At 40.9% G+C, this 69,601-nt stretch overlaps 1 protein-coding gene and 1 long non-coding RNA gene across 2 annotated transcripts in view; one reads left to right on the forward strand and one right to left on the reverse strand.

Moving 5' to 3' along the window:
- Nucleotides 1-2,145: 2,145 nt before the first annotated feature.
- Nucleotides 2,146-50,745, reverse strand: Agpat5 (1-acylglycerol-3-phosphate O-acyltransferase 5). Its single transcript, XM_006998530.4, has 8 exons — nt 50,424-50,745; nt 30,612-30,681; nt 22,928-23,043; nt 20,541-20,630; nt 12,337-12,427; nt 9,103-9,264; nt 7,444-7,567; nt 2,146-4,852 (listed from the first exon to the last, which is right to left on the reverse strand). Exons 1-8 carry the CDS (start codon nt 50,640-50,642, stop codon nt 4,627-4,629), a joined length of 1,098 nt encoding a protein of 365 aa, XP_006998592.1. The 5' UTR covers nt 50,643-50,745; the 3' UTR covers nt 2,146-4,626.
- A 2,185-nt stretch (nt 50,746-52,930) lies between these two features.
- The window catches only part of LOC143269072 (uncharacterized), a 19,260-nt gene continuing 2,589 nt past the window's right edge, over nt 52,931-69,601 (forward strand). The window contains exon 1 of the long non-coding RNA XR_013045413.1: nt 52,931-57,874. This is a non-coding gene — a long non-coding RNA (uncharacterized LOC143269072). The remainder of the gene's footprint in view (nt 57,875-69,601) is intronic.

Genomic DNA, 69,601 nt, shown 5'->3' on the forward strand with positions numbered 1-69,601 from the left:
TAGTGGCCTGCCTGCAGACTCACTACTCATGGATCAGACAGGGTGGTGCCTACAAGAGGTTCAGCAGTGCCTGGCACACAGTGAACACTCAGCAAATCTCCAACAAAATACATATCTGAAATAATATGGCTTTATAGCTACACCTTGCAATAAAACATACATATACACATAAAACACAAACACATTTTATCTAACAATGTAACTTTTTGTCAGTAGATTTTTATTATCAAAAAAATTGAGGTTCGTATATTCCCTTGTGCTGAATTACAAAGCACCAGTGAACCCAGGGACTCTTTCAAGATTTATTCTGAAGCTGCATAAGGAAATGCAGTTATCAAGTACTTCTTGATTACTTCAGAACTTGATTACTTGATCACTTCAGAAACAGATTGTGTCAGCAGCATTCCCATTTTGTTTTACAGATGAGGATTTATGAAATTGTAGAACATATCTTTGTTATTTATTTATTCAGATATAAATCACACACCAATAGTCTGGAAGAAACATTGGCCTGTCTCATCATCAAAAGGTATATACTGAGCATCTGCTCTGATGGCAGATTTCTATTGGAAGCAGCTCTTCCAAGGAACTTCTCTGCTTGGGTAACAATCAAGTGTAGTTAAATTACATAAATAATACATATAAGTGTTAAATAAGGTACATTATGACAGATAGATTTCTGGTCCCTAATAAAACTCCATGTATGACTCCCTGTTTACCAAAACCAACAGATCTACCTCAGCATATGCAAACTAAAAATACACATCAAATTAAATATTTTTAAACATTTTTTATAACTTATTTATTTTTATTTTATGTGTGCTTGTGTTTTGCCTGCATGTGTGTCTGTGTGAGAGTGTCAGATCCCCTGGAACTGGAGTTACAAATTGTAACTTCAGTTACTGCCATGTGAGTTCTGAGAATCAAACCTGGCCCTCTGGAAGAGCAGCCAGCGCTCTTAACCTCTGAGCCATCTCTCCAGCCCCTCAAATAAAATCTTAACAAAAACACTACAACTAAATTCAAAGTGATTCTCTATATAACTTCTTTTGTCTGTGTGGACAGGGTGAAGAGGATCTCAGTATGGAGTCCTGGCTAGTCTGGAACTTGCTACGTAGAGCAGCAGGCTGACCTCCAAATTGCAGCTATCCTCCTGCCTGGGTTTTCTGAGTACCTTGGCTGCAGCCATGTGCCACAACACCCAGCTTTTACCCATGATAGCTGAATAAAACGTTTTAAATTCAGTCAATCACATAAATACTTTACCTACATAATATCAAATTATCTGAATATACCAAATGTTACTTGCATCAGAGTACAGATTTTCACACTAATGCTTAAATGTTACATATTCAGTCTATAATGCAAATTTTATGCAACTGGTAATATTTTAAGTCGGCGATCTTCAGTCTAAAAGACAACAAGGAGACACCAGCCTGCCTGTAGATACGTTAACATTCCATAAACCAGTGCTGGAGAACCTGCCAGAAAACCTTATACCCAGTCTTCAATCTCAGCACTTCAAAAACAATTTGTAAGGTTAAAACTCATTTTTAATATTTTATACTTGACCTTACTATCTTGTGAGACATTTCTGTCTCAAATGTGAATCTGGTACACAATTAGGAGTCAGTTACTTGATGCCTACATTTTGGCAGATTTTAATTTCTAGTTTTTTTCTTAATAGCTAATCTAGTTAGATCATTTGGTTGATAAAGCATTTTATATTATAAAGGGGAAAATAACATATATATAAACAATAAAGAAAAACTGATACTACTCTTAAGTAAAAAAGAAAATCACATAGAAAAAAAATATGGAAGAAGCCACCAAGTGTCTAAGAACTGGCCAGATTAGCACTTTTATTTACAGCCTTGTTGAATGACACCTGACATGCTTCCCGGGGTCACCTGCTGATCCCTGAACTGCCAACCACAAACACGGGCACATATCCTCTAAAGTAGGAAAATTAGCTAATATAGTCCAACTACCGTACTGCTTCACTGTTTGGGTATTTCAATGTATTTTTTTTTAACTTTGTTCAATACTTAAAAAATAATTGTAGCTTTATAAAGTTGGAATACAGAACTAATCACTAAACCTTTTATGCATACCTGAGTCATGAAATGTTAAACAGCACAGACATGAGAGTAATGAGAGATTTTATTTTCTTACTTTCATCCAAATACCCTTTCTGAAAAACATAAAAGCATGCACACTGATGGCACTCTTATAACGAAAAGCTATTGTAGCCCCTCAGCTGCAATTCAACAGTAATATAAATAAAATCTTATATTATATGAAAGGATTCACAGGTAGGCTGTTAATTTTCAGAAAATAGTTATGTCAAGTCAAAATTAACATGTTGAAGAGATGCTTCTAATTTTTCAAACATTTTGATACAATTTATTTCCAATTACCACATTGACTGCTCTCGAGAAGAGTAAGTACAGTGCTAATGTTCAAAAGATCATATGCAGACCGCTTTGCTCTGTTTAAAAAGAACCAGTTATACCCATGTAATTCTAATGGTGCTGTCTTCTAAAATTCAAATGCACAGCACACACATAATATTTAAAGATCTGTTTTAATTTATGTGTATGTATGTATGTGTGCATGTGCATGTGGCTCTTCACAGAGGCCAGAGAATGTGTCTGATTCCAACTGAGCTGGAATTATAGGTTTTTGTGAGCCTCCATGCAGGCGCTGGGAACTGAACCCTCTGCAAGAATGGTAATTGCTCTCAACTGCTGAGCTGCTTCTCCAGCCCTCAGCCATGTCTCAAGTCTCATAACTTGTACTGATTTTGATCTGGTCAAAATAAGCTCTAATAGGACCGCTAAGAAAATATATTTAGCTAAGACGTAAGATTGATCTCCACTTCATTTTTTAAGTAAAAGATGATTACAATTCGGCACAGTAACATGATGAACAAGTTTTTTTGTTTTTAGGCCACTATATTCTGTGGATGTATGTGTACTGCATATGAATATACATATCCACATGTGAACATGTATATCCATATGTGAATATACATACTCGTATATGGATATGCATATTCATATATGGATATACATATTTATGTTAATATACATATCCATATATGAATACACAAACACAGAAACCAAGTGACAGCACATGACACTTCAAAGACATTTAAAAAGGCCTATTTTTTGGTTTTAGGAAAACAATATAAGAGGCAAATTTTCCCTCAATTAAAAAAAATTTATTGTGATTAAAATGGTGTATTTCAACTCGATCATTGGTATAATAATTTTGTGACAAAAATCTGTATGACGTATGCAGAAATGTTACCTTAAAGGACTAGTAGGCAATCATGCTTAAATCACAACATAAAAATACAGCAAATCATATTTTAGTAAGCCTCCTTCCATAGGATACACTGTTCTACGACCGAGAACAGTGTGATTTGGTCCTGGAAGGTAGCTCTTGTTCACAGGTGATATGTATCAACAGTGTGGGTCCATGAAAACTAAAGAGAAATGACGTTTACCCAATCCTGACATTTCTTGACATAAACAAATGCAAACCGCTTCTGCAGCAGCCAAGGAGGCTTACCCACAGGAGCCAGGGAAATGCCCTCTGAGCCGGGCAGCACTGCCTGCACCCAGACAATGAACAGCACCACTGAAGGACACCAAGCCAGAGGGCAGGGGCTGGAACAAGCAGCAAGCGACCAGAGTGCACACGCTCAGACCAAATGCAGTGCCAAAGCAGAGGGAGACAGGCAGAAGGCACGTGCTAGGACAGAGTCAGGATGCTGGCCAACCTCCACCACCTAGAGCTCTGTGGATGTCCAGTCTGATATGAACGTAACAGGGACCCTCAGTTTATAAGCACTCACAGCACAGATGCTGGGAGGTGCTACCTCAGCAGCTCAGACGCTGGGCTATTTAAAGCTCTGCCAAATGAGACAGTTATAACAGAGCTTCAACTCTATTCTGACACTTTACACATTATTCTCTGTAGAATGGGGGGTATGCAACTTAAGCAATTTTAATAAATATTAGAAATGTTTGTTATTTTGTAAATATAAAGAAAAGTAGCTAAATAGAGCAATATAATAAAAATATACAATAGACAGATCTTTTCTGCCATGAATATTTCTCACCTTTTTCTTTGAACATCTCAACACATAATTACAGTATCTTTCATTGACTTGCAAAATTTAACGAAAACCCAGCATCACATAGCTTCAAAATATAAAATACTTTAGTGATAAAGAGTTTGAGCTGCCAAGTAATCAAAATGGAAGATAACCAATATAGTGAAATATGCTACAAAGTAATGTTAAAATACAGCCATCTAAATTACAAACAACATCAAATTATATAATCCAAATAATCTTCACAAGTGGATATCAGTTCATGAAGAACATGAAAAATAGCATAAACTCCACTTAACTTTCATGTTTCCAGCAATCCCAGCACCTGAAAAGCCACGTGTGTTTGCCCCAAATCAACGCATGTTGGCTGTGGTCACTAATTCTATTTTATCCAGTGTTCAATCAACAAGGCTTTTAAAAAACTTCTTATTTAATTCAGGAAACAATGTGACGTAATGTGTAGCCATCAGTAAGAGACATGACTGGAGCCCGCTCCTTGCTTATGTTTTAATAACAAACCATAGGCAGCCAAGGAGGGTTCCATACAACCAGGTGCCCACATACAGTTTCCTTCCAGACTCCGTCATGAGCATGACAGCAGTCAGACTACCCAAGACCAACACTGACGGTAGAGTCTTCTTGACACTTAGTCTGGAATGAACACTTTTCCCAGGAAATTTGTTTCTTCTTTCTGGATCTGGTGAATCATAGAATTCTACGAGCAACCTGTGGCCAGAATGAAAAACAACAGAATTGGTACTTTCAGTTTTGGACATTTTGGTGTTGAAACAAGCAAACAAAAATCATCTACTGGATACTAGTTACTTGCTGAGCAAGTACAGTTCATTAGAAAACCCAGGTAGGAGAAGAGACATCAGAGGCAGCTCAGCAGGGAGCTCACTACTGGTTTACAGTATTGTAGCTTATCCTTACCACACAGGAAGTGAAACACAAAACACTTGGTGCAAGCCTTTGATGAAGACTTTGGGACACACACACACACACACACATTTGCTTTTATTTTACGTGTATGGGTGTTTTGCTTGTGTGTGTACCATGTGCGTGTGTGTCTAATGCCTCCAAAGGCCAGAGAGGGTGTCAGATCCACTTGAATAGGAGTTACAGACAATTGTGAGCCACCATGGGGGTGCTGGGAAATGAACCCAGGTCCTCTGGCAGAGCTCTTAACTGCTGAGCCACCAACCACTCCAGCCCCATTTTTCTTCCATCTGTAAAAAGCTATAGCAACCTGACTCATATGACTAGTGACTACTTCCACTCCTTCCTCCCATGGCTCTCAGCCCAAGAGAAGTAAAGAAAAGGGTTGAGGCTATAGCTCAATAGCAGAGCACTTGCCTATCATGTGTGAGCCCCTAGATCGATTCTAAAAAAAGAAATTCTTAAAACATACATGGAGTTTTCATCCTGTGACAGTTTGAATAAGAATGTCCCCCACAGGTTCCTATATTTGAATGCTTATTGGATGAGTAGGTGTGGCCCTGTTAGAAGAAGTGTGCCACTGGGGGTGGGCTTTGAGGTTTCAAAAGCCCATGCCAGGTTCAGTCTCTATTGCCTGTGGATCAGAATTTAACTCTCAACTACTTCTCCAGCACCATTCCTGTCTGAATGCTCCCATGCTCCCCATCATGATGATAATGGTCTAAACCTCTGAAGCCATAAGGAAGTACCTAATTAAATTCTTTCTCTTTTAAGAGTTGCTTTGGTCATGGTATCTCCTCGCAGCAACAGAACAGTGACTAAGACACCTCCCTAAAGTTCTTATTCCCATGTAATTATAAAAACAGATAAGACAAAGAGCATAGTTCATTCATTCTCCCCTCTGACTTAAAACATGTAAGATTATAGCTGCAGCACATGCAACAAAGGAAGTATTCCTATTGCCTTACAGGCACATTCACAGAGGTAATGATGAGTACATGTTTGTTGTAGAATATTATTTTACGGTGTTTATTTGTTTATGCGGTGGAACATTTGCTTAATGATGTAAAGATGTGTTGCATTACTTTATGTTGCATTTGTCTGACTCTGTGAAGCTGTGTTACTGTGCCTGTCTAAAACACCTGATGGTCTAATAAAGTGCTGAACAGCCAATAATGAGGCAGGAGAAAGGACAGGCAGGGCTGGCAGGCAGAGAGAATAGATAGGAGGAGAAATCTAGGAGGAAAAGATTGACATACAAAAGAAAAGAAGAGAAGAGAACTCCAGGGACCAGCTACTCAGCCATACAGCAAGCCATGGAGTAAGAAGGAAGGCATACAGAGATAGAAAATGGCAAAAGCCCAGAGGACCTAAAGTAGATGGGATAATTTAAATTAGGAAAAGCTGGCTAGAAACAAGCCAAGCTAAGGCCAGGCATTCATAAGAAAGAATAAGCCTCTGTGTGATTTATTTGGGAGCTGGGTGGCGAGCTTCCAAAGAGCAAAAGATCCAAAGAATAAAAAAAAAAAAAAACAGCTACACATGTTAAGTGTCTGTAACACAAACAGGTGGATATTAAACACTGTCCAGTTCTTTTCTGAAAATACATTTTTATATTAAGATACATAAGTCTTCTTAAACTGTTCCATCACCAAAGCGATCTTAAATTGATGGACTGAAAAATTGTCAGGTACTAACACTTGACAACTCAATGCATAAATCTAATATGAAGTTTCATTTTCAAACGGCTATACTTGCAGTATTACTTTTACTAACTCAAGAAAGGAGACAATGTCATTATGAAATTATCAACTGCCCTTGCTCTTCCCACAGCACACTGGTGTTGTGCTCACCTGTACTTCAAAGTCTCCATGTCCACAGCCTTGCTGTTCTTGTGTGGCTAGCACAGAAGAAAGGCTCTTCCTTTACATCTTATCCCAGAGCAGCCTACTGCCCAGATAACACTACAGGTAGGCCACCTGGACATGATCTTTACAGTGACTCATAACAGTTTAAAACAAAGGCACGTAAGGACAGAGTAAGATTTAACCCGAGTTCATCAAAAAGCATTCTTGAAACAATACAAACTTTAGCTTCACTTTAGCTGTGCCATTGGCTTTTGATAAAGGCCTCCCAGTTGACCATGTTGAGTTGTCACTGTACAGAAACCAAAAGCTGTACTGATGTAGAAATGTTAAAGTTAATTTTTATACAAGGGCAATGCATTAAATGTGTTACATAGGAAGTATGTAAGGCCTTATCTATGCAAGTTCAATTAGTATTTCCTAAATAATGAAAACACCTCCTTTTCAAATTGGTTACTGTAGTGAAATTTAGTTGAACTGAAGTTTCTGAATGCTGCAACTGTTACCACTTACTTATCTTTTATCTCAAAACGCTCATGAAGCCATTTTTTCATGTGTTCTTGTTCCTCTGGAACTTCATTTTTGTCTATACGATCAAAGTGAATATGAAGTTTGGGACACTGTTTGCAGAGAAACTCTAACAAAGAAGAAAAAGATTTCAGGTCTTACTACTCTAGAATTCATGATTATATAATGTAACTTACAATGAAAACAAAGCAATAAAGACCCAAAAAGCTGGAAAACAAACAAACAAACAAAAAACCCAAACAAACAAAAAAACAAAACCAAAAAACAAAACAACTATAAACTCATGACTTGCAGTATTAAGCTCAGGTTGAAAAATCCATCCATATTAGCCCACAGCACTTGCTAACTCTGTGTCGGCTATCACTGACTAACACTGAACTTGAGAAGCAGCCATCCCTCCTAATGGAAATGTCCTAATAAAACCTATTACTTTGTACACTAACTTAAAGATTAATTTTTAAAATAGTTAAAAGTTAAAATCTTTTATGTTTTAATGCTTTCTCTCTTTTACTTTCAAAGCTGATTCCTTCCTCAAAGTATATGTAAGAAAGCTGGCTGGTTTTGACCATCAAACTGCTTCATGATCCTACAGGTTAACATGAAGATAAAGATGAGTGCTAGGGAAGTATTTAATACAAAGGGAATGTGTGGAGCCAGGGACTGCAGATTTTTTAAAAAATAAACTTGAAGTCTTCGTCACACTGTGGTGTGCAGACATTTCTTAGGGCACGTCTGCCTTCTGCCCCTTCCTCCGTAGTACTGGGATTATAAGAGAGCTCTTTGCATGTGGCAAATATGTCTCTCTCCTCTCTCCCTCTTTCCCCTCTCTAAAACGAGTACTCTGAAAGGGGCCAGAATCTTTCACCACTCCTTTATTCACCAGTTCCCATGTTCAAATGTTGACTTTGTGGCTAAAGTTACCTAAACTTTTCTCACTCAAAACCCTTTGGTTAAAATCTAGCACATGCTTGAAAAGGCACAATTTCTTCTTGTCCAATAATACAAACGTCCTTCCCAAACATGCTATAAAGGAGGTTCAAGACAAAAAAACATTAAAAGAAGGGGGCGAACTGGATGTAGGAGCCTGAGTTCCAGGGCAGCTTGGTCTACATAGTTGAGTTCCAGGAGAGCCAGAGCAACACAGTGGGACCCTGTATTGAAAAATAAAACCAAACCAAGCCAAACAAAACAAAAACAACAAAAGAAGAAGGTTCAAGGCTACACTGACCATCACTGTACTCCTTGACACTGCTAGCTGAGCAGCTTGTCCTCATATCTTTGTAGATCTTTCCAGTTTCATATGTGAACCTCTGGCAGAAAGAAGCCAGGTTAAAGACCTCCACAGACTCATCAGACACGTGAAATTTAGAATGATGAGTAAATTTCAAATGATATACATTAGTACCCACCAGTAAGTGAAATAAAGGAAGCCATCTGAGGGGCTATACAATCGTAACACAGGGGTAGCTGAATCAGGAGGATTGCAAATTCAAGGCTAGAGCTAAATAGCAAGACACCATACTTCCCCAGTAAAGCAGTGAGTACACTCACCAATTAAAACAATAAAGAAAGAAAAGAAAAGAGTTTATATCTTACCTGTATCATGTACTACTCAGCCTCCAACACACGGAAATATGGACTTACCAGTCATGGACGGTGAGTTCGAGTATTTTCCTGACCCTTTCTCAGTCCCTTCGTAAACCACTGTGACATCGTAAATTGCATCTAAATGATTCTTCATAGAATCAAAAGCAACGTGAGTTGCCTTTATTCTTGGTGTGAGCACGTGCTTTAATACTGGAAGGCCTAAAAAGCAGGTGGATTCAGTGCGGTCATGATTAGGAATACATTAAATTCAACACCTAAATTACTTATCAGCTACCACAAATAGCCAGGAATTAAAGTTTATGCCCTAACCTCACATCTATGAGCTGGCTATATGCTTAGAATGCTCTCCTGCATTACCATCTTTACTTAGGTCAAAAAGCACTGAACATATATTCATTAACCTTCTACATGAATAAGACCTCCTGATGGAAGGTGGTCCTCAGGAAGCTTATGACCCACTGGGACCCTTCTCTTTGGTAACCCTGGTAGGAAAGATACCACAGAAGGGCAGCAACATCTTGCTAATCACTCAGATTTTCTTAGGAGAAGAATTCATCATTCCCTCCACTCTCTTCTGCTGCTTCCTCTTCTTGACTTGAGTGTGGACTGACAAGTTCACAGGAAACACTAAGTCTTACTATGTAATCTGAACAGTGATTAGGGAGAACTCGATTTGAAGTTTCTACTGCCTCTCTCCAGGGAAAGTGGAAGAACAGCTACAGTATGGTGGGACTGTCTACAGAAGAATTTTTAAAATGCAGGGTGGTGTGGGAAAGAAAACGATTCCCACAACCACATGTCTGACTTCAGTCCCCAGGGCAGAAGGAGTATAATTTATTCACAAACTTGTACCAAAGTCTGAAAAGTCAACCAAACTGGGGAACATTTCTTGTCAGTTAAGTCCTTCTTTGCTACTGGAGACCATCCAGTCTCAGGACTTTGATAAGCATACACTGTCAAATTTGCATGTTACCTTGACCAGATTTTTTTTTTTTTTTTTTTTTTTTAGACAGACCCAGGCTGGCCTCAAATTTCTGATGCTCCCACCTTAGATCTAGGCGCTGGGATCACAGGGATGCATTACCATTTCTGGCTCAACCAGTATTTTTATTAGATGATTAGGACTGGAAGCCCAAAAGGAGGGTTAGATGTGGTGTCAACATATGAGGAGAAAAAACTCACAGAAAATTCTTGCCTGTCTGTACCTACTAACAACGAGTCCACTAATGTTTAATTATTCCAACCACACAAACTATGTCTACAACTAAGACAAAGCCTAGCCCTTCTGTGATTACATACAAGGAAACCTCCATCCTAAATCAGATAGCATGTCCCCTCTAGTCTTCATGCAGAAAGAATTGTGATCCCAACCAAGTGCTTCTCAGTTCTGAAGCAAGATGTGGTACACACTCTCCTGAATGTGAAGTCATTAGCTAACTGATCCTTCATAGTGTATTTATCCAATTCCTAGACATAGACTTAAGGGACTTGTACGAAAATGCCATAATGAACCCATATTTTATGGACTAATTTAAAAAACTAATAATTAAGCCAGGCGGTGGTGGTGCATGCCTTTAATCCCAGCACTTGGGAGACAGAGGCAGATAGATCTCTGTGAGTTTGAGGCCAGTCGGTCTACAGATCCAAGTTCCAGGACAGCCAGGACAACACAGAGAAACTGTCTCAAAAACCAAAAACAAAATAAAACAAAACAAAACCCTAATATTAAAAAAAGAGAAAATTGTCTAAAAAAATAGACAAAAATAAATAGCCCCCTCCATGGACTATCCAGCACCTGCTCTGGTCTTTACTCTGCTTTGCTTTTGTCTCCAGATCTCCTCAATTATTCTGTTCTATAAAACACACTTCAGAAATGGGGTCAAATATGGGGTCAAAAGCAGTTATACTTGGCATGTCTGGTAAAATAGGGAGCTGAATAGAGACAACCTACCTTCCCTTTACTACTAAACCCTTTGGTCAAGGTTCACCCTCAGAGACACAGTGGTGGCTCAGTGACAGGACACAGGTTAGAGTCATCTGGGAAGAGGGGCTGTCAATTAAGACAATGCCTCCAGAAGAGTTTGCCTGTAGGCCAGCCTAGAGTGCATTTTTTTTTTTTTGATTGATGACCAATGTGGGAGGGCCCAGCTCATGGTGGGCAATGCCACATCTAGGCTGGTGGTCCTAGGGGCTATAAGAAAGCAAGTTGAGCAAGTCATGAGGAGTAAGCCAACGAGCAGCACTCCTCCATGGTCTCTGCATCAGTGCTTGCCTCCAGGTTCCTGCCTGTTTGAATTTCTGCTGTCTGCCCTCAAAGATGGACTATGATGTAGAACTACAGGCTGAAACAAACCCTTTCCTCCCCAGGTTGCTTTGGGTCATGGTATTTTATCAAAGCAATGGGAATCCTAACTAAGACAGCAGAAAGTTTATGATGTTCTTAATGGCCAGAGAAAGGGGAAAACAAATAGGGTTGCTGATGTTTCAGAATGAGAGGCAGAAACAAATGGGCTCAGTGGGGCTAGTGAGATGGCTGAGACGGCACATGGGTTTGCTCCCTAACGCATGCTTCTTAAACATACAGCTATGGCACATAATGAGCTCTGTCTTCACGGAGTGAGCAAATCCAGTCTTCTTGGTCTTTCTACTGCCTCTCAACATTAGCTTAGCCATCACTAACAGACCTGCCTGCTGTGGCATCTGACATCCACCCTCTGATTATTATACATACAGTTGTATTTCTGTATGATACATATATATTTGTGTATGTTTATTTTTGCTATACACCAGTTTTTATACTGAGTCACTCACTAAAGTGCACTTTCTCTGAATAACCATTTACTTACATTTTAACTCAATTCACAGCATGGGAATATGTGCCACAGCAAGCATGTGAATCTAACCTCTACAACACAAATTACTAAGAATCTACTTAACTCTGTAAAAGATCAGACATTCTTTCATTCAGTTCTTAAGAGAAACACATATTCTCATGGACTGGATATGGCTCAGGGGTTATGGAGCTCTTCCAGAGGTCCTGAGTTCAATTTCCAGCAACCACACATGGTGGCTCACAACCATCTACAATGAGATCTGGTGCCCTCTTCTGACATGCAAGCAGAACACTGTATACATAATAAATAAATAAATAAATAATCTTAAAAAGAAAAAAAGGAAGAAACATGTTCTCCAGGAAGAAAGAATCTAAAGAAAACAAAGATCATTTTCCTTAAAAAGTATTTTTCTGAATACAGTTAAACTTTGACTCACCTCGTTGAGCAGCAAATGCCTGACTGGCTGAAAGGAGTTTTGTCTGTGTTCTGTTATACCTTGTTCCCTCTGGAAAAATCACAAGATACATCTGTGGGGCACAAATGAACTTGAGTTTGCGTGAGTCCACTGTTGTTAGCACTGACTTAGCAATTCCAACTGTTACTGTTGCGGCAGTGTTTCATGGGGTGAGAAAACGTGTACTCATGTATAAACAACCTTTACTTTTAGCAGAGTAACCCAAAATGCAGATTCAATTAAGGCTGACCACAACATGGGCTGTAATAAAACGTAGCTCTACATTTATGGTAAAGCCAATCTTTAAAAATCTAAAACTGTTTTTAAAAGTTTTAGAACATGCTAGTTAGTCACTAATATAAAATCTGGACACAAAACGCTGCCCTGTGATAAATGATCACCCACCTCCAGTTCCCAAAAATAAACCGTGATTTTTAAATATTTTTGCATATATTAAGATTGTATTAGCACATATTATTAACTCTACATGTTAGTGGAATCTGCTGTACGTCTGCACAAACACACACAGAGCACACTCATCATATCCAACCTTCAATCTTCCACCATTACAGGAGTGTAGCTAGCAATGTCCTTAAGTATCAAGGCTAACAGTACATCTATCTGAAAACTGCCTATGAATTTAGTATTTGCGTTTCAAAAGGCTCCTACAATATCCCATTTTATAGAGCTCTCCGAGTGTTTTCTACATCATTTACTTTAAGCCTCATACTCATACATAAAACTGAGAATGCAGTATCTGCAAACAAAACGAAGTATCAAGACAGATACTAAGTCATCAATTGATATGATTTTATACTTAATTATCTTAGGAAAGTAAAAATAAAAATGTTAAGGCCATGTAAAAAAACTTCTACTTGAGAACTGAGTGATGTAAAAACACTTTTTAATTGGTGGCCAACAGACAAACTCGCCAAGTAAACACAGTATTATAGAAAACAATAGGATAGGGATTCATGAGAGGAAACTATGTCCATTTATCCATGCTCAAATGATCCCCAACAATACTATTTCCCTACACAGCTAGTAGAAGAAGCAATGTTTCTTCTGAGCAATCTGTGGATATAAAACTCCTACTAAATGAACCTACAGGAGAATATAAATTTGTTTATGAAACAAGCTTACAAAGAAATGCAGTGATTCATCTGAAGAGCTAGTATAATGTACAACAGCATCTCTGCATTTCTCCATTTGCAGCTCCTTTTGTCCCCAAGAGCTGTCCGGCATTGTGAACATCTGACCCCCAGCTGTAGCATCATGTTGGGAGCTTGTGGAGCCTCTAAAGTATAGGGCCTAACTGGAGGAAGTCACCGAGAGGCAGGCCTTGAAAATTATAACCCAGTTCCACTTCCTGTCCTACCCAGACGTGAGAAAACAGTATCACTCTCTGGTGGCCTCAGCTATGTCACAGTGCCACTCGGCACGGCGGAACATACCAACAAAGCACAGGCCAAATAAAGCCTTCTCTCAAGTTGCTTCTTATTAGAAATTTAACTAGGGCACTAAGCAGAGTGGGTAATACAGAAAATTAGTACAGAGAGTGGTGTTCTTGCTATGGTAAAGCTGGCATTTGGTTTTAGGCCTTTATAGATGTTTGAGGGTGGAAGGTGGAAGATTTTGGAGCTATTATGTAGAGAACCCCTAAAACATTGTAACCAGAGCTTGACTGGCCAATCTGATGATAGTTTAGAAAATCAGGATGTAAGAAATGCAAACAGTGGGGCCAAGTTCATGATGTTTCAGAAGAAACAATAAAGATTGGGAATTGTGCCAAGAGACTGTTTTTATTACATTCTAGAAAGAATCTGGCTGCATTTTACCTATTTCCTGATAATATGAGTTAGGCTGAATTAAAAAGCAATGGATTAATATGTTTGGTGAAGGAACTCTCAAGACAATAGTATCCAGGATCTGGCATTATTACTGCTCACCTCTCTTGGTCAGATTTACAGTGAGAAAGAACAGAAAGATGTGGGGGGAAATATGTGCTTTGGGAATGAAAGGAATGTGAGCAAGTTTAAAGCTGCAGACAAAGGAGGTGTGAAGAAAACAGCTACATTAGAGGTTAATGCTGGTACAGAAAAACCTCATATTCTTCACCAAGACAAAGGATGCCCTCAGGGCAAAAGACTGCCAACCAGGGAAGGTCCAGCTTTCAAAATAGCAAATTCATCTGAGAGGAGAGAGTTTGAACTGAAAAAGCCTCAGCAGGGATTATCTCCTCGAAAACAAAATCACCTAGGAAAGTATATTTTGAAGTTACATTTCAAAGGCCACTGTGGTCCAACGGGTCCAGGCTGTTTCTCCCAAGAGCAGTAGATTTTGGTAGCAGCGTCAAGTTGATGCTGTACACATACCAGGCATTAAAAGTGAAATAAAGAAGTAATGGAGGCTTGTACAGAGGCTCCAGAAAGCCAATCAGACAAACATGTAGCAGGGTTGATTCCCTGCATGAAGCTCCTGAGTCAGCTGTTAGGTGAAACTATAAAGGAGAAGCCCTAAGTTGTAATGGAGTCTCCAAAAGTGAGGGATATTGACCCAGGAAAGCTACAGGCACTGAAGAGAGCCAGACCAACAAGAGAAGCTGAATGTGCATTGCTGGTAACACAGCTGGAAAGGTATGGGTCTACCCAGGCCCAGCAGAACTCCCATGTTGCCAAGAACCCAAGTTGGCAAACACGGAACTCCAGGGTTTGGTGTTTACGATGATGGGTTTCGGTCTTGCTTTGATCTGAACTTTCCTTGTGCTCCCAATTCCTTTTTTAAAATAACAATGTTTATTCGGTGCTATTGTATATTGAAGTATGTATCTTGATTTTTTTTTTTTAATTTTACAGGGGCTTACAAATAACAATCTGCCTTGAGTCTTAGCAGGCTTTGTAGTTTTGAAGTGTTGGAATTATAAGACCATAACACTTGAAGCTGGACCAGAAGCATTTTGCATTATAAGATGGCCATGAACTTACAGGGCTAGGGATGAAATGTGCCTGTTAGGATGTAAAATATCCACCACAGGCTCAGGAATGTGAACATTTGGTTTCCAGGTGGCAGGTGCTGTTTTGGGAACTGTGGAACCTTCAAGACATGGTGCTCCACTGGAAGAAGTGGAACTCAGATTTACAGCCAGGTCTCTTGTCCTGTCCTTCCCCAGACCCACAGAGATCTGAGCAAGAAGGCTCTTGCTGCCACGGCTGTTGCCATGCCTTCTCAGTCACGGTACTCCCAAACCACACATCTAAATACCTCCTTCTTCCTTTACCTTACTTCTTGTCAGGTATTTAGTCATACCAATGAGAAAGCAATACAGTGTCCACGCAAATATATTAGGTTTTTGCCCAACCAGAGAAGACTCTTTAAAATGCATTATCATTGCCAAATTTATTTCGGTTTAGGATTCCAGGAGGAAAGGGATCAATCATGGTGGGGAATTGTGGAAGCAGATAGGAGATAAGGCATCAGGAAGAGTAAGAGTTCATGGCTCAAACTTGGAGCAGGTAACAGAGTTTGGACTGGGAATTGTGGTAAAATATTGTGTACCCTAATAAACTTGCCTGGGTATCAGGGGACAGAGCCAGCCACTAGATTAGACACAGAGGTCAGGCAGTGGTGGCACATACCTTTAATCCCAGTACTGGGAAGCACACACACCTTTAATTCCAGGAAGTGATGTCTGGGCAGAGAAAGGTATATAAAACTCTCTTCAGGCTGAGGATTTTGTAGAGATAAGAGCTAGTGGCTGGCTGTTCTGCTTCTCTGATCTTTCAGCTTTCATCCTTATATCTGGGTTTTTATTAAAAGACCATCTAAGATTCGAACAACAGGGAATAGTGTGGGGCTTTTAAATCTTAAAGCCCTTCCCCAGTTATATACTCTCTCTAGCAAAGCCATGCTTCCTAAACTGATGTAATCAGCGTGACTACAAGAGAACCAAGTTTTCAAGTATCTGAGCCTCAAGTGGAGATTGTCTTGCAAAGTATCACATACAATGTTTTTGTTTATGTGATGAGGCCTGGGCATGTGGACCTCTTTTGTTGTTTCTGTATTTGATATGGGTGAAGGAAGCTGGGAAAGCCCACTGTATGTGCAGGGGGTTGAGCCTGAACACTGACTGATATGGTATGGAAGAGATGAACTCAGATGACAAAGGGAACTGGGCTGGTATACAGGATATAGATTTGGTCTAATCCTGAAGGTTAGGGTTACTCTGGACAGGGCTGACAGGACTAGGCTTAGGCACAAAGTCTGACATTCAGGCTAGGACTGTTGATTAAGAAGAAAGCATGGAATGAGTGATGTTGTGGATTCATTAGTCTGAATTCAGGTATAAGATTTATGGGTCCTGACAGGCATGGTAGAGCTGATTGGGTTGCATAGAGTGGAGTTGGTGAGTAGATTATCTTCCCAGCTAGGTATAAGGGCAAGGAAGGGCTCTTTATAGGTGTGTTAAGAGTTAACAAGGCAAACTGCATTCTCTACTGTAAATGGAAATGGCCCACAGAGGCACTGAGCATTGCTGAGGGTGGGTCTAATGGCCCTCCCAGCTGAGAGGCAGCCGGTCCTACAGTATATGGGAAGAGTGCTCAGATGAGCGGCATTTGGTGTGTCTTTGGAAAAGGAACTCAGATCTTGATGGATGAATGGCTTTGGGGAGGAGTCCAGGTTACCCAACTAGGAATGGGGCAAACTGAGTCTGTTCATAAGAGTAATAGGGTAAACACACTATTGGGACTCCCTAGCTTATGATGCTATGCAGAAAGTGACACAGAGCCTACATGGGTCTACACTAGGTCCTCTGCATATATGTTATGGTTGTTAGCTTGGTGTTTTGGTGGGACTCCTAACAGTGGAAGTGGGGGTGTCTCTGACTCTTTTGTCTGCTCTTGGGACCCTTTTCCTCCTACTGGGTTGTCTTGCCCAACCTTGATATGGAGGTTTGTGCCTAGTCTTGTTATACTGTGTTCTGTTGATATCCCTGAGAGGCCTGCTCTTTTCGGAAAAGAAACAGAGAAGGAATGAATCTGGGGGGGAGGGGAGGTGCGTGTGTTCGGGTAACTGGCAGGAGTGGAGGGAGGGGAAACTGTAGTTGGGACGCATAGTATGAGAGAAGAATAAATTAAAAAAGAAGAACACAAAATAAACATTTTTAGGGCAGTTGCCAAGAGTGGGGTAGTTTCAAATCTTATTCCAACAATCTTTTTCTAAGTTTGTCTGTTATACTATATAAATAAGGCCAACCACTCTATTAATTGAAAAATCATAATTCTTTTTTTTGTACCCCCTCCTGGATTAATAATATTTTTCTTCTCCCTTTATTAAAAATATTCAGCTAGGTAGTGGAAGTGCATGCCTTTAATTCTAGCACTTGGGAGGCAGACACAAACAGATCTCTGATTTTGAGGCCAGCCTAGTCTACAGAGCAAGTTCCAAGACAGCCAGGGATATACAAAGAAACCCTGTGTCAAAAAAAAAAAAAAAAAAAAAAAAAACCAAACCAAATAAATAAATAAAACTTTTTAACATTGGCTACAGGTACTAACTTCTTTGCTGCTGGCCCAAAATTGGTATTTATCATGGTGTTGTCATGGACACAAGGCAGGTGGTCACAAAGGAGGAGAAGGTTAAACCTGCAGTGCCCAGCAAGAAAAGAATGAGCAAAGGGCAGTCTTAAGCTTCTGGACTCTCTTCTCAACTGCAACTATGTACATGAAATCCCTGCTCAAGAACAGGAGGAGTGAGAACCACAGAGAAAGCCTGGCAAGCTACATCACAGAGACCATGTTCAGGCTGTTGGCTACTATCACATTCACCGCCTTATCTGTTGAACTTTTACCAAAAGAACCAGTTTCCCTCTCTTCTATGATGATCTTCTATGTATTTTAAAAATATGTATTTAAGGCACAAAATATCATTTTAAAGAGATGCTTCAGCCTCTGATGGAAAAGTGGAAATCTGTTTTACACTAAAAACTATTCAAAATGAAGAGCTATTAACACAATTATTAAATTTCTAAATGTTTAAATTATAGCCTATTGATTTGTTTTGTTGTTGTTGTTTTTCGAGACAGGGTTTCTCTGTGGAGCTTCACGCCTTTCCTGGAACTGCTTTGTAGCCCAGGTTGGCCTTGAACTCACAGAGATCTGCCTGGCTCTGCCTCCTGAGTGCTGGGATTAAAGGCATGCGCCACCACCACCCATAGCCTATTATTGAAATGATAATTTTCTATTAAAAGCAGTCTTTCCCTATGAACTGCATAAATTCATTTACTTTTTCACTGAGTCTCACTCTCTTATTTCAAAGTGAGAGACTGTTAAAGGACTAGAGGAAACTCCAAGCAGCAATTTGCATGCTCTTAAAATTTCCTTCTATTTTAGTTCAAAAAAATTAACTTACTAGTTAGTTTTCAGAGTCAACACATTCATACAGCAATAACCTTAGAACTTTAAATCTTGATTAGTTGTATACTCCATAATATGTTTACAAGAAAACTGTAAAATATAATTCCTTCCTCATCAAGCTTATTATTAACCATGGAAATGTCACATGTACACACATACAGTATGGAAGGAAAGACAGTAAGCTGCATCTATGCCTGTATCTCAGAAACTTGTGACAACATGGTAGTCACGTGACATGACAAGGGAAGCTCCCTGGCCCTTACAACGGAGATCACCATAAACTACCCAGGAGGCCAATGTAATCACAAGGGACCTATCACAGGAAAAGCCTTGGTGAAGAATCAGTCCAAGGAAGTGCCATTAAGGGAAGCAAAGACCAGTTGCTGCTGGTTTTGGATATGTCCTGAAATCATCAGACAGGCAACAGCTAAAAGCTGGAAAGTCAAGAATGTTACTCTTTCTAGTCTCCAAAAGGAACTATAACGTTTTAGATCAGGAGTTTTGAACTTGTAACATCCATGTATTTTCCAAAATTAGTGATAATAAACCACAGAACCAAGCTCAAAAAGGCTCATCTAGGTTTAAAACAAAAACAAACAAACCTATACTACTTTGCTTAAGACAGAGGCAAAGACCAGCTGATGAAAGCAGCCAGAGAAACAGGCTGCAACACACACAGAAGTCTCCACACACAGCACTCTGATGACCATTTTACTAGAAGACACAAAGAAAGGGCAGACTGTGAATACAAAGCCAACGTCTGTTTATTTGCTTCCTAGATACAACCCCGCAGCAGAAGACACAAGAAACTAAAGTAATTGTCTCTGGCTGGGTTGGCTGGCGAGTTGGAGGAAAGAAGGGGCACACACAAGTCCATGCCTTCATATTTTACAATTTCAGAAAAGTACAATTCTGTCTTCTGAAGATGTTTAAAAACAAACAAACAAACAAACAAAACTTCTATTAAATTTCACACCATTTCAAACCAAGGCATCCCCTTTTCTGTGTTATGGTTGCTCTCTGGGTGTGCTGTAAATGGAGAAAGGGCCACTGTTCACCATTATATCCTATTACCATCACCTCCACATTAGGTGCAACTTCATACCTTAGAAAGTCTTGGAAGGTACTCAGAAGTAAACACTGATCATACCAGCCAATAAGCAGCTCTAGCTGCTGCCTGGTAAGTGGAAGCATGATGTTAGAAGAAGGTGAGAGAAAAAAGAAAAGAACTCTGCAAGTTCTTACCACAGTCATTAAGGTCAACTACAGACAGAACCACAGGGAAAAGGCATTTGGAAAAAAGCAATTAGCATTCTTGAAATAGAAGATTGAAATTATTTTCCCCCCTTTATGGAGAAAAGTTCTGTAAAATACTCACTCTAAATGATTTTTCATCAGGAGACTTTGCTTTGCTTTTTGTAAACCTTAACTTATGCAATAAAAATCCACATTTACACAAACAGAAAACAGTTGTTCTTCTAAAACTAAATCTAAAATGAAGACTAGTTCTTCAGTGCTCAAATGTAAAGCTGCCAATGAACCTCCATCCTCTGTAGACTAAAAGACACACACTTGCTCTTCCTGAGTCAATACTGATAATCCCATCCCCCAAACCCTTATAATCATCAGTAACAATCTTTCCTGATAGCCAAAAGTTTATCTCAGCAAAACTCTGAATTAGTTATTCTTTATGGGGTAATATGTTTTCAAAATGACCCAGATTTTAATTTCTTAAGTTGCACAGAGTTGAGGAATGGAAACAGGCACTCTTACTGGTGTTCCTGCGTCCACGTAGCTCTGAAGCTTGTTTCTCATTTCTTTTTCATTAAATTTGGCACTTCGTTTTACATAAATTCCTCCATGCTGGTACATAAAAAAGAAAAAGAGAAAGAGCAATTACTCTTTAAATAACTAATCATCGTAGTCATCAAAAAGGCAGCTTTACTCCCAATGAGTAAAGTATAAAACTACATTTCAGAACTACAGTTAATATTTAAATATTACCATCTATACAATTTATAACTGAAAATTCTATTTCTACAGAACCCAAGAAAAACTGCATGCTGCACTGTACTAAAAAAATACACAAACATTTAATTTTGCTAGCAGTTAAAATATTCTTCCTTTCTTTAAAAGATTTAGTTCAAAAATTTCTTGTGATGGATCTTAACTCATTGATTTCTACTGACTCATTGATGACTATCATCAACAAAGTAATTAAAAGTATCCAGGATGAGAGATGGCTCAGCGGTTAAGAGCACTTTTTGCTCTTTCAGAGGACCAGGGTTCAGTTCTCAGCACCCACGTGGTCACAACCATCTCTAACCCAGTTGCAGGGGATTTAGTGTCTTTTTCTGACTTCCATGAGCACCAGGAACACATATACACAAGACACTCAATCACATAAAATAAAGCCAATTAAAAATAATAAATAAAAGCGGCCACTGGCGGGGAAGGAAGGGCCTAAAAAAATTTTTTTTAAGTCTATCTACACTTACAACCTTTAGGGAATTAAAATATGTACTAAGTACTAGAAATACATATACTAAAGACACTCAATCACACAAAATAAATTAAAAACAATAAGTAAATGAAGGAAGGAAGAGAGGGAGAAAAGAAAAAAATAAAGTTGGCTATTGGCCAGGAGGGAAGGGCATAAAAAATAATTTAAAAAAAGTCTACATTTACTACCTTTAGGAAATTAAAATATATACTCAGCTACAAAGATTTATGTGACATCATTACAGACTGAATTTTGTTCCCCTCAAATCTTATATTGAAGCCCCAACTTCCACAGTGACTATATATGGAGATAAAGTCTGTAAGAAAATAATTACAGTTAAGTGAAATATACTAGCTAGGGCCCTGCTAGTGGAACACACACCAAGAATGCATATATGTGGAAGAAAGGCCAGCTCAGAATACAGGGAGAAGGCAGTCTGTAAGCCAAAAACGTGGCCTTGAGAAAAAGCAGTACCACCCATCCATAGTCTGATCTTGAGATTTTCAGCCTTCAAAACTGTGAGAAATACATTCCTTCACATTGAACACTTCATACACTGAGCTCAGTACCTGGTTTTATCTCCTACAGATTACTAACTATTTTTGAATCAATTTTTTTTGACTTTTTAAAAATAATTTATTGCCTGGTGGCAGTGGTGCATGTCTTTAATCCCAGTACTTGGGAGGCAGAGCCAGGCGGATCTCTGTGAGTTAGAGGCCAGCCTGGTCTACAGAGCGAGATCCAGGACAGGTACCAAAACTACACAGAGAAACTCTGTCTCGAAGAAAAAAAAAAAGCAAAACAAACAAAAAAAAAATAAATAAAATAAAACTAAATAATTTATTTTTATTTTATATGCAATTGGTTTTTGCCTTCACGTATGTCTGAGTGAGGGTGTCAGATCCTCTGGAACTGGAGTCACAGACAGTTGTAAGCTGTCATGTGGGTGCTGGGAATTGAACCCAGGGTCTCTGGAAGAGCAGTCAGTGTTCTTGATCACTGAGCCATCTCTCCAGCCCCTTGAATTATCTTAACATAATTGATTGTCAAATTCTATGCCTTTTAATTTTCTATTTGACTTCTAGGTGTTTGTATTTCTGCTATTCCATTTGACTATTTGGAAAACCAGACATGTAGAGACTCACAATTAAGAATAAGAGCTGTGGAGAAGGCTTAGTTGGGAAAGCACTTGTCTCACAAATATGAGGATCCATGTTTGGATCCCTAGAATCCATGTAAATAACTCGGCACTGCAGTGCACACTTGTAATCCCAGTAATGGCAAGGAGGCAGAGACAGGGAGTTCCTGGGGCTCACTGGCTAGCTAGGCTGGCCAACAGGACAAAGGTCTAGGAGATTGTCTCCAACAAAAAGTGGAAGGTGCTTGAGCAGTGACACCCAGGGGAAGGTGTTTGGCAGTTGTGCCAACCTGTCCCCTGACCTCCATATGCATCATGCACATTATGTGTACACACACAGAATTCTAAATAAAAATACTTACATTTAAAATAAGCCATTATAAGCCATTTTAAAAACATCTGTACTGAGCATGCACAAGGCCCCATGTTCAATCACTAGTACCATAAAACAAAGAAAATCGGACATATTCTCATTAAATTGTGTTGAATTTGAAATAAAAGAGCAAAGACAAAGGTTACCTGAGCAAAGTAAAACCCATACAATGGAAGCCATTTTAACCCGTCTTTCAGCACATAGCGCACATGTCCAAGGGCATCCTGCCGGGCAGCCAGCATGTCCGCAATAATCCAATCAACTGTAAGAAAGAACCCAGTCAGTCAGGACATGACTAGCCAAAGTCAATTTCCACTTTCCCCTCACAGAAACAAAAGCTCTTCTTCTTCAGAGTACTGTCTGCACAAGATAAATGAAACATGACCACGGAGGCAGAGGCAGAAGGACCATGAGCTCAAAGGCAACCTAGGCTACAGATCAGGTTCAGGCCCAGCAGGGCAACACAACAAGACATGTGTTGAAATCGCTTTTTTAATTTTTTTTTTTTTAAAATATGATTAAAATGCTTAAAGCACAGCCAATTCCAGACACATTAAAAATAAATAAATCATAAATTAAGGAGGAGCTATCTTTCCCCATTTCTTAAAAGACCTTTTATTTTAAGGATAAAACACAAAATAACTACAAAATACATAGGGCTGGAGAGATTTTGCTCACTGGTTAAGGACATTTGCTGTTCTAGCAGAGGACCTAGGTCTGGTACACACATAGTGGTTCTGCCTCTAACTCCAGGTCCAGTGATGCTCTCCTCTGAGTTCCAAGTGCACCAGGTATATACACGGTACATATACATACATATATGCAAGGTCTCTCTCTCTCTCTCTCTTTCTTTCTCTCTCTCTCTCTCTCTCTCTCTCTCTCTCTCTCTCTCTCTCTCTCACACACACACACACACACACACACACACACACACACACAAATAAAAAACAAATGTTTAAAAACTTAACAAATTATTAAAATGATCTACTAACAGAATATAAATGGGACAAAATCACTTTTAATGAAGGCTAAAAACACCAGAAATGTTTCTTTTTTAATGAATAGAAAATATAAACAAAAAATGGCAATAAAACAAGTGCAGTTAAATATTCTATATATATAGTCTCTGACAAAAGGCCACTGCACTACCTCTTTATTAATGACTTCATGGACACAGTGTTCAACTGGAACAGCAGCCAAACAAGGATCTCATGTGATGGAAACAGTGCTAGGTAAGATATGTATTCCATATTTCTCAGTGTTTGAAACTGTGGGCTGCAATCCTATAAAAGGTTATTTTAGAGGTTGAAAAAACTTTGGGGATAAAAGTTTTTTTAACAATGACCAAAATTAATTCAAAATCAAAAGCATACTGATTCGGGTGTTTCCGGGATCTCTCCCCCACGCTGTACTGAGCAGCTTTCATTCTGAACACGTAACTCGTGTGCTTCTTACTACACAAGCTGTCCCACCATGCAAAGCCAATCAATGGTGCCAGAAACAAACATGACTCAGATTCAAGACCAGTAGAGTGTTATTAAGTGCAGTGCATTTAACACCACACACACACACACACACACACACACACACACGAGTTTCCTGCTGTGTGGGAGCCCGTTCTGGGGTTCCTCGTGGCTTTACCCAGCAGGTCCGAATAGAGGATGATCAGGACCACGGGCCTGAGTGCAGGTGTCTGAGATGGTCTGCACTTGGCTGTGCTGGGGGAGGAGGTCTTTTGCTCCACCCCTTGGCGTCTCTATAAAAACCCTGGGGCAGAGACAGTCGGGGCCCGTTGGAATAGGTTCCAGGCCCTCTCGAGGCTATCCTTTATTTTCTGTTTATCTCCTCAAGATTCTCTGCTATAAATCCTTCTATCTAATATTTCCTGCTGTTCACACTCAAAACTCTGGGGAGCTGTGGGGTTGGTGGGTAAATGCCCCACGCTGCTGTTACAGAAATATAATGGTTTAATTACAGAAGATATTTAATATTTCACCACTACCATTCCTCAGCATGTAAATACCAAACTAGTATACCTTTCAATTGTATTGCATTTGAATGTTTGATTTTAAAAACTGTTGTTTAATTGTTAGCTTGAGTTTCATTAAATAAATTTTGACCTAATAACAGAATGGAATTTCAAACAATTTCTGGAATGGCATTAAACACAATTGTGCAGTGTTGTACTATGTGTTTATGGAAACAACCTTCTTAGCATCAACAACTACAAAATCAAAATCCTGATAAATTCTGAAAAACACTGAAATGGTCTACATCCTATAGTATCAAATACTGTCAAAGTCAACTTCTTATTTACAAATTCAAGCATATCATTATGCTTTCATCTTTAATAAATGCTAAAATTTTATGTATTTAAAAATAAATCTCTTTACTATTTATTATTAGTAAATGTTTGATCATATTTTTCTTATATACCTGGGGGTCATGTAAACTTTATCAGGTGAAATAAACAGAAATAAAGTGTCCTAAAAAGCAGAAAAATTTAAGACTTAATAAATGGCTGCTGAACCTTCCATGAGAATGGAAACATCAAGGTGAGAGGTAAGGAAAAGTCTTCTAGGATTTAGAGAGGAATTCAAGGGTGTGAAATAGGGATGTTGCTAAGAATCTGAAGTCAAGTGTATTCAGTGCCACGAAAATGAGAACAAATGGAGTCAATTAGAGAAGACATTTATTGTAAAGCAACAAATGATTACAGCCAGTCTGACATGCAGGCCTGTAATCCCAGCTACTTGAAAGACTGAGGCAGAAGGATCATGAACTCAAGGCCCACCAAGGTAACTTAGTGAGACTATGCTTCAAAAGAAGAAATAAAAAGGACTGGGGGTGTCCACGCGCTTTGCAACCAACTAACTATGGGAAATATTACAACGCCTGGAGTTTAAGGACTTATCAAAATGGGGCACTTTCCCATAGCTATAGTATAATTCTTGACCATTTAAAATTCTTTCCTAATGCACATACAAGTGGAACATTTTAGAATTTTCTCTCTTTAAATAATGAATAATCAACTTTCAAGAAAAATCTTAATTAACTATTTTAAATTAGAAATTACAAAAGTTATTTCTAGTTAAATCTTATAACCAAGCCCGTGAGAAGAATATCTAATATAAACGTTGTCTATACAGACACTGAGAACTAACTCTGTGAAGGCTCTATGGCAAGGGTCCTCAACCTTATTAATGCTGTGACCCTTTAATACAGTTCCTCATGTTGTGGTGACCCCAACCATAATATTATTTCATTGCTATGTCATAACTGTAATTTTGCTACTGTTATGATTCATAATGTAAATATCTGATATGCAACCCCAAATGGGTCATGACTTACAGGTTGAGAAACACTAATCAATGGTGTTCCCTGGCTAGTGTATATCCTGGATATAAATGAGATAAATAGCTAAAAGCCAAATTTGATATCTTTTCCTAATACTTTATTTTTTTAAAGCTTAGGGAATAATACATTCATTTTCATATTTAAGTAGCTATATTCTGGACTCTGGTGCACCTTCTAAGAATTATTGAGAATATATAAATATTTAAAAATATGTCATGTGTATAGGGTAAACTGCCCTGAATCATGCCCTTAAATTTGAAAATTTTAGTAAAAACACTTAAGAAGTAACTTACACGCTGAGGCATGGTGGCAATGCCTTTAATCTCAGAGCTGGGGAAGCTGAGGCAGGCAAAGCTCTGAGTTCAAGGTCAGTCTGGTCTACAACGCAGGTTCCAGGTCAGTAAGACCTTGTCCCAAATACAAAAGAACTTAGATAGTCCAATGACATAGCATAGACTCACCATGTCTACTCTATTCACTCACACTGAGGTTTTGGAGGTAACACTGGATTAAAACATAGAAGGGAATGTACTGCATTCCCATAAATATTTTTATTCTGTGCTCTGGCAAGAATAATTTAATTTGGTTAAGTTAGGATAAGCAAAGCCATGTTCCCCTCAACTTGCAGGGAGAATGGACAAATAAGCCTTATTTTCCTCATCTGAATAGTTATGTCTCATTAGTTTCTAATTCTTTGGGTTATGATATATGACCCATAAGAGCTTGTGCCCATGATCCAGCACTGTGCTATAACCACCATCATCCACACTACTGCTAAATGTCACCCATATGCCAGACACTCTACTGGGATTATGAATGTAACTATTTGCACACTGCCTTAAAGCCTCAATCACTAGGCATCACTCACATCTAACCCACAGGCTCAGAGAACCCGAGTACTCTGCCCATTGGCACAGAGTCTACAGGAGGAGCACACTTACACAGGGTCTCCCAGACTGCAAAGCTCTCAAGTGTTTATGACCATCTACTCAACCATACATAGTCAGGAAACTGCCATCTAAACTAAATGAGCGGTAATGAAGTTTAAAAGGTAAACAGTGTCAAAGCAGACAATTAAGAGGGAGAGGAGGAATCACTCCTCTGGAGTCAAAAGTTTAACGTAAGTAAGGCTATAGAGACAAAGATGTCAAGTAAAAGCAGCAGCTGAGAGACTAATGTAAATGTCAACTCTACATGAGCATCACCAGCAAGTGCTGGGTGAGGGTGAGCAAGGCTGGACCAACAGTTCTGACATTCTCAGAGATGTTCCACTGTGATTCTTACAAATACAGCAACCCACACTGGGTGGCCAGGCTTTAGAAGCCTCTGGAAGCCTAGAATTACATGCAAAAAAACAGGTGTAGTTTTCTCATATCAGAATCCATACCTTCCTCCAGCATATACAGACTAACATGCAGTTCTAATACAATCCAAAGCCATCCTCTGGTATGTTCCCAAATTGTGGGTTTTTTAAAGGTGCTCAAAATGTAGCCTTCTTAGTTTGTGGTACATGTATGTGTTCGGCAGAGTTCTTGCTTAACAAGCAAGGAGCTCTGGGTACTATCTTCACATTGACAAAAAAATTTAAAAATTTAAAAAAGAGTGTTTGCCAGCCAGTGGTAGAATATGCCTTTAATCCCAGCACTTCAGAGGCAGAGAGAGGCTGATCTCCGTGAGTTCAAGGCCAGCCTGGTCTGTATAGTGAGTTCCAGGACAGCTAGAGCTACACAGAGAATGCCTGCTTGGGGATGTGGGGGAGAGAGGTGTTCTTTTTGGGAATAGGAAAAATCACCTTGTCCTTGGTACTGTCATTTTGACTTCAGACTCCATTTTACCTAACGGATGAAACCAAGTCCAGGTTCCCAAGCCCTAGGCAAGCTGGGAACTTTTCAATAGCTGACCCACCTCATCCCCTAAATCATAAAAATAGTCGTTATGCATCTTTGGTTCTCTAGAAACATTATGCCTGCTCTTAACAACAGAAGGAACAAATGAATCTGATTGGTTGGACTGAAGCTTGCATTGTATGTCCCTAATGTCTAAATCCTGATTGGTGAAAACTGTAGCTGTAACTCGGCAACAAATGTTTGTGATTTTTGTGCTTAAATACTTGCTTCAACTGACATTCAGGGTTACAGTTCAGGTCCCAATCTACAGCCCGATCAATCAAATCCTCCCCTTCCCCACTTCTTCTGTGTTGCCCTGCATTAAATCCTGCCCTGCAGTAATCTCTTGTGTCTGCTTGGGTTGATTCAGAACCTCGGAGCACAACATTTTCAACCCCTAAAGGTTGGGTGTTATTAGGCATCAGTTCTAGAGCAGGTCTCTTGGATGCAGGGTGGGGGAATATCCCTCTAGACTAAGAGTCAGTATGGCCTGGCTTGGATCTCTTGCTTCCCAGGTCACCTTCAAATTTCCAACACCAAGTAGGATTCTTATCTGCTGCTCACTTACAATGCTTTTCCTGAGGTCTGCTCTAAAGGAATACCAAAGGCCAGCATGGACAACAGTGAAATGCCAGCCTCAGCTCTCTCCTCAGCAGGCCTGTTACTGCATGGCCCCCAGGAGTGCTGGAGTTTGTGGTTCCACATGCCCTTGCTAGGTCTGCAGTTCTGTTAAGGAAAGCTTATTTTCATTAAACTAGAAGAAAGAAGCTAAAGAAAACTGCATGGATATTTGAGCCAGGTAAAAACTCCCCTCAACAACAGGAGGTCAGGCTGTGGTGGAAAAGGTCAGCATGTCTGGACAGGCCAATTAGAAGCAGACAGTCACCCTGGGTTATTTTGTGGTTCTGCTAAAAGTCAAATGCAGAGTCTAAGCCAGTCTCATAAACATGACCCAGGATAATACATCTGATATCAAAATTTCTATCCAGCTTTGGAGCTTCAGCCACTGTCCTATCAATCTGATAAAATTACCAGTGTGTCAAACAGAGAAAAACTCGTTTCAACTCCTTTGTCTCTGCATTGTCTACGGTGCACGTAGTATAAAAGCAACAAAATCCCACCAAGTTGGCTGACGGGAGGGAAACAAGGCCATAGGCACAAGTGACTTTCCATTCAGAATATTATCATTGTTTGGGGTGTTTTGGCTTTGAGCTTCTAGGCACTGTTCTTTTCAAAGCAATAAAAATGAAACACAGAAGGTATGTATCCAAAGCAGCCATCGGTTTAAAAAATACACAAAGTGTGATTTTTGGAGGAAGTGAATTACTTGGATAATTAAAGCATACTTTGGCTAATCACCTGACTGTCCTGGCTCACGCTCTGCACCTGTTAGACGTCCAATGTGGAGAAACTTCATGAAGGGACCGCAGGATTCAATGTATAGCTTTTACAATTTATTGATAATTATTTAAAAATACATAGTTTTATGTATTTGACCTGACTGAAAGTAAATAGAGTTCTATACTAGAAACTAGTCTTATGCTGTCTCTGATGGAAGAATAGCAAGTTAGAATTAAACCACCATGACTCAAGAGGCAACAGGAACTACAGATGTGAGAGCTAATTATAACACGACACTGCATCCAGGAAATGAGCGGTCACACACCAGCACACCAATAAGCAACTTAATCAGAAATATAAAGTGCAGACAGTGGTGGCATACAACTGCAATCCATTACTTCAGAGACTGAGACAGGAGAATCATGAGTTAAAGGCCAGCCCTGGCAACATTGCACGAGTATGTCTCAAAGTAAATAAAAGGCTAGACAAAGAATTAATAATTAAAATATATACACATGGATATATACACAATTCCACTTCTAGAAATACAACTTACAAAGCAGAAAACTGAATAGACTATTCCAGGAAATGGGTGAGAAGTAAGAAGATGGCCTAGTACATGCAAAAGAGAAGCCTAGAAAAAATCCATACCTTTCACATTCATATGTTAACAACAAAAACAAAACAAAACTCACTTTGTTTAAATATAAAAAAAATAATATTTTTAAGGCTGAAATCAGGGCTCAGCCATTAAGAGTACATATTTCTCTTACAGTTTAGCTTCCTAAACCCACACAGAGTAGCTAACAACCAGCTGTAACTAAAGCTCTGTGGCAGATCTGATGCTCTCTTCTGGCCTCCACAGGCAAGTGCACTCACATGGTCAAACCCATAGACAGACACATATACACATAATAAGTCCAATTAAATAAATGACCTTAAAGATATTACTTTGATGAGCTAGGGGTTTAGCTCAGATGGTACAGCGCTTGTCTAGCATGTATGAAGCCTTGGCTTTAATCCCAGCACCACATAAGCCAGGTATACAGAACACCTGTAATTCCTGTGCTTGGGAGGTGAAGGCAGGTGTATCCCAAGCTTAAAATCATTCTCAGCTACTTAGAGAGTACGAGGCCATTCTGGGTTACATAAGATCCTGTCTCTAAAACATATGTATGTTTGTATATTTTAATGCTCACTTACCATTTGTAGAAAAATCCAAATTTCAGGCAAATGAAATACATACCTGTGCTTTGATGATTTGCTAAATATATTACATTTTCTTTATTTTTTGGCAAATCTCCATATAGCAATATCTAAAAGAGAAGACAAAAAAAATCATTACTTTGATAATTCAAAACATGTGCATGAAATTACAGAAAAAAAGGTGAAAGAAAATTGACAAGCACACACTATAACTAGCCCTATCCATGACTAATAAACATCAGAGCTCTCTTGAGAGCCCCACACACCATAAATAGCTCATGCTTATAAAGTGCTTAAATATAGGACAGGTTAATGATCATAAAGTAAGACAGGATGATTGATATCCCTATAAGAAAATCCAGAAAAACGTATTGATTGCTAATAATATATAAAACTTCACCGTACAATGAAGACAGGCATATACATATCAACTATAATGAGACATAACACAAATATTATAAAAATACTCTATTTTTACTCTATATTTTAAGGATCTGTAAAATGGAGAGCTGGTGTATTCGTTGGGTATGGTTTTTGCCAATGAGATTAGAGGTTTTCTGAACAGAAGACCAAATGAAAGCCGTGTGTTGGAGTCCTCTGTTAGTACACCAGTGTGTGGAACAAAACTCAGGCTAAGGAGTGAGGAGACTGGAACAGAGAAGCCAGAAGGGTCTCTCTGAGCTGGAACATCAAGTCAGGGTCTCAAGCGGCCCAGGCTGGCCTCCACCTCCCGAGTGCTAGGACTGCAGTGTGTGCCGCTCTACCCACCTGGCTACATCTCACTACAGGTTTTCACTGTCCTGGTTCTGTTGTGATCTTAAGTATCCAATGATAAAGGAAACAAAGGGGCATCTTTATTTGGTTGCTGTTCTTACACTTTATCATTATGGATTATGCAAGAGTTAGCTAAAGCTTTGGGTCTGCAATATCTGAAGGGATTACCTTGGTTGTGAAACTGCTCTCTAATATCTTAACAACAACAAAAAAGAAAAAGGCATTAATAAATCTTCTGTGAAAACAATACAGCTATATGATATAACGTCAGGATTTCAAGGACTTAGACTAAGGTCTCTGTTACCTTAGAAAACTGCACAGTGAGTATGTTCACATGTCCAAATATTTCTAACGAAGTTTATACACAAGTAAATAACAAATGATTAGTTGATCTGTGCAGGGTTAACATAAAGGTGCCAGCTCATGACCAATCCCCCTTCTCTTAGCAATAAACTAGAACTATTTGAGGACTACTGGGTACATGCTGAATTTAGAACTACAGATACACAGTAGTGTTTTGATGTGTGTGTGTGTGTGTGTGTGTGTGTGTGTGTGTACTTTTTTGACAAGATCTAAGGTTCTTTAGAGATAGGTCTAGCTTCCATGCTGAAGACAACACTCAAACCATCCAAAGGTGCCTGAAATCCCTGACACTTCAGTGGATAAAGCAGGAGGATTTGGAATTTGAGGCCAGCCTGGGCTGCTCAGCAAGAGTCAGTTATACACATACAACTCTGTCTCTGTCTCTGTCTGTCTCTGTCTATCTGTCTGTCTGTCTGTCTCTCTCGCCATTCATCATCCTTCTCCATTTCCTGTGGATGATTTGGTTGATATTACTAAAATGTATCTTTTGAATGTAGATTGCAAACAAACTACTAAAAGGCAGTTTTCACAGGATTAAAAGACAGAACTTCAAGGTTGTCCTTTATGAGACTGTATTGAATTTAAAAATAAAACAAGCATAATGAGGACTAGAGGACTAGAGAAGAAACCACAAAGTAAGTGGTACCCCCACTGTGGTCATAAAATAACACCATAGCTATGGCCTTCACTTACTGGGAGAAAGCTTGCCATGCATGCTAGAGGTCCTGGGGTCACCATCCAGCAACACACATACACACACATACACACACACACACACACACACACACACACACACACACACACACGCCAACCATCCTGCAACACACCACACATAGACATACACACCACACACACACCAAACACACAGACACACACAGACACACACACACACACACACACACCCCCATGCCAACCATCCAGCAACACACCACACATAGACATACACACCACACACACACAGACACACACACACACACACACCCCAATAGTACATTCAATACATTCTAGGACACAGAAGGAAACGAAGACTACCTGGATCAGCACTGATTTTACATGTAGGTGAGTTAAGGCATTAAAGTAAAAACTTGTTCTGTAGATTCTCCTGCCTCTACCATCTGATTGTTGGGATTAACAGTGTGTACCACCCCCACCCTCTCCCCCAGGTAAAATCTCTATCTTTTAAATGAAAACTTTTGGGGCTATAGAGGGTCAGAGTTCAGTTTCTGGAAGCCATGTCCAGAACCACCCATAACTACAGCTCCATGGGATGAATGTCCTTTTCTGGACTGGTTCAGCACTGATTTTACACGTAGGTGAGTTAAAGCATTAAAGTAAAAAAAAAAAAAAAAAAAAAAAAGCCTTAGCTAACTTTTGCATAATCCTTAATGATAAAGTATAAGAACAGTGACCAAATTCAAGAAAACAAAACAACACAAAAAAAAACAACCTATGGTGGGTTAATGGCACAAGTTTTTTGTTGAAAACAAAATAAAACCGAACCCAAAGATCAATCAATTAATGGCAAGGTCAGCTTAAGAGTCTACACCTGTATCTTTAAAACACAGAACTGTCTACTACTGTTCTCGGACGCAAGTATGACTGCAAAGCTCGGCAGAACAGGCCGCCTATTCTGTTTTTACCAATTAATTTCTCTAATCTTAAAGACAGAAAACAAGGAAGAAAAGTAGCATCAAGAACTTAATTCATGAGGCTAGGAATGTAGCTCAGTTGAGTGCTAAGTCCAGTGTGCAGAAGGCTCCTGTTTACCAGACATAGTAATTCACACCTGCAGCACCAGGGAGATGGAGGCAGGAGCATCAGAAAATGTCAAGGATATCCTCAGCTTTATATATATACTAGATTTGAATACAAGAAACATGGGATACAAGAAAGTCCATCCCTCAAATAAACAAAGCACCCAGAACTTAATTCACATCCCTTTAAGAGATTTTACCTATGTACTTATATAAACATACAAGACTCAAGTGTGTATATGTATGCACAAGTAGATTGCAGTTTTTTCATCCATATGCACAATAGCTTACTGAAAGGGCAGCTGTATCCAGCTGAAACATAAAGAAGCCAAAAAGCATTATCTCAGAGGAGATATCTGAGCACTAGCCTCTTTTTAACTATTTCATTTAAACTACAACTGCTTGGAATCTATAGAAATAAAAACTCAAAACTATAGAATAGTCCTCAACTTGTAAAACTGCAAAAGATCTAAAAGCAAAGTGAAAAATCAAACTGTAAATCTTAAAGAGATGCAAATCATCACAAATACTTTGAATAGTTATTAATGAAGAAAAGAATGCATAAATAGCATTTATGTATCTAATATACACAGTTTTAAAGATTCTACATTTCTAAAGTTCCAAGAATGAATAAACACTTCTATCTAAAATAATTCAAATTTCTTCCATTCTTTGAAGAATAAAGGTTATGTTTTTCATTTATTAATATGAAGGGGAAGAAACTATTTTAAAGATTTATTTTTAATTATATGTATGAGGGGTACATGTACATGCAAGTGCAGGTGCTGTTGAGAGTCCAGAAAAGGACATTCATCCCCTGGAGCTGTCGTTATGGGTGGTTCTGGACATGGCTTCCAGAAACTGAACTCTGATCCTCTGCAATAGTGTTCTTAACCACTGAGTCATCTCTATAGTCCCAAAAGTTTTCATTTAAAAGATAGAGATTTTAGCTGGGGGAAGAGAGTGGGGGTGGTACACACTGTTAATCCCAGCAATCAGATGGTAGAGGCAGGAGGATCTACAGAGCAAGTTCCAGGACAGCTGGGGCTACACAGAGAAACCCTGTCTTGAAAAACCAAATAAATAAATAAATAATTCATATATATACATACATAAAATATACATACATACATAAAAGATTGAGATTTTTAGAGATGAGGCTCGGTGGATAATGCACTTGCCACAGCATATGAACTAGACTTTAGATTCCCAGTACTCACAGAAATGCAAGGCAGGCACGGTGGCCTGCCTGTAATCCCAGCTCTAGGGAAGCAGAGACAGGATCCTTGGAGCAAGTCAGCTAGCTACACTAGCCAAATGAGTAAGCTCTGGGTTCAAGTGAAAGACCTTGCCTCAACATACAAGGTTGGAGCGCATTGGAGAGCAATGCGGGAAGACATCTGGCATGCCACGTGTGCCTGCACACAAGCACCCACATACATGCAAGCATGCATATTACACACATGTACACCATATACATACAAAAATATAAAATTTCAAGATGTTATTACTATCAATTTTAAAATATCGTTTTACGTGTATGCATGTATGTCTGTGTATACGTGCCTGCCTGGTGCCTGCAGAAGCCAGAAAAGGTCATCAGCTCCATAGAACTAGAGTTACAGATGGTTGTGCGCTATCATGTGGCTCCTGGGAATAGAACCTGGCTCCCTCTGGAAAAGCAGCCAGTGTTTTTTATCCCTGAGCCACCTCTCCAGACCCAGCTACTACTATTTTATTAATGAATATATAACTAATTAGAAGGTTGTAGTGTTTTCAAATCTTAAAAAGCTAAGAAGCCAGGCACAGTAGCTCATACTTGTAATCCCAGCATTTGGGAGGCTGTGTCAAAAGGATTATATGAACGTGAGGCCACTTAGGCTTAGAGTGAGAGTGGGGGGAAAAATTAAAAAGAAAATTTAAAGGGTTAAGAACTTACACACTATCTACATATAAAAACTGTAGATCACCATATGATTGCCTATTATGATCCTCTCTGGGGCACCTCTCTCAGTTACTCACTCCACATTGATGCCTTTCCACCTTCAGCCCGACCACAGGCTTCATTTATCATAGCCACTTTGTACCACAGGGTGTCCTGTTCACAGTCCTAGGAGAGGGCCAAGGACATCTTGTACAGGCTGACTTACAAGTCACACTCTCCTGTGGCCTGTTTTCTAACCTAGACTTGAGCACCCAGATAGTTTCGAAAGACAGATGTTCACGGAATCATTAAGTTTACACTTTTGTTTTGTACCAGTAAAACTGTCTCCTTTTAAACATAAAAGAAATTTTAGAATAAACATAAATAAAACATGAAAAATATACTGGAGACTTTTAAAGACATCATCCTGTGCATCTTCTAGTTCCCATTTTCTTTAATAACTCGAATCAAAATATTTCACAAAGCATTTTGAAAACATGTTTTTAAATTTTATATAATTATTTAAGTAACTTTAGATTCATCCATTTTTTTTTTTTCAAAACTCATCTGAGGCCAGTAAGATGACTCTGTATAAAGACACCTGCCACGAAGACTGACGACCTGAGTTTGATTCCTAGGGCCCAATTCCTGAAAGCTGTTTCTTTCTCTCTCTCTCTCTCTCTCTCTCTCTCTCTCTCTCTCTCTCTCTCTCTCTCTCTCTCTCACACACACACACACACACACACACACACACACACACACAAAAGCAAATAAATGTAAAGCTCATCCAAAGTCCCTTTAGAGAAAAGGATTAATTTTCCTTTTTTCAATTAATTAACTAGATGGCAGACAATCAAATACTTTTAAATAATTTTCTGCTGTAGTCAAGCCTGTTCACCTGCATAGAATCTCTCATGCTGATCAGTTTTCTACAGTTTTTAATTTGTTCTATTACATGTATACTACTTGAGGTGTCGCTCTCTCCTCTCTCTCTCCCTCTCCCTCAAGGCAGTAAAACAGAATTTAATACCCAAGATCTCCATCAAACACCACATTCTTGCTTTGTTAGGCCATGCTTTGAGTCTGGAATGGTCCCCACTAGCTTATGCTTTGGGTCTTTGTCCTCCAGTTGGTCGCACTGTTTTGAGGGTGGGGTGGGGGGGTGGAACCTTCAGGAAGTAGTTACGAGTTTGGCCTTTGAAAGTTATACTGGCCCCTAGTTCTGGCCTTGTTCTTCACTTCCTGGTTTATTACCATGTGAACATACTCCTGGTGCCACTGCCAGGCTTCTCTGTTATGAGGGACTAAAAACCATCAAGACTGGGAGCCAAAATAAAGCACTTCTCCCTGTCAAGTGTTTTGGTCACGGTGACATAAAAGAACTAATAACATTTAGAAGTGTCTTCTTCACTTATCTCAGCAGGGTCCATTATTTCCAGCATGCAAAAGTTAAAATATAATACATATTGAGAAAAAAGTCTCATTGTTCTCAAATATAAATGACACTGAAAGAAATCATAACTCATTCCAAAATATGCCCTTTAGCATAAGAATGATTCTGAGTGAAAACAGCTAAGAAATAGGCATTGGTAGAGTCCTCTGCCCTCAGTTTTCTGCCTAGAGACAGACTGTAACTTCCTATAAGGGGACATAAAGTTCCTGTAGCTGAAGTTTTCCTGTGTCCTGCCTGGTCCTCAGCTGCTCAGACCCAAGTAAACACACAGAGGCTTAATATTAATTAAAACTGTTTGGCCATTAGCTCAGGCTAACTACTGACTAGCTCTTACACTTAAACTCAGCCCATTTCTGTTAATCTACATGTTGCCATGTGTTCTGTGGCTTTACCTGTGTGCTATTACATGATGCTCCCTGGAAGGTGGGCTGGCGTCTCCTGACTCAGCCTTCCTCTTTCCAGAATTCTCCTTGTCTGCTTATCCCACCTATACTTCCTGCCTGGCTACTGGCCAATCAGCGTTTTATTTATCAACCAATTAGAGCAACACATATTCACAGCATACAGAACATCCCACAGTGTACAAAAGCATTATTCCACAGCAAGTTTCCATTAGGTAAAGCGGTTCCCCGTCTACAGCAGCAAAACCTGTTGACCAGTATGAGTCTGCATATGAGGACCGCCTGCAGGTGTATAGCATTTCCTCAAAGCTCAATATCCCTTATAGACTCTTTCTTTCACATGTCACTGCACTTTTCATCACCCCCTTGACTAGGGTTTGTCATTTCTTCCCAGTTCCCTCCCACATGTAAAAATACTAACATCCATAAACCTGACACTTTTTCTACAGTTAACCTGCCTTTGCCCATTTAATTCACAGGTCTTGGATACACAATCTAAAGAAGAGGTTGCCCTTTGTGCAACATGATCACTAGGACCACAGGCTGCAAAGTATTAAACTTGGATGAAGACACAGATTTTAATCCCAGTCCTCCAGCTTACCCAAGAATGGATGTGCTATGCCTGCTTTCTCCACACCTATCTCATTAACTGTAAAGTATAATATACTAATTGCTCCTTATAGGATTATACTGACATAAATGAGACTACATAAACTACTTTATATATACCTGGTACACCTGGCAGTCATCATCTGGGAAAAATCAATCGTTAATGCTCAGTATGGTAGCATGTGGGGGGGTGGGAGGGAAGATTAATAGTTAAATAATTTTCTGTATCTAATATACTTTTAATTCAAAACTGTTATCAAGTAAAAAATAAAAAAATAAGCTGGGCGGTGGTGGTGCACGCCTTTAATCCCAGCACTCGGGAGGCAGAGGCAGGCGGATCTCTGTGAGTTCGAGGCCAGCCTGGTCTACAAAGCGAGTTCTAAGAAAGGTGCAAAGCTACACAGAGAAACCCTGTCTCAAAAAACCAAAAAATAAAAAATAAACAGCTAACTAGTCCATATCCCTCCAATTGCACTGAAATGCAGCTACAAGGACATTGACTAAGATTGAATGTATAGTTTAAACTCTATTTTACAATCATTAGAAATGAATTCTTAAATTTGTTTTTATGCCCACAAAACAATCACCATTTAACACTTTAGCCAACCATGGACAGCATAGACAACTAGAGCAGTAGTCCCCAGGTTTCAAGAGCTGAAAACTTCCCAAGGCCTATACGATAGCCATCTTCTAGGGGTTACTGATATAAAAATAACTAATAATTCTGCCAGTCACATAAAAGAATGGCACACACCACTGCACAATATTTATAGTAATAACTCCTGGTTCATGTACTTACTATACTATAGTTATTTTAGAGAATTCCTACATATTTAAAAAAAAAAAAAAAGGCTCCCACATTGCATTTGTGGCTTTAAGAGACCATGCTGACTGGTTAGGCTAACTGGTGCAACCACACTCCTCCTGTTTGCTTAGTGGAATCACCTAAGGACCTGTTCTAGGCATGCCCTTGTAAAGAAACACAAGATTTTGACTGAGAGATTTCTACTGTAGTATGTACAAAACCTGTGGTCTTTTTCTGAGCCCCATTTGCAATGTTTCATTAAGTAAAGAGCAAATTTGCTATATTACTAATTAGTAAAATTATACTTTGTAACAAGACTAAATTAGTAAACACAATTTGATTAATGATCAGAATACAAAACAATTACCATGTGGTATGTGAGTAGAAACTTAACATATCACAAAACTCATACAATCAGCATGCATGTCTCTTGATACTGTCCTTCAGAAAGGTTCATTTTTTCTGACTCTGAACTAGACAATATATTATCTCATTTAATTTTTTATTAATTACTTTTCTTGTGTCAAATTATCTGAAAGAAGCCATTTAAGAAGGATTTGTTTTAGTCAGGCAAGGTGGCACACTCTTTTAGTCCTTTGAGTTTCAGAACAGCCTGATCTACCTAGAGAGTTTCAGTATAGCCAGGGTTACACAGAGAAACCCTATCTGGGGGAATAGGGTGTGTTTAAGAGTAGATCCAGTCCACCAAGGTAGAAAGGCACGGTAGCAGGAGTGTGACACAGTTGGCCACACAGTGTCCATGGTTGGAAAACAGGTGAATGTTGCTGCTCACCTGGCTTCCTCTTTTTGCCTCATCCCTATGTGATGAGGACACACTCAGTTAAACCTTTCTGGAAACACCCTCACAGACAGATCCAGAAGCATATCTCCTGGGTGATTCTAAATCCAGTCAAGCTGACAGTGCAGATTAACCATTAAAGTCTTCAAAACAGCATGACAAATGTATTCCATTTAAGGGTAAGAACACCAAGATTGAGAGGCTTACTTGATACAGTGTGACTAAGGAAAAGGTATTATACCCAGGCTTCTCCAAGATTCCAAAGTCATAATGAAAGTATTCTCTACAAAGGTTCACTAGGGGGCCTGGGGAAAGCTCAGTTGTTGAGTGCTAGCTGGCCTTGCATGTATGAAACCCTGGATTTGAAGCTAAGCACCACAGAAATCCCAGCACTAAGGGACATCAGAAGTTCAAGGTCATTTTACATAATGAGTTTGAGGACAGCCTGGGCTATATAAAATCCTATTTTAAATAAATAAAAAATAACTTTTTAAAAGAAACTTACATAGTTTTTTTCATTCTGAACATTAATCATAAGGGTAAGATATAAGAAACCATTAAGAATAAAAAAACACAAACATGTCCTACAGCAATACACACTCAGAAAAGGAACAAGTCATTCTATAGGTGCACAGAGAAGTGACATTCATTGCAAGTCACAGAAGATCACTAACTAATACCAAGAACAGCCCCAATCCCGTTTAAAGAAACTCTGGGATTCAGCTGCGTTATTCCTTACTTCCAAAGTTATTTATGTCTTTATTTTGGTCCTTATCTCATTACACCGTTACTGTTCTTTCTTATTAACTGACTTCTTTCTATCCTGAATGATAGCCATTTTATCAGTGCAAAACACTGGTCCCTAACTGTGGTTACCACCTACTACATGGCTAGAACTTAACGCAGCTCTTCTAGATGTGAACTCATTTATTTCCTATCCTTGAATTCCCAGCCTAAGATGTAACAGCAAAGCTGCCAGCCTGTGAACTACCTCTTATCTGTACACACAGACACTCAAACACCTTCACAACACTTCTATCTGTAGCTGCTTTTAGGGTCATGGAAGAAATAAAGGAAACCTTCTGTGTTGCAGTTTTAAAAATTCTAAAACCACATGCTTTCAAAACCAGCAAACAAATGTTTCTCTGTTCCTTGGCAGTCCCAGAATTCTTTTACATTGTCTTGCTGTACCATTTCATATTCCTGGGGATTCAATAGTCTCAGCAATTGTGAACCTTGCTAGATAAACACTTAACCATCCTAGCAAACCATTCTAGAACCCCTATTCCTTAAAATTAAGACTTATCACATGGCCACAGACCTCTAGAGTGGGATTCCCTAAGGTATTCATTCTCTCTTTACTGACAGTTCTGAGACTACAATCTTGGAAAGGAGACTGTATATGTGTGTGTATATATATATATATATATATATATATATATATATATATATATATATATATATATAATGACATACTAATTCCGTGTCAAAATGATATGTTAATAATGTAAAGAGTAGGGTGTGATGATGACAGATGAGGAATAGCACAAGTGTGAGCTGCACTTTAAGTGTAGAGGCTCAGCTCAAAAGTACACCACAGAGATTATTTTTATAATGCAAAAAGGGACAGACGGGGTAGAGGGAAACCAGATAATGGTGCAGCAGGGCAGGACAGAACTGGAATGTCTTACGTGCCATGTCTGAAGTCTTCACAGTAATTCTGGTATCACATTCTCTCTAGTATCAACTGAGAGCCACTTTGCCTAGCTCAATCAAAGAACTATGTGACTTGTATTGGAAGTGAAGATTCAAAGGAATTTGTCAGCAGCAGTGAAGTATATCTGAATAGCCCAAGGAAGAAGTTACTCTGAAGTGTTCCTTTCCCTCTATTTGGAAGAGCTAGTAAACAACTATTCAACAGTTTCAAATATCAAGTATTTTCTGTGATTGTTTCTCCATGCTTTTTATAACAGGAATACCCCAAGAACAGTGAACTCACTTCAGTCACCACCTGTAAAAGCATCTTCAAACACAGCTCCCAAACTGGACTGTCCTGAAGACTACATTGTGAACTGTCTGGACCTGTTTTCTGTCCAAAAAAAAAGCTAAGAATGGTGCCTACTGTGTAGGATGAATGATCTTCATAAACAATACTGATATAGGGTAGAATTCAGTAAAGGCTTTGCTACCAATCACAAATTCACACCTGCTTTTTAAAAAAAATTGTTTTTAATTTATTGTGTGTACAGGTGTATTGCCATGTGCACATGAGTACAGGTGCCTGAAAAGGCCAGAGGCATTGGATCCCCATGGAATCGGAGTCACAGATGGTTGTAAGCCACCTGACATGGAACACAACTCAGGTCCTCTGGGAGCAGAGTACCTGCTCTTACGCTCTGAGCCATTTCTCCAGCCCCCATACTGGCTATTTCTGAAACAGACCTGGGAGGATTCCCGTCATTCTCAGCATACGTACTCCTTGACTACCCTGACCAGCATCTCTACCTGGACTGCCCGGAGAGCTGCCACACGGATCCTTTTTCAGAGCACACACACTCTGAGCACTTGCTCAGAGCAGCTTTCTAAAGCCCCACCCTCCACCCCTATGGTAAACAGGGTCACACAGCAGTCAGTGGGAGTCATCTTGTTACTGCTTGTCTCCCCACTAGAATGTGAGCTCCACACAGTTCTTCACCCATCAGATACCAGCACAGCACCTAAAACAAAGTGCACATGTGAATGCTGATATATGGATACACAGATGAAAACCTAAGCTCTGAGAACCCTTTTGGGAATATTACTTAGTGCTAGATTCTCTAGCTATTAATATCATCCACTGTCTAAGAAACTGTAAGATGAAAACACAGAAAGAATTAACCTCTAATTCCATTAAGAAGTGTCATCTCCCAAGTTTCTTTAGCTCTTCAAACTTGGGTCATTTTAGAAAAAAAGCAGCCATGCTTCCCTTTGCTTTCCTCATGAAAGCACACAGTCATATGCAATGCCATGATAAAAACCCATCCAAGATATCGCTGTCATGGAGGCATCTCCCCCAACTCCAATGTTTATTTAAAGTTCTTCGAAGAAGTTTCAAGTTTCACACCAAACTAGTTACAGACCTAAGGAAGATGTGTGTGGAGTAAGCATATGGGGAAATATGGCTTTCTCAAAATGCCTGAATGTTTCATTATATCTGCGGTGGTTTGAAATAGCCCCCAAAGGGAGTGGCACTATTAGGAGGTGTGGCTTTGTTGGAGTAGGTGTGGGCTTGTTGGAGGAAGTGAGTCACTATGGGGGTGGGCTTTGAGTTCTATGCTCAAGCTACTCCCAGTCAAAGTTGACTTCCTGTTGCCTTCTGATCAAGATGTAGCCATCACCATGTCTGCCTGCATGCTGCCATGCCTCTACAAGGATGATAATGAACTAAACTAAACCTCTGAAACTGTAAGCTGCCACCTCAATTAAATGTTTTCCTTTATAAAAGTTGCCATGGTCATGGTGTCTCTTCACAGCAATAAAAATGCCAACTAAGATAGCATCTGTTACTTAAAATAGAAAAATAAGGCATAAAAGACTACACAAGGCAGAGGATCTGGGAAGAACTGGGAGAAGAAAAAGAATATGGTCAAAATGTATTGTATAAAATTCTCAAAGAATAAATAAAAACATTATTTTACAGAAACATTAAATACTAGGTTTGTTTTATGTTTATAAAAAGTATAAAAATAAAGTTTTAATTACAGTTTTATAAAATTATCTTATAAATCTCTTAAGTTTAGCCAGTTTCTTAGCCAGATTTAAGTTGTGTTAGACTAGAATTAGACTTGGGAAATGTTTTAATTTCCTGAACCAAAGGTTTTGCTCAATCTGCTTAAGCAAAGGCACACCCAGGTCTACCCAGGTCTATTGCTCCCAGCTAAACAAAGCAAGTAATTTAGTATGTTTAAGAATCACAAGGATGATAAATAAGCAAAGAGGAACAAAACTGAGGGTAAAAACAATTAACATTTTTTTTAAGATCACTGACAGTGGAAAGAATTCAGACCTGATACAACGATCAGACTGGATGACCTAGGAGTCCCATCCAACTCTAAGTAAACATATTTCATCCCAGGAATTTAGCTGCCTTCAGCAAGAATCAGATGCAAACTTGACTCAGGAAGTTTAGGATGCTCGATAAGTCAGAAAGAACAAACCAGCTTTATATGGCCGCCAGGTTTCTGAGAACTTGAAAGAAGCTTCTGTGCAAGGTACAAAGCCTAGAGAAGTCTAGAGTCTGTGCACATTATACAAACAGCAGCAACTCAGATCTAACCACTATCTGTTCCCAGTACTCTCAAACTATTCTATAACATAAAGCAGGTCCATTGAAAATTTTAAACTTATTTTACATAAAGGATCTCAGCCAAGGGGTGATGGCACAGGCCTATAATCCCAGCTATTGTTGAGACCCAAGCTGGATATCCAGATTCAAGGTTGGTGTCCACTATAAAGTGAGACTCTGTATCCCAAAATAAATATGTAAATAAACAATAACCTAAGATTCATTGTTACTACAATTTGATTAATACAACACTAATATTTGGGCCAGACGGGAATAGCAGTCAAAGCCATTAATGGGAATTATATTTTAAAGTAAATTCTAATTGTTAACAACAAATTTAGGTGGAAATACAATGGTGACAAAAACATTCACCAGTATTGAGGAAACATGTTCAAATACCAATAACCAGTTTTTACTGATTTCATTGCAATGAGAAGAGAAATACTCGAATACTTGAAACATGAATTAATTTTGGGTTGTGGGTATGAGTGGTGTATGCATATGTGTGCATGCCCATATTCACTCCTAGAGGCTAGAGCAGGACGTCTGGGGCCCTGCTCTATCACTCTCTACCTTATGCCCTTGAGACAGGGTCTTTACTAAAGCTGAAGTTAGGATGGCAGCGACCAAGCTCCATTGATCCTGTCTCCATCCACCACAGTGCTGGGGCTACAGGTACACACAGCCATGCATGACTTTTTATATGATTGCTAGGAATTTGAACTCAGGACTTCATGCTTCTTAGTGTTAAGTTTCAAACCAGGGGACAAATGGCTGAGATGCCTATTTAACATATCAAAGCAGACCTGGCCTCCAGGTTCTCCTTAACATTACAGAGTATGGCTAGCATATCTCACTCTCACCAGCCCACCCCCCACCCTCTACCCTGAATTCTCCAGTCCAGGGGCTGGGCTGCCCTTTCCCCAGAAACTCTTCCCTACATAATCCAGATATTATGGTTACCCGCCCTTTTGTACCTTTGGCCTCCAGGCTGCTGCACCTGGTTCCCCTCTCTCCTCTCTCCCTTCCCCTCCCGTCTCCCCATATGGCCCAACCCGAGCTTGTGCTTGTAGAGGTCAGAAGACAACTTTTAAGAATAGCTGGGAATCAAACTCAGGTCATATTTGGTGGCAGGTGACTTTGACCACTGAGCCATTTGACCAGCCCACGCATATTAACTTTTAATAACTTAAAAAAAAAAAAAAAAAAAAAAAAGCTAAAAGGACTGGGGTGATGATTCAACAGGTAAGAGTACTTGCCCTGAAAGTATCAGGACCTGAGTTTGAACCACAAGTTCCCAAGTCTTAAAAAAAGGTCATGCATGTCTGTGCATGCCTGTAATTTCAAAATTTATGGATAGATAGGTAAATCCCAAAAATGTGCTGGCTAGCTAGCCTAGCTGAAAATGGCAAGCTTCTGACTGAGTTTAGAGACCCCATGTTAAAGCAATAGGGGGAGAGTAATAGAGGAAGACAACCCACATCCTGTTTTGGCTTCCCTGTGTGTACATCTTCACCTGAACACTCACACACAAGCACCATACACACAATATACACTCAAAATGTTAAAGCCAGGTGTGGTAGCTTCCTTCTTTAATCCCAGGACCTAGAACGCTGAAGCAGGAGGATCACTATAAGCTCGAGTGAATGCTTTTTTTTTTTTTTTAAGATTTATTTATTACATATACAGTGTTCTTCCTGCATGTATCCCTGAGGGCCAGATGAAGGCACCAGATGTCATTACAGATGGTTGGTTGTGAGCCACCATGTGGTTGCTGGGAATTGAACTCAGGACCTCTGGAAGAGCAGCCAGTGCTCTTAACCTCTGAGCCATCTCTCCAGCCCCTTGAGTGAATTCTAAGCCAACCTGAGCTACAGAGTGGCACCCTGTCTGAAAAAAATATATATAAACAAGAAAATAAAGATATTTCATTTTCTATCATGACTACTACAGTCTATGTGGCGATCTCAACCTGAGTACTCATCTAGAGTCTTTGATCAGAGATGTGATAAATTCAGCTTTACTGCAACTAAAGATGGCAAGACACAGTTGCTGCTATTTCTTTTTTGGAGATGTCCCAGTCACCCCTCTGCCAGCATTAAACACTTCCTACTCAGCTCCCCACAAGTCTGTCTTCAACTCTGGCTCAAGGACAAACATGGCCTCTTATTCTGGGTCTCCAAGCAGAATAATCCAAGTTCTTTTTGTACAAAAGCAAAACCAAATGCAAATGTCCTCGTCCTATCATGTATAAACTCTCAACATAAAAGTTATCTCTTCCTCATGTCTATGTGATTCATGGGCAATGTCCAGATATGTGCCTAAGCTGTTCACTTGATACCAAGAAGGGTTAGTACAATTTTATTTGCAGAAATTGTGCATTTGCCATATTTTTTTTTTAAAAAAAAAATTCATTTGTAAGGCTTAGAATTGTTCTATTTGACTCTATAAAGAACCTGTCTAGAAATAATCTTAAAGTCAGTTATGATCTGACCATGTAAAAGTATGAATAAAAATTGAAATTAAAAAAAAGTTGCTAGGTGGTGGTGGCCCACAACTTTAATCCCAGCACTTGGGAGGCAGAGACAGATGAATCTCTGTGAACTCAAAATACCCTGGTCTAGATGGAGTTCCAGGACAGCTGGGGCTACACAGAAAAATCCTGTCTTGAAAAACAAACAAAGGTTATGTCACATCTGCTATGAGGTCTTGTTTGAAGGGTTTGCTCATATTGTTGGGTTTTGGTACACTATCAGCTATCAGGAGATAGTCATTTCATAATCAATTAAGAATTAAAAGAGGGCTAGAGAGTTGGCTCAGCAGTTAAAAGCACTTGCAGAGGACCCAGGTTCAATTCCCTGCACCCACATGGTGGCTCACAACCATCTGTAACTCCAGTCCCAAGGGATCCAATGCCCTCTATTTGGCTCCTGTAGGCAGGCACATGGTACGCATACATACATGCAAAACACTCATACACACATAAAATAAAATTTAAAAAAAAAGAAGAGAGTACCAAAACATTATCAAGAAGTCAGTTGTTATTCAGAAATCAGCTTGATCTGAAAATTAGACAACTAATCACATGTTTTGCTTAAGGAATGTGAGGTAAATTTACAAATTCATAAATAAGAAAGTAAAGTATTATAGGAGATTATTTAAGCTAACCAGAGCAGAGGAAGCCAGCCTTTTACTTGTACATCAAAGAAAGCAAAAACAAATACTAAGCTATAACACTAAACTAAGAAATACAAACAAAATATTGAGTATTCAGAACTCACTGTTGTAAAGGACTGAACTGTGGCCCCCAGACCCTACATCCACACCCTAAGCCTTAGAAGCTGTGCACACTCCCTTATTTTGAAAAGGTGTCTCTGAGGCTGGCAAGACAGCTCGGCGGGTAAAGGTGCTTGCTGCCAAGCCCAACAGTCTAAATTCCATCCCTGGGACCGACAAGAAGTGACTCCTGAAAGTTGTCCTCCGGTCTCCACACACACACACACCGTGGAACAAGTGTACCCAAACAAGTAAATAAATGTCTTGCTTATTTTTGTTTTTAACTAGTCTTGAGGATGAAATTAAGAATCTCGAGGCGATCAAAGTTATCCTAGATTATCCAGGTGGGCCTACAGGTTACAATCCAATGACAAATGTCACCACAATACAAAGGGAGATGGAGATTTGAGACAGAAAAGGGGAAATGACACTATGAGGCAGATATGGATAGGCCTCTAGTCAAAGAGAGTGGCCAGCATCCAGAAACTGAAAGACACAAAAATCCTAGAGGGAATGAAATCCACACTAAACCTTGACTTCAGACTTCTGGCCTCTGGAGCTGTGAGAATAACTCGATCTGTTTCAGCCACTAATCCTGAGGTAATCTGTTGCGGTAGCCTCGAGAAATGGACTTTTTACAATGTTAAGGAGACTCCAGCTGCTTTTCTTTCCTCCCCCCTCCCCTTTTTCTAAGATTAAAAATAATTTTAAAGTATGCATATGGAGGGGTGGGGATATGTGTGTGTGAATACTAGTACCCAAGGGGGTCAGAGCTAGAGTTACAGGTAGCTGTGAAAGAACCAATGTGGGTTCTGGAAAGCAAATTCGGGTCTGCTGTAAGAACAGTCCATTTAACCACTGACGTCTATCTCTCCAGTCCCTCCAGTCCATCCCTTTCAATGGATTTTAGATTAATAAAACTAAAGGAATAAATGGGAAAAGGGACACACTGCTCACTTTCAGTAGTGACTAACTACAGGAACCTGAAAAAAGCTCTACACTGGTGTGGGCAGATGGCTCAGTGGGTAGAGCACCTGTCACATAAGCATGAGGTCCTGAATTCAGATCCCCAGACCCCACAGAAAGCCAGACAAGCCGCTGTGTGTAATCCAGTGCTCCTGCAGTGAGAAGGAAGCAGACACAGGAGAGGATCTGGAAACTCAAAAGCCAGCTGAGCTGGCACACACATGAGGAGCAAGAGACCCTGACTTGAAGTACAAGGCGAAGATCAACACCCAAGGCTGTCCTATGGCCTCTGTATGTATGCCATGACACAGGGCCCCATAACCATGAATATGAATACTTACAGACATGCAGTCCATACACACATGTACATGCACACAAAGATATTTTAAACCTGAAAGGATATACAAGTTATTCAGAATTTCAGTAATGAATATGATCTCAAAAATGAGAATAGAAGCACCTATATTTTCACAGAATCCAATGTTACACCACACAATCAATCTGCTTCTGCACAACAAAAGAGGCCCTCACCCTCACCCTCACCTTCTCCCTCCTCAGGTGGAACTGAGGAGGAATTGTAAGTAAGAGTTTGGATACAGCTGCCTGGAGACTATCTTACACTGTACATATTCTCTAAAACTATTTATTACACATAAGATTACTAATATGGCTAGTGAACCAAGGAAGAAAAAAGCCTGTCTTAAACTCTTGTGACCAATGAACGGTTACTCACTATGATTTTTATTTTGATCTATATTCCTGTCTAGTCATATTTTTTCCTTGTGTAAATTTGTTCAATACCATCATGAACCCCCTTTAAGTTTCATATACTAAAGAAAGTTGAGGCCAGACATGGTAGCACATGCCTCTAGTCTCAGCACTCAGGATACAGAGGCAGGCAGATCTCTGTGAGCTTGAGGACTATGAGGTCTACGTACAGAACTCCAGCTCACCAGGACTACATGGTGAGACCCTGGTTAGTTTGTTTCTAGAGCTCGATATGGAAAAGGAGAAGAACACCTTTTTTTCTCTTTCTCTTAATCTTAGTTTTAAGATTACCTCCTTCATACTAGTAACTCCAAAAGTCCTCAAATCACCTCTACCGCAGCTGCTGTAACACTGGGGTATGTTCCATTCGCCTGTCCTCAAATGCATGCCCTCTCTCCCAATCAATAAACTCTCTAACTTTGCTTCACTCTGACTCATCCTGAATGTCTCTGCAGCAAGAATATGGGCCGCACTTGAGGTCCCTGAGGCTCTGAGGGGTACTTGTCATGTGCAAGGTCAGCAACCTTAAGTCACATTCCCAGCTGTCCCAACAGCTAGTGAAAATATGTGAAATTAAATACTTACCCATGGTTATACCATACATTCATGTGACACACTTGGTAAAGTGGCAGAAGGAGGAATTCTAGCCATCAGCCTGGAATTCCTGAAAATTCTGAATGATATCCTATTCTAAAAGGCAACTGATCAGAAACCTCGACATGGAACGGTGATTTTTCTGTTTCCTAGGAAAACACTTATAAGATAGTAAGTGACTCCTCGCCTCTCCTAATTCCCTTCCTCAGACATCATTTCCAACTGGAGCAAACTCAATAAGGATCTCTAACCAACTGCATCCCCTGACACAGAATGAAAAGAGCTGCGAAGTGTGTGTGTGTATTAAAACATAAATGATACAGCTCCATTCTGTCCATCCTGAACATGAGGGGGATCCCAAACAGAGCTCTTCTTGCAAACTGAAAACTAAAAGAGAAGCACACTTGCAAGGTTTTTTTTAAGAGACTTCATACCACTAAGCCATGTTGGGAGACCTCTTCTTTCTACTTTTGTTGTTTTCCAAGTTCAACCTCCACAGAAAAAAAAAGAAACAGTAGCAGGAAGAAAGCAATCTGAGCAGCGATCAGCCCCGCATTGAAGCCCAGTGGAAGCTGGCGGAGAACTGTATCCACAGTGAGGCTCCTATTGTAACCAATGTATTCATTTCCTCGCCAGGCTCTCGCTTTCACCCGGGAGGGACGCAAGGCGAAGAGTTGTCCTTCACAACTGTCACTCCGGTCAGCGTCTAGAGGGCTTCCTCGTCTAAAAGCCCTCGGCAGGCCGTGCAAACGGGGCCGGTCCCACCATCCCCACCTCGGACTCAATGCCCTACTTTGCCAGGCACCGAGACGGGCAGGAACAGCCGGCCGGGGCGCGGAGGGGGGTGGGGGGGTGGACCCGGGAACACACTTAGCCTCTGCAGGACGTTCCAGAAGGAACCCTCCGGTGAGAAGCACAAACTTCTCCCCCACCACCACCCCACCCCGCCCCGCGGCGGGAGGGCCGGGTGCTGCAGCACGTGCTCGCCGGGCTGCAAGCTGCACCGTCCCCCCGGGGGGAGCGGAGGGGGGGCGCGCCTCACCTGGACCCCGGTGTAGTTCTCGAAGAAGAAGAGCACCATGTTCTGGTAGACGCAGTAAAGCCGGTCGTCCACGCGCTGGTACAGGCGGGCGGGCAGCAGCGCCGACAGCACCCGCCACAGCGTCCAGGCCAGCAGGTAGGTGGGCGCCGAGCCCAGCATCAAGATGCTCGGGAGCAGGTAGCGCATAGAGTACGTGTGGAGCACCAGGGACAGCAGCATCCTCTCGGCTCGCCGGCCGCCGACTCCGCCTGCCTTGCCCGCGCGGCCGCCAGGACCTCAGCCACCGCCGGCCGCCCGCCAATCACCGCGCGGGGCCGGCCGCGCCGCCGCCCTCCAGCCTGGCTCCGCCCCCAGCATGGGCCGCGGGGGCCCCCGGACCCGGCGGGGACAGTGGCGGCCCCGGCTCGCCGCCACCGCGGAAAGGGCACGCCCCGGCTTGCCGGGCGCGCTCGCCTCGGGGCGCTCGTCCTCAGCGCGTTCGCTGGGCTTCCCCGGGGCGAGCCGCGCCTGTCAGCGGGGAGACGGCGTGAGGCGGGACCTCCGGGGCAACAAGGCGCCTCCTGATTGGCCGGCCTATGGCCGTAACACGCGCTCTGATTGGCCCGGACCCGGCTGTCGTCACGACGCAGGCTCGGCTGGGGATGTTGGCTGTGGTTGAGCCCCGGGAAGGTTTAGAAGGTGGGTTGGGGCCTATAGGCGGACGTTCAGCCTTGGGCCGGCCTGAAGAGAGCGGCGTGGACGGGACCCGAGGATGCTCCCTGCGAGACACGCGTGAGCCGACTCGGGTCGTGGAGCGCAGGAAGAGCTCAGCGCCGCAGCTTACGGGCGGCTGCAGCCCCTTCGCGTGCCGGAGGGCCTCCCGTGTCCCCGAGTGCATAGGAAGCGCTCCCTCCCTCCCGCCCTGATCGTTGCAGAACGAGCCCCGGGTCCGTCTCCCGAAGCCTTCGTTCCCCTTTCCCAGGACTGTCTCCTCCCTTTATTAGACCCTTCCAGGTTCCACTCTTGCTTCGCTCTGCGGCTTCTTTCTCTGTAACTTATTTCTGCTGGGCTTTTTCCTACTAGTCTACGTCTCTCCTTTCCCCCCCAATGTATAGAAAAGCGCTTTCCTGGACGTGTAGAATCCATAAATTCTGTTCCCGCCCCAAACTAGAAAGGTTAAGAAGCAGTAAAAACTTATCCAGAGGTCTGGGCCCTTCTGCCCTCACTCGTGGAGACCAGGCAACCCTGGACTGGAAGGTATAGAAGAAAACAGGTCTGTGTACACATTCAAATTTGTTTAGGGTCAATTTTAAATTTGTGTGTGTGTGTGTGTGTGTGTGTGTGTGTGTGTGTGTGTGTGTGTGTGTGTGTGTGTGTGTGTAAATATGTTGATTTCTGTGAGCGACCCTGAGGGGATTACTGACTCTGTTGTCTCCCTTCCCAATCCGGACCACTGAATCGTCTTCCCACCACTTGTCTCTCCTTCCTGGTCCTTCCCTTCCCTTCATCTCTTGCCCCACCATCACCTCTCAAATGGGCTTAAGGCGTACAGATGACTCATGTCGTATGCACCCCATGTCAGAAACAGATGGACGTGTTTATGTGCATTCACAATGTTGGAATTTATTGAATTACAGTAAATTCCACAAGTACAGTGGTTTCACTGGCACCGAAGAGTCCCACTTTACTTGGTAGCTCTGACTAAGGCAAACACAGGTTCATTTACTGCAGTAGTAATTACTAATATTAACTGAGATCCACATACATCACTCAGTAAGTTTATCTCTCTATATGTTTGTGCGTGTGTGTGTGTGTTGCAGTGCCTACAAAGGGTTAAAAGGGGGCTAGGAATTTAAAAAGCCTTGGGAAGCCAAAGCTGAGAAACTGATAGGGATGCAAGAGTCTCTGTATTGATAACATATAAACCAGCTGCAGGGAAGAAGCTGCTGTTCTTGGGCCACTGTGGGTCACAAATTTGACAAAGTGTCCAATGTAATCCAGATGCAGAGGTGAAATGGCAGGACATAGTCCAGACACAGGAACTGTTAGGCAGATGGACAGCAGATCCACACTGGCAGATGAGCTGTTGATTGACCCCATCAAAAGCAGGGACTAAGCCAACCTGAAGGTCTGCATTTTGGCCAGTGGCATACACCAGATAGTTAGAGGACCCATTTGTGGGAGCATTGACATCACAGTGTTAGATGTCAGCCTTTGTTGACAGAGAAACAAGATTTCTGATACAGTATTGTGCCTGAGGCTCTCTCTTCCCAACCATAAAGTTTCCATTTCCAGGAATCTCACTAGAAATTTCTTTTATAGGGGAAAGACATGCATTAAACCCTTTGTGTAGCCTCGGTGGCTTTTTACCTTGTAAGATCCTGGCTATCTCTGTAGTCCCAAATCGATACAGTCTAGAGCTCTTGATCAGGTTTGTTTTTGTGGCAGCAGAGAAATCTCAAACTGCACAGACAGAATTAGTAGTTGAAGAAAGGTGACTATTTAGGGGTGAGGAAACATGCACACAGCAGACATACAGAAAAAAAAAAAAGACCCTCTACGAAGCAGAGCAGACTCAACAACAACAACAAAAATCTAATCTCTTCTTGGGGCTGGGGATTTTTAAGCCTCTAAAGAGTCTTCTTCCTCTAATTTAGGGTTGGTTGGTCAGTTTGAAGAAATACAAGAAGTTTGATTGGCCATCCACTGTTCAACTGTTGTGTAACATGTCATCAAGCCTTGAACTTGTTGAACTAGTCCATCAGCAAGGGGCCTGCTGGGTGGAGGACAAAAGCCAATAAGGCTTTGGTTTTAGGCTTCCAGGCTTTTGTCTCCAGTCAGGAGGGCCAGGAAGAAGCCAGCCATCTTAGAAATTCTCTACCTTTAATGCCTAGCCATGGCCCCTCTCCCTATCTGTCTACCAGGGCAACTGTCTAATTCCTAGTTTCTCAAGTGAGCTACTGTTTCTGTTTCCTCATCACTAAGAGGGTAAAAAATTTTCTCTCATGAGCCTGACACCTTCCTGTTATCACTTAAGAACACAGTATTTCAAAGTGGACTCAAGGAGGAAACTCCAGGACATTTGGAGAGGGAAAGAAAGGTAGGCAAACAAGATGTTTTTTGAGTTAGGGGTCAAGAAAACAGGCATGCTTCATCAGGAATTCCTCAAGCAATGAAACTGGGGGTGGTGTTGCTAGAAAGGGTCTTCAGGAAGTGAGAAGACCTGGAGTGTCAGAGCACGAAAATTTAGGAGTTTGGCTTTTGTCTTAAAAAAGGAAGCAGAGGGAAGAGAAAATGTTGTGGTTTCAAGTGGGCAGGCTTAGCAGTGAGGGGCTATAAACAGTTAAGGGAAGGACTTGTAAGGTGCTAGTACATGTTTTGAGGCGTATCATTTCTTTCCCCCTTCTGGCTTCAAGCTATCTTTCCAAGACTGTAAAACAGTACTTTCTACTCATCACAGTAGGTCTTTGGCTTTGCCTGGCCAAGGGTGGCTCCTGCTGTCTACATCACAATATGTTATCAACCACTGACCATTTGCGAAGGGGGTTAGTGACCATTAACCATGCTGCTCGTGTCATTACCACACTGATATTTTATATGTCCCAGATGGGTCTCCAGACATGGAAGGCACCTGCTGTCTGCATCAAAAAGGATGTGGAGCACGCCATTTTTACTAGAGGAAGTGCACATAGATGTGTGCATTATGTCACCAATAAAGCCTGGAAAGCAGCTGACTACCAATGGCCCTTTTGATTCCCCTTCTCACTACCTAGCATCCCCTATCACCAACACTTGAACTTTTTTGAGTAGTGTTGTCATAGCAACTTTTGTGACTTTTCAAAGATGTATGATGAAACTGCCTAACTCAGTGAATAGTTTCTAAATATCCCAAGCATAGTATTTACAGGATCATACTTGAGTACACGTTTTTTTCCTGAATGTCTGTTTTTGTTAATGTAACAGCACCAAAATTACCTCATCTTGAAGAAGCTATGAGTTCCTGACTTTTTGGTGCAGTATGATAAAAGAATGGTCACATTATTTAAAAAGGCTACTAAAATGCTCTTTTTTTTTTCCTCCTAAATCTGAATCTATATCTGAATGAGACCAGATTTTATTCATTGGCTTCAATCAGCTGTTGCGGAATACACAACCCTCACTTCAAAGGGAATGAGAGATCATTTATTCTAGAGCCAAATAAGAGGGACCATGGGAGGGAACACAGATTTGGGTTACTACCAAATACCATTCTTCAACATGGTAACAGTTTCATGATGTTTTAAAAGTAACTCAACAAAGGAAGTGATCAGTCAAGTTACTTTTCAGATATTTTGGTGGATGTGGACGCATCAAATAGGATACAGTGAAATGGGTAATTCTGCTATAGGCTTCAGATGTTATGACATTTGTAGCCTTTGGGTTATGGAAGCTACAGGTCATGATTGTACATTACAGAAGTATTTACCTAATAATCATGTGGATGTTAGGTCATACAGGTGGGCAATAAATGGCTATTTAGAGAGCTAAGGATAACTCAAGATAATTGGACTCTAGACTTGCAGCATTCCACTCTCCACAATTCAAATAAGTTCTAATCAGTCAGTCAACCTTGTTTAACATAATATGTTCCCCTCCCAGTGTCATCTTTTACACTTGGCAGTAGGGAGATTAGCAGAAATAAAAACGTGAGCAGAACCATCCTTCTTACTAATTTTTTATTGTTTTAAAAATATAGTGTGTGCTATTTAAAGTGTAAAAGGTTTATTTCTAAAGTATAAAAGGTATATTTCTAAAAGAATTAATAAATGACATGATGGAGGAACCCATTTGGGAGGTTCTCTTGTTTTGAGATAGTCTCACTGTGGTTCCCAGGATGGTCTCATACTGCTGAGTTCAAGCAGTCCTCTCAAGTTCTAGGACTATAGGCCTATACTAGTGTGTCTGACTCAGGAAGTCAGTTTTTTAATGAAGCTGTGCTGTGGGATGGTCTTCCTGTATGCTGTGAATATGTTTTAGTACCATTGCTGAATAAAGAAACTGCTTTGGCCTATAGCAAAGCAGGATGGAGCCAGGCAGGAAATCCAAGTAGAGATACAGGAAGAAGAAGGGCAGAGTCAGGGCAGACGCCATCGAGCCACTAGGGCAACAAGATGTACTAGAGAACAGGTTAACACCATGAAGCCATATGGCAAAAAAAGATTAATAGAAATGGCTTAATTTAAGTTGTAAGAGCTAGTTAGTAATAAGCCTGAGCATTGGGCCAAATGGTTTGTAATTCATATTAAGTCTCTGAGGGATTATTTTAAAAGCGGCTGCAGGAACAGGCAGGTCAAAAAAGCCTCCATTTACAAAGCTGGCATGTAAAATGCAAGACAAAGGGAGAGAAATAAGTCTTTCATGAAGTCCTCAAGTCTGTATTCCTGGCAGGAGCCCTAACAACACAAGGAACAAGGCTACTTAATCATGTCAACTGTGGAACCCACCCCTCCAGTTATACAAACCAAAAAAATGTTTATTACGGTATTTGTTCACTTTGCATTAATTTGACAAAATACCTGACAGAAACAAGTGAGTATTTTGGTTCCTGGTCTCAGAGGGTTTCAGGCCATGGTTTTAGGGAAGACTAGGCTGTCACATCTGAGGAAACAGAGAGCAAGGCCAGAACCAGGGCAAGGCCATCGTCTTCAAAGGGCTCTCCATATTGATACACTTCTGGCAAAAGGTTCAGGAGCATCCCAGAATAGCACCACCACTGCAAACATGACCCTGTGGGGATATTCAGATTTAGGCCATACCAGTTACTAATCCCTGTTTGAGGTAGGCTTTCGATTATCACTTATCCTGCCATCCATGTTAAAACCTCCAGGTAACTATTCCCCTGATTCATTACCTGTCGATATCCAAACAGGCACTAGAGACAATGATTAGTACTTAGATTTCTGATGCTGATCTAGAGTCTGGCAACAGATTTCTAAGAAGTAAGGTGGATAAGGTCTGTCTGCTTGGTGGAACATAATGTCCATAGTAAGAGACAGACAGTTGAAACTACTTACAAGAGCCAGTGATTTAAAACAGAAAGATGTGTACAGTAGAGTGAGTTATACAGTGGCATCTTTAAACGCTAATACTAAAGGATGCTCAGGATAGGACACTGAAGTTAGGAATGTGATGGTCACGTAAAGATGAAAGACCCGCACTCCCAAGTGATGAATCAGCAAATGATGAAGTCTTGAGGAGATAAGGAGGTCAGTGCTCACATGCTCAACTCTTCACCCCACCCTCTACCCATCAGCATGCGCTACTGATTTCGACATCACAGTACACCCGATCCATCCCTATCTCAGTGACACACTTCCCAGAGACCAGTTGGTCCTTATCTGTGTGATTATAACCACCTCTGAACTAGTGTCCTTGGGCCCACCCATATGTCTGTTGTACTCTATTCACTAAACCCTCTATAGAGTAGCTGGTGGGGGCCAACTTGTGCTTTCCCAAATGCATGTAAAATTCTCCCTCCTGAACCTTGGAAAGTGGTCTTGCTGTATAGAATGTCTTCATAGAGGTAGCCAAGTTAAAAGGAAGTGATCAGGGTGGATCTCAGCCACTTTAACAACAAAACTTTGGGATACAGACTTTCAAAGTAGGTGGCCTCGAAAAGAGACACAGAACAAAGCCACCTGTCAGCCAAAGAGATACACCAGGAACAAGCCCTCCCCTGCCAGTCCTCGGAACTCTATCCTGCCAGAGTCTCGCTTTCCATCCTCTACTCCCAAGATGGTGACAGTAGACCTCTGTTGTTCGAGCCCCAATAGGTGGTGCTCGGTTACCTACCCCTAGCCAACAAATACAGGAGGCACAGATCCTTGTGTTACTTCTCTGCTGGAAATGCTCCTGCCTCAGTAAAATCTCAAAGTCCTATCTCGGGTCTGCAATGCTGTGTTCTGAACCACCTCTATAGCTGCATGGGCATCGATCTGTCAGATTCAGGTGCATAGCATCCCAACATTCATGACTGAGCCACTCTCCACCCTCGAAGTCCCGGGAGTCTATTCCCTAGGAAGATGAAGGTGTATGCAGGGCATGCATGATAAGGGGCAAATGTATGCCACAATGTGTGTGTAGGGGTCAGAGGACAACTTCATGGAGTCAGGTCTCTCCCATCTTCACATGACTTTCATGAACTTTTACTTGCTGAGCCATCTTCCCATTGTAGAACTAGAATTTATGAAGCAGAGTATCATGTTTATACCTTCAGGATTCTTGAAACTTAAAAAAAAATCAAAATTTCACTTGTTTAAACCTATTCTAGGTTTTCGTTTGCTTCTGCCAAACCTAGTACCATTATAAACCCCCTTGTGCTTCTGTCTTAGTACATTATTTCTGTGTGACATGATGGCTAGAATGGAGGATCCCAGTGAGGAGCTTTGTTTTGCTCTTGCTGTCTTTCTACAGCCTGGACCAGTGCACATCAGGTAAGCCCATAAATACTCCTTGACTAAACTGAAGAGGAAATCTGCACTCTAGGAAGACACACTTTCCTGGGAGTTACTTAGGCACTTGGCAAACAGCTTTATCTTCTGGGAATGAAGTTCCTGGCAGAAGTTGACTCAGTCTGACAGGTCAGTAGCTACACAGCTAAGATGCTAATCCCCACTTGTGAGATATTTATGCAGTATTTTTTTCTGCCCGTGTGTCTTTGGAAGGCATTCGACAGGCCCTGCCAACAAGGCCGTACCACAGTCAGCCTGTTCTAGAGAATCACTCCTCTCCCTCCAGGTAACTGGATCCAAGGTGATTAAGTCCTGGACCAGCTGAGACACTGTTGGTGGCCATACACAGCTAAGCGCTGGATTTCAGTAGTGGTGTGACTCCAAGTCATGAACCCAAACTACAAATGCCATGGATGGCCAGAATAGATGAGCTTGGAGAGAGAAACAGCTTGTGTACCTGTCAGGAAGGACAAAGTCAGATGCTCTGAGGCATCCTGCTGACCAATGATGTTCCATGACAGTTCCTGATTCTTATAAAGAGTGGCCTTTTCCTGTTGTATTAGAGTGGGCTTAAGATCTTTGCACAGAAGCAATCTCTAGCTAAGACAAGGTCCTTAGGATACCACTCAGTTCTCTCCAGCGTGGCGCCACCTGTCTGAGATCTCATCCCTTGCTGGCTTTCCAATGTTGATGCTTTACACAAACTGTTTTTCATTCTCTAGAAAAACATCACGCTGTTTCAGTTTGTAGTATTTTGAGGAGCATTTACCAATCAACCCCACAGCTCCCCAGAGTTTTAAGTGAGAGCAGCAAGAAATATTAAAAGGATTTAGTGTGTGGAGATAAACAGAAAATACAGGATAACCTCGAGAGCCTGGAACCTATTCTAATGGGCCCTGACTGTCTCTGCCCTGGGGTATTTATAGAGACACCAAGTGGTGGAGCAAAAGACCTCCTCCCAGCACAGCCAAGTGCAGACCATCTCAGACACCTGCACTCAGGCCCGTGGTCCTGATCATCCTCTATGCAGACCTGCTGGGTAAAGCCACTAGGAACCTGAAAATGGGCTCCCACAGTATTTGAATACATGCTGTCATGTTAATCACACAGATGGGAGAAGAAAGACCACTGGCCCAAGTGGGGGCAAATAAAATTAAAGCAAGCTATTTTTATTCCTGTACTCAGGCTGTCTCCCACTAAGGCTGGGTTCAAGAGGTCAGCATTGGATGTGAGGAAGATAAAGTTAAAAAGAAAAAATAAGGTTTAATAAAAACCTTAGGTCAGGATGCCTGAGCTATAAAAACCTTAGATTTTAATAGCTAATATAGATCTAGATAATATAATACTATATAACTAATATAATATAGAAAATAGGGGGGTTCCAAATGGGAGATTTGGCAGGCAAGTAAGCAGGGGTCACAGAAGCGGAACATAACAAGTTGGTTATAACAACCTTTTGAAATGAAGTCATGGTTGCACGGTGGTTCTAACAGTCTCTTGAAACAAAGGCATGGTTGCTGTCTCCAGAACAAGCAGGACAGAACTATTTGTAGTTAAGATGACAGGCGTGGCATAGCCCAATCCTTGAGAAACAGGTTTACTCATAAACAGAAATGGACCTAGTTTATCTTTACTACAACTTGGCTTTCAAGCCCAAGATGGAGGCAGGCTGGTTTAACAGTTTAACAGTTGCTGGTAAGCTCTTCCTTTCTAGCTTGTACACTGACACCTTCACACTATTTTTCTTCCTTCCAAGAGCATGCCCAGGCTTGTCTGCTCTGATTCCTCAGGCAGAAGCCTCTCTTCACAACACTGGCATGTCTCCACTAGGACTCATCATAACACACTGCAACTGATTGAGGAAAGGCTATGTTCATTCTTGGAAGTCTCCAGCTGTGGCTGCTCTCAGGCGCACCTGCTACTCAGGTGTTGTTGCCCAAGTCTAATTTTCAGCTGTAGGTTTTGATGCTCTGATAATAGATGCTGACTGATGTACGGATTAGTTCTCTTGAGTTGCTAACATTTATAAAAGAAATCTTCCTACCAGACATCAAAGCCTGGAACATTTAGAAAAATGTTTAATGTTTATAGCAGAATGCACCACTACTACTTATAACTTACACCATGTTCCTTCTCTAGTCTGGAGAATTGGCTCAGAGGTTAGGACCACTGGCTGCTCTTTCAGAAGACCCAGGTTCAATTCCCAGATCTCACATGGCAGCTCACAACCATCTGTAACTGTAGTTCCAGGAACTCTGACAACCCTTTTCTGAACTCCAAGGGCACTGGGCACACATAGACATACATGCAGGCAAAGCACTCATACATTAAAAAAAAATAGTTTTAAAAAGCCTTAGCAGCCACCCTATGTGTGATTCGGTGGCTGGCAGGGGCTGCCAACTCCTCTACAGAGCTGCCCATCTTCTGCAGCTGTGGCACCAGGCCTAGACTGACTCGACTTTGTTCCCCTTGGGTTGTGATGCTGGTGGCCCAGCTCAGAGTTTATTAAATCTTTCATCCATGACCTCTTTATACCCAGGGGGTTTTTACATGTCTTCAGGTATATAAGTACCTTAGTTTCTTTCCCCATTGCTGCAAAAAAGTACCCTACCAAAAGCAACTTAAGGGAGAAAAGGTTTGTTTAGTTTATAGTGCCACATACAGTCCACCACAGGTGGGGAGTCAAGGCAGCAGGAGCTTGAAGCAGCTGGTCACATTATGTCCACAGAGGAAAAGAGCAATGGGCACAGGCTTGCCAGTGTTCAGCTTGATATCACCAATTTATACACTAGCCGTCTTAATATGTGTGCTGGCTAGTTTTTGTCAACTTTACAGAAACTTAGTAAGATTGGGCTGTAGGCAAGCCTGTGAGGTATTTTCTTAATTAGTGATTGATGGGGGAGGGCCCAGTCCATTGTGGGTGGTGCCATCCCTGAGCTGGTGGTCCTGGCTTCTATAAGAAAGCAGGCTGAACAAGCTTTAGAGAGGAAGCCAGAAAGCAGCACTCCTCCACAGCCTCTGCATCAGCTCTTGCCTCTAGGATTCTGCTCTGTTTGAGTTCCCACCCTGACTTCCTTCGATGATGAAGAGTGATGGGGAAGTGTGAGACAAATAAACTCTTTCCTCCTCAGTCTACTTTTGGCTATGGCGTTTCATCACAGCAATAGTAATGGTAACTAAGACAATAGGTATTTAAAATAGGTACACAGATCAAATTTTTACTGACGATAAGTAATGAAGGATTTCATTTTAAAGCAATCCTTTCGAATCTCTGGTTACTCTTCAGATTGTATTGAGCTTTCAGTGTATGTGTGGTGGTGGGGACACGAATGCCCTGGCACACATGTGGAGGTCAGAGGGCAGCTTGCAGGAGTTGATTCTCTTCAATCATGAAGATCCTGGGGATCAAACTCAGGTTGTCAAGCTTGGTGACAGGCACCTCTTTTACCTGCTGTTCTATCTCACTGGCTCCAACTTAATGCATTTTAAAAATGATTCTTTGGTATGTGTTTAATTTCGTCATTGATTAAATATGTAAGCAAATGTGCTTATTTTTACATAATTAAATCCTGGCTGAATATTTGGTACTGCAGAATTAAAGGGTCATTTTAGTGTTTTCTCAAGTTGATCCATATTTTGATTTTATAATCAACACTGATGTTACCACTTCACATAAACACATTGTACAAAATGGCACAAGTATGTTTAGGGCCATTTCAGAAAGTGTTGAAAATTTTGTCCTATTTTGAAGCCAAAATTCATTTAACAATGTTTTTCGAAACTCAATTCAGCAATTCAAACAGCAATTCTTAAAATCAAACATTCTAACACAATAGGATCAAAGACCTACTAATTTGATAGATGCTGAGGAATGATGATAGGAAAAGATTAAAAGCCTTTGTTTTCCATAATGAAATCGGTATGTTTCTATGAGGGCAGGAAACTTTACATGCCCAGTGAAAGCACTGTGGTCCATCACAGGCAATAGTCTTGTATCTGAGCCGAACTGATTTAGTGCTCCTTGTTATGGTGTGGTCAGCGTGTGCAGTGAAAAGGGCACACATTCAGAAATTGGCCTGCAGTGAAATCGGCATGACACAAAGAGCCGGTATTGTGAAAAATGCCTTGGGCTCACTACACACTTGATTTCAAGTTACCTTTCAGTCACCAGATTCAGAACCCATTTCATGATCGCACGCACATTCAGTTGCCAGCCACAGTTGATGAAGCCGTGGTCTCACTCTGATCCCATCCTAAACCCCCTGCTCCCCTTTGTATAGGACAGTCCCACACTCTCCAGGGTACCCAGGCCTTTGTCAGTCCCAGCTTGAGCTGGTGCTGCAGGCCAAAGCCATCATGTCCTTCAGGAAGCTCTCACCATATTTGCAAGGAATGGTCCAGGACCCAGTCATGAAGCCTTCACTAGCTCTTTAAAATCATAATCAAGTACTTTCCCATTTTTTTCACTTCACTGTAGCTTTGGCTAGATACTTGGTATTTTTTTTTTATTATCGTGTGTGTGTGTGTGTGTGTGTGTGTGTGTGTGTGTGTGTGTGTGTGTGTGTGTGTTGTGTATGATGTGTGCCACAGAGTGCATGTGAAGGTCAGAAAAAAAAAACTGTGGAATCCATTCTCTTCAGTTCCACCTTTAAGTAGGTACTGGGGATTGAACCCAGATCACCAGGCTTGAGCAGCAAGCACTTTACCCACTAAACCATCTCACTGGCCCCTTGTTATTTTTGTAGTATGACCTTTAATTCTAGACAGAGTTGTCAATTCAGTATTCAGTGACTTATAAATCACTGTGAAATTTCTGGACAATTTGAGAAATACTGTTTGTCTGATCTGCAATCTAATAATCCCTGCTGGTTAAGCTATTCTGTAGAAACAGACCTGTCTGGGTACTTGTCCTTCCCCAAGCCTTTCCTTTCCTCAAGGAAACCCCTGGGGACATTTGAATGAGTGGTGGCTGCTTTGACAGGATCAATCTCTAGAGAACCACGCTAAGCTTTTCCTCTGACAAGCGAGGCCAGTGGCTGCCCTGTTTGGTGCCATTCCTCTGCACATGCGCCCGCAGATGTGTCTCTGGCCTTGGCCTGGGGTATTTTACTCTTCATTTCCTGTGTGCTTCTTGATGGCTTCATCAGAGCAGCCGTGTCCCCTCTCTAGGTCAGACTCCAGCACCTCCAGCCAGCCTTTGCTATGTGTCAGTCAGAGGAACAGGAGCCTTCCTCTATTACTTTATACACCACATACTGTGATTTTGTGTTTCCAAAACTTAAAGACTGATTTTTTTGGGTGAATTTTTGTTCTCTCAAAACCCAGGCCAGACCAAATCTTTTATTTATTTTTATTTATTTATTTATTTACTTATTTATTTATTTATTTTTTTCCTGAACAGCATATTCCTTCCAGATTTTTCTGCTCTGGCAAGAGCTATATTTATTAGTTAACAGCATTGCTAGAAACACTCCTTTTAAATCTTTCCAAACCTGAATGTGCCCATGAGGTTCTAGCTATTAACCTCAAGCCTTCAGCAAAAGACCCATCATTCTCCTAGCATCATCTCACTTCAGACTCGTCATGTAGTGAGTTAAATTCTGTTTCCTGATCACTTTCATATTTTGTTGTTCATTCTCTCTTTGCCAGTGAAACCCAGCAGTGTGTGTGTGTGTGTGTGTGTGTGTGTGTGTGTGTGTTACCATGGAGCACACAGTACCAGGGTCACAATGGAGAAGAGAGAGGGTCCTCACCTGCACAGGCCCAGTGCCTTTGCCTTTCTTTTTCATTCAACAAACATGTCACTACTTAACTCGTTCACTGGCTGCAAGTAACAGAGAGGGAAGCAGCAACTACCTCGAGACTTTAAGAGATGAACAACAGTCGGGAAGAGAAAATGAATACAAATGTCAAAAACAGGAGCTAAAGAGATGGCTCAGCAGTTAAGAGACCCTGAGTTCAATTCCCAGTACCTACATGGCAGCTCACAACCATCTATAACTGTAGTTCGATGGGATCCAGTGTCCTCTTTTTGTGTGGAGACAGACATGCAGAGAAAATGCCCATATACATAAAATACATAATAAATCTTGAAAGCATCGTTTTCAAAAATAGGGCTTGCAGGTGATGACTTATACAGGTACTTGCTGTACAAGCCTGATGACCTGAGTTTGATCCCTGGGATCCACTTAGAAAGCTGAGTGCAGTGGCTCACATCTATAATCCTAGAGATGCGAGGGAGAGGCAGGAGAATTGCCCATGGGCTCACAGGCCAGCTAGCAAAGAATAAGCAATGAAGAAATAGAACAGGGGAGATAACCTCATCACAAGCTGGGGAGAGAGGATGAACTCCTGACCTCCACATGCATGCTTGGTCCATGCTTGCGCGCACACACACACACACACACACACACACACACACACACACCATACACATATAGAACCCACCACCTTTTTTTTTTTTTTTAAGATGACTAGGACCTGTGGTTAGTATTTTTGTTAGGGTAGAGCGCCACTGCATTTCTCAGGCTCACTTTGAATTTGGGACTCCTTGCCTCCCCAGGGATGAGCTTACAGGCATATACCACCAAGTACAGCTTGAGTTTTCATTCTTGCTTTAACCACAGTTGCCCTTGATTGAGATACAGAACCATGTGATGGGCATAAAGGGCACAAGTTCCAAGTTCCAGGAAGAACCGCTCTTTCCCATTAGAGAGCCCAGCAAAGCCTGCTGTGAGCAGAAGACCATGAGTGGTAAATCCAGCTTCTCCTTCCCCTTCATCCCCACCCCGTTCTCCCCAACTCTCTCCTTTCCTCGCTCAGCCTCTCCCTCTTCTCTTTCCCTGATGTCTCCCTGTTCTCTCTCCCACTTTCCTGTCCCACCCTTCTCCTTTCCTCTCTTCCTTGTCTCCTCTTCCCTCTCGCTTCTCCCATGTTTTCTCCTCTCCTAGCTACGCCACCTTACAGATCTACACAATTGCAGTGGGGACCCAGACAGCTAAAACTCCAGTGCAAAACTATTGTTATGACCAAAGGACCCTGGAAAAGGAGTCTTGGGAATCAGCAATGTGGGAGATTCCAAAAATAAAGGCCCCTCTCATTGTGCCTCCACATCCCACTGAGGGAGGTCTTCTGGAGTTGAAAGTATAGAATCGACCCAGAGGAGTATAGAAAAGCTTTAGGAAACTGGACAGCCTATAGAGGGAACAATCTCAATCTGTGGAAACAAACCACAGACTGCTTTAGGTCCTAGCACCATGAGTCTCACAAGGTAATGCTCAATTTGTCCAAGACAGAATGCAGAATTGTCTGACAAAACAAAACAAAGACAAGAAATAGTGACCACCAATGCCAACCAGGATATGGCTCAGACTCTGAAATTACCAGACAGTTGAAAGCATCTATTATAACCACAGCTAAAATAAAGGAAGAGATGAGGCTAGATTCCATTTTGTTTTTGTGGTACTAGGCACAAACTGGGTTTTTGAACCCAGGGCATCACATATGCCAGGCAACTGTTCTTCCACCGAGCTACGTACACCCTTAGCCCTAGAAATAGATTTCACCAGAGAATAGGAAGATGAAAAGGAACATACTCTACGACTGAAAGACTCAGCATAACCTGAGAAAGAAAAGTTTACCAGGCAGCTCAGAAATAGATGCAAATGCCAGAGAGACCACAGGAAAGGGTCCAACATGGAAGTGCAGACAAAAAGAATTTAAAGCAATAAGCATGGCCGAGGGGCAAAGTCATACATCAGTACAGTAGGGAGATGGCTGAGCAGGGGAAAGTTATTTGAGAAGTAATGCCATGCTTAGAATTAATAACTTGAGGAACACATAAACCCAAGTTAACCTCAATCAGGACGAACTTGAAAACTGCTAAGAAACCACATTGGTGAACTACCACAGGAAAGAGGAAGAGGAGGAGGACCAGATGAAAACAACCAATTACATGACAGAATATCAGAAAAGAAAGATTTGAGACTTTTCCTCAGAAAAGTTTAAGGACAGAAACTCAAACCAAGCCCCTGAAGCTCACCCCTCGGAAAACAATTTCCTATCATCCCCAAATTCTAGGTGCATTCAATTCTATGTCCTTCAGGTCATGTGATTATGGTGAGAGCTTGTCTGTGGGTTCCCAAGACCAGGAGACCCAGCATGAGAAAAAAGACTCCTTCTGAATAAAGGCAAAATGTAGTTCTGACAGGCGGATGCAGTGACTGAAGCCAGACACCTCAGCCCACAGTGCTTTAATATTAGACACCCCACCTCCAGAACTGTGTGCCCTCTTTATAAAGTCCAGTCTAGGGCATTCTGTCACATCATCCTAAAAACAATGAACCAATTCTAGTACGCTTTGCTACTGGATTTTAAAAACAAGAGTCTCAGTGTAGCCCAGGCAGACCTAGAACTCACTGTGTAGCCAAAGCTGTCCTCAAACTCATGCCAATCCTCCTGTCTCAGCCTCTCAGTTTGGCTGAGATTACAAGTGTGAGCCACGATACCTAGTTCCAAATTATTTTTTGGTGGAGGAGGGGTAAACTATCCGTAACATTTAAACAAATGATGTGTATGTATGTATGTATGTATGTATGTGTGTATGTATGTATGTATATGCACATGTGCATGTAGGTGCCTGGGCATGCTAGAAAAGGCTATTGGATCCCCTGGAGCTGGAGTTACAGAGAGTTGTGAGCTGCCAGACATGGGTGGTAGGAGTGGAATTCAGCTCTTCTGGAAGAACAGCAAATGTTCTGCTAAGTTACCTCTTCAGCCCACAAAATAATTGGAAATAGAAAGATGGGAGGGCATAGTGCTTGATTTCAAGACTTCTGCTAAATGAATGAAAATGAAGACATGACCATTCCAAGGGTATGCTAGTGGAGAAGGTTTTATTGTAGATATGAGGGAGAGAACAGCCAGAGGCATCTGGAAGAGTCCAAACAGAACATGGCCAGCACAATAGAGCAGACCATGAGAGGAGAGGGAAGGGCAAGAGAGGGGACCAGGAGCCAAGAGTGGAGAACCAAGAGGACAAGAAGAGAGGCCATGGCCAAAATGGCAGATTTTTATAAGAATCAGAAGCCGGGGGAAGGGAAGCAAAGCTCAGGATCTGGAGAGGTTTAGAGTTGGGGGTAGGGAAAAGAAGAGCAAAGAGGAGTCAGGACTCTGTAAAAGTACTCGTGATGCCGAGAAAGGCTGGGAGCCAGTATGCACTTCGGTATGTTAAATAAGTATCACTGTTAGCCATTTGTCCTGGGTTTCTTTGGGATCTGAGAATAAAGGTATAGTAAGACGGTGTAATTTTGGTGAAAGGGTTAAAAGATCATTAGAACAGAATGCTACTGAAATAGAGCCATGTTGAAATGATTAGTTAGTTGTGTGCAAAAGTATAAAGTAGTTTGGGAGAAAATTATGATGTTGTAATAATCAAGCATTCATATTGGAAATAATGAGTTTGACCTATGTCTCACACTTTATGCAACAACTAATTTAAAATGTATCATGGACCTATTGATGAATCAGCCTGCCTCATCTTAAGCTTAAAAGACATCTTATAGTAAGGACAAAATAGACTCATTCCTGTTTATGATGAAATCTCTGTTTCTCATGAACTGGGCAATGCCCTACCTATATTATCTTAAGTGCAAACTGTTTTGTACTGCCTATTCCAGGCAATGGCAACCATCTATATCTTTGTTCCAAATAACCATCTTGCAACCTTATCTTTGTTTCAAAAGGTTGTTATGACTGCTTGTAATGTCTACCTTGCTATGACCACCTTGCGATCATGTCTTTGTTTCAGGTCAAGGTCATCATGACCAACTTGTTACACTTATGTTCTGCTCCTGTAACCCCGACTATTTTGCCTGCCAAATCCTCCATTTGGAAACTCTCTACCCCTGAGCTATAAGAACATTGTCTTCCTCATGTGCAATGCTGAACTCTTTTTTTTAAAAATATTTATTTATTTATTATGCATACAGTGTTCTGCCTGCACCCCTGCAGGCCAGAAGAGGGCACCAGATTTCATTACAGATGGTTGTAAACCATCATGTGGTTGCTGGGAATTGAACTCAGGACCTCTGGAAGAACAACCAGTGCTCTTAACCTCTGAGCCATCTCTCTAGCCCAATGCTGAGCTCTTGAATCTTATGGGGAGGCAGCCCATGTATACAAATAAAAAAGCTTGCTTTAATTAATTGCTTGTTTTAATTAATTTGGCCTTGATGATTTGGGTCAGTGTTTTTTTTTTCCCTCTCATCTTTGGGATTAACATTATGGCTTATAAATGTTCGTGGAAGCTTTATAAGCATCTAATTCATCAATGCATGAGCAACTGTGACAAATCATAAAAAAGAATTCTGCTTTCAAAGCAAAACTCAGGGCTCATCTCAGAAGAATAAGAGACAGCTTATTATGAATCAAATATGAGTGACCATTGCCTGAGAATGGGATGCCTCCAGCATGTTGCAATGTGAGAGTGGTTACATGAACTTTTGTAGTTACAATAGTCATAATTAAGGAATTTCCAAATACATTAGTGGGAACATCAGATAAGTGGGTTTCAACAAAGCGGAGGAGTCTCTGCAATAGGGATTATCTGATGACATCTTTCCTTTGGGCTTGTCATAATTAATGGTTTGAGAAGTTAGTACATTTCAAAGAAAGGTATTAGGTCAGATGCAGCAGTGGGCAGTAAATGGATATTAAAAGAGCTAATGATAGTCCAAGATAAACCTGTCTCTAGTTCTGGATATCCTTAGCTTCAGGAAAGTCTCCTAGGATCTGATGAAGTTGAGGATGAGCATGCAGAAGAAGTCTTTGGGGTCAGAGAGGAAAGCCTCCAGATCTTGTTGGCATTATTAATCCTCTTGATCTTGTTTCCATTTTCTACCCTCCTTATCTGACATAATATTTAGAAGTAATGTATAACACGAGTATTATACCAATGTTGAAATTCTCAAGAACACAGTGTCACCTAAAGAAGTAAAGAGAGTAAATGAGGGAAACGAGCATTTTAACCAAGCAGGAATCAAATCAGACTCTTCAACCAAATTGGAGGGTGGTGAAAAATAGAAGTGCTAGAAATGAAAACCTCAATGAACCACATATGAAATAGTGAGAAGTATAATAGGGTCTACCAAACAGAAGAAAGAAGACTGTAGATTGGAGTTCAAGGTTGGTAAGTACTACATTCACATATGAAAGAAAAGAATAAATAAATAAAGGACCATAGCCACATTGTCCAAGAACTCTGAGATACAACAAAGAGACCAAACCTAAGAATCTATAAAGTAGAGGAAAGAGTTGAAGTAAACATTAAAGTAATAGCTTCTGTGGAATTATAGCAGAAATAATCCAAAACTTTGGAGAAAGGAATATAATTACAGCATTTAGAACCCCAAGTAGAAATTGCCAGAGAAGAACATTTCCAAAACATGTCAAGATGTCAAAAATACAAACAAAGAGATATTAAAAGCCATGAAGGAAAATACTAACTCTCCTACAAAGGTAAGAACAGCAGAATAATATCAGATCTGTCATCAACCTTCAAAGTCAAGGAATGAAACCTTAAGACTAAACAACTGCCAACAACATGGCTATATCCATCAAAGCTATTTCTCAAAATTGATGGGGATGGCTAGGGAAATGGCTCTGTGGCTAAAGGCCCTGACTGCTGGGGCTGGTGACCTGATTTTGATT

This window comes from Peromyscus maniculatus, chromosome 17 (genome assembly GCF_049852395.1).
Source record: "Peromyscus maniculatus bairdii isolate BWxNUB_F1_BW_parent chromosome 17, HU_Pman_BW_mat_3.1, whole genome shotgun sequence".
In the NCBI taxonomy this organism is placed as follows: Eukaryota; Metazoa; Chordata; class Mammalia; order Rodentia; family Cricetidae; genus Peromyscus; species Peromyscus maniculatus.

What these genes read in the sequence shown, in the direction of transcription:
- Agpat5 (XM_006998530.4), bottom strand. Translation starts at nt 50,642, where the DNA reads ATGCTGCTGTCCCTGGTGCTCCACACGTACTCTATGCGCTACCTGCTC. An exon ending in ATGGGTTTTACTTTGCTCAG is followed by an intron (nt 20,631 to 22,927) that starts GTAACCTTTGTC and finishes TTTATGTACCAG; the next exon opens with CATGGAGGAATTTATGTAAA. An exon ending in ACGTGGACGCAGGAACACCA is followed by an intron (nt 12,428 to 20,540) that starts GTAAGAGTGCCT and finishes TGTGCCCCACAG; the next exon opens with ATGTATCTTGTGATTTTTCC.